General features: G+C 36.6%; 1 protein-coding gene, 1 long non-coding RNA gene and 1 pseudogene across 2 annotated transcripts; 2 read left to right on the top strand and 1 right to left on the bottom strand.

The window, feature by feature from the left end:
• The first annotated feature begins 1,943 nt into the window (after nucleotides 1–1,943).
• On the top strand, nucleotides 1,944–6,180 carry LOC113319403. Its single transcript, XR_003345436.1, has 2 exons — nucleotides 1,944–3,039; nucleotides 3,123–6,180. It is a non-coding gene; the product is annotated as an uncharacterized LOC113319403 (long non-coding RNA).
• Nucleotides 6,181–32,253: 26,073 nt separating this feature from the next.
• On the top strand, nucleotides 32,254–41,587 carry LOC113319068 (polyubiquitin-like). The gene is made up of 2 exons (XM_026567366.1): nucleotides 32,254–32,447; nucleotides 41,317–41,587. The coding sequence occupies exons 1-2, from the start codon at nucleotides 32,254–32,256 to the stop codon at nucleotides 41,585–41,587; spliced, it is 465 nt and encodes a 154-aa protein (XP_026423151.1).
• A 16,631-nt stretch (nucleotides 41,588–58,218) lies between these two features.
• LOC113316388 lies at nucleotides 58,219–59,868 on the bottom strand (annotated as a pseudogene).
• Between the last annotated feature and the right edge of the window lie 12,221 nt (nucleotides 59,869–72,089).

Below are 72,089 nucleotides of genomic sequence, written 5' to 3'. Positions count from 1 at the left end.
TATTGACTTGGAAAATATGCAACGGAAAAACCGGAGATAAAAGATAACCATAGAAACAGAGACTGCAGTGGTTAAATCATAACACTGAGATTCAGGATGAGAGAAGAGAACCAAAAAGATCTTTGGTACTGGAGATTTAATTTTGTTTTGAGAGGAGATATCATAATGTTGTTGTGATTCAAAGATGATTGTGGTTCCTTCTCCACCAGATTCCCATACAAAACAAGGAGGATTGCATCTTGAACACATCACTACCTTTCTACTGAATGATTACTCGGAGGTTTTTGATTTTAGGGAAAATAAAATTCAGATCTAGGAATTTATTAGGGCAACTGAACTTGTATATATAGGGAAACTGAACTTGGATTGAGCTGCAAGCCTACAAGGTGTATTATCCATAGAGTTCGGATCTTAGCTTAATCCGGGTACTGGTCGCTCTATTTGTATTGGTTGTTTTCACTATGTAATAAAATGAATAACCTAAACACCCAATCACATCTCTCACACCACATCGAGAGTTGTGCTTACCTCCTCTCCTATTGGCCGGTGAACAAAACCCTCGCTCCTGATTGGCTGAAATACAAGTTAGCCCCCTTACATTTCGTGACAGTTAATTTTAAATCGAATTGATTTGATCTAATGTTTCAAATCGAGTGGTAGCGTCCACCCTCTTTTTATGTTGGGAGTAGACAAAGCTTTTGATCCTGATTGGTTGAAATTGTTAATATTCTTACACCGAGTTTACATCTTTTTAATAAAATCAGGACCATCAATTTTTTTATCTTATTTTCGGCGTGCATATTTACTTCTAGAAATAAATCTAAAATGCGTAAATCAATCGATAAAAAAATCTAGGAAAACCTGAACATGTCACGAATTTATTAGGAATTTATTTGTGTTCATTTTGGCGTGTATATTTACTTCGGGAAAAAAATATAAAATTCCTAAATCAATCTACGAAAAACGCGTGTATACACCCATAATATACGAACATACCTAAATTTTGTTCGCTCAAATCCTATTAATAGAAGTTCTTGCTCTTGTTGGAGAATTTCCTGCCCAATATTTTTCGAGATTTTCTACCTATTTTTTTCACTTAATGCCCATTAATTAACGTTTAATAATAGAATTCAAGATATTATGCCAAAATTGACGTTTAATAATGGAATTTCGTGACATAAATAGGGTTGTTGTGTTAAGGTTTTCTCTCTGGATTACAGTTTACAAGAGTGAAAACCATGATAATTAGTCTCTCAAGGAGATGCATACCAGGTGAAAATGATGTTCTTTTCTCACTTTTTTTTTTTATATATCAGAAGGTCTCACTTTCTTTAACATCTTTTTCCTGTTTTATTTGATTTTCATTTTCATCGAGTCTTTGCCCTTTACATCACTTTTTTAAGTTTTCCAGGTGATGCTCTCAATTCAAACCAGAAAGACATTAGAGTTTGCGTTTTGAGATTCTATTAATGTCTCCTTTATGTTCTTATTTTTAATGTGTGAGGACAAAAGATGAGCTCGCTACGTGGCGCAAGATTAGAAGCCGAAGTATCCTACTAATACGTAACCATATACACAATGTATACCCAACCACTTAGTCTTATCCTATCTAGTCATCCCTAAGGGCGTATTTGTAATTGATGTAACCACCTACCCTATAAAAGAGAAAGAGAAATAGGGAAGTGGGGGTCTGATCTTTGGATGGTCTCTAGCTAAGGATACCCTCCTTCTTCTTCCTTAGAGCTCCATGAGATCTTTTCCAATGGAGATCTTGTAACAACTCATATCATAGTGATACCCCGTGGATGTAGGTCACCATTGAACGAACCACGTAAAAGATATGTGTCTCCTTTACTTTGATGTTCTTTATCTTGCTTATGTATGTTTACGGAGGCTAGAGGTGTGATTTGATGGTTAAGATCATCTTGGGTGTAGTAGCAGAAAATATGCAACTACATTTTGGCGCTAGAAACAGGGAATAGAGTGATGGATTTATCCAACCTAGTCGCTTAGAACATAATTTGTTCACTACCAACAAGTTCTGTAACAGATCCAGCGGAGATCCAGTAGATACAAGAGCTTTAGACAACAAAGTGTCTCGTCCGAGTCCAAACATAGACTAAGGAAAATAAAGAGGCGTGAAAAACCAGAAGTTGTTATTACACAACAAAGAGAAAAGAGGCGAAATTGCTGTGGCGGAGAATATGAAGAACAACTTCATCAAGCACTGAAATCAGCAGATTTGCCATCAACATCAATTGGGAACGAATTTCTTCTTCCTATATCTCTTATCTTGTTCTTTATATTCAGATCTACAAATTTTAAAACAAAATTTTTGGGGAAAAAACCCTTCACAAAAACCAGGGCTTGTTCTTCAATACAAGTCTGATTTTGTTTCAAAATCTTGATTAAGAATGATTTTTTTGTTACAGATCGACAACCAGTAGATCCTATTCTTCAAACCCATTGAAGATTTTTTCCAAAAACACTAAAAATCAACATATTTGCCTGATTCAGGGCTTTTTTATTCTCTATCTCTTCGTACTGTGTTACGCATCGGAGAAATTGATAACTCAATTGAACTGCTGCTGCAGAAATTGACGACTATGAAGTCACGTCGGAGCAGCAGAAGAAAGCTTCAAAGCTACATCGTGCCGGCCAATTGAAGTCGGTCACCAGTTCTTATTGATTCACCATCAGCACAACAGATGCTATCCCTCAGCATCATAGCCTAATTTAAATATGGTGGTAGACGAAATCACAAGTACGGACCACCAACAACACCATAACCATCTCGTACATCTCAATTGAGATCCTCCACCTCACACGAAGTAGGTCGGAAAGCTACCAGTTCTTGAAGAAGCAATCAGCGAGAGCCAACTAGAGATCAGACTCACCAAGTCATCGGACTGGAGCCTCGGCCTGATCTGCTCGGACTCATCAGTCCATCTCCGAGCACCAACCTCGGACAAGCAATGCAGCCAGAGCATGAACTCGGATGCATCAACACTTTAGCCTGATTTAGGGCTTTTTTCATCGGTCTCTCCTCTTCTTACTGCTTTACACAGCAACTGCAGAACGAGTTCACTGAGATTTCTCACTTAACTGAGATGCTGTTACAGAATAACGATGATGGACGAAACCACATCAAAATCACCAGCTCGTGTTCAACTCGAGACCAACTCGCGGAGAAACAACCAGCACGATGGGAGCCAACCAGAGCTCGGACTCATCATTCTCAGACCACAGGCGAGGACAGAGTCAACCAACACGATGATGTTTAACCGAGTTCCAATCTCGGACTCAATCCATATCGGACTGATCAATTGGAGCAACCATCTCTTACTGGCAAAGCAATCAGCACGATGATGATTCAACTAAGCTCGGACTCACCAGTTGATCGGTCTAAAAGCAAGAACTCGGATCGTACATTGGATTCGGACGAGAAGAATCAGCTCAGACTTGTCACCCGATCAAAACTCGGATAACACTCTATCCCACATCTATTTCTGATTTACTTTTCTAATAGCATACATGAGATGCTAGATTAGTTTAAGCTACACGCTTCATATTCAAAAAGTGATTGATATTTTGAATATAGAGAAATTTAATACATTTCATGACCAACAGGTGCATGATGAAATGCTCTACAGAGGGGCTATGGTATGGAATCAGTCTCGGACGAACAACCATGGCTCAATCTATATTGGACTTACCAAGTCATCGGTCAAGAAGCACGAACTCTGATCGCACGAGGATATCAGATGAGAGCACTATCTACTCGGACTCACATGATGATTCAACCAGAGCATGAGCTCGGATTACCCAAGTGAATGGAGCACGAACTCGGACTCGACAGTCCCTTTCCGAGCACCAACTCGGATAGCATTCCTCTCTTACCTTATCTCTTTTGTTTTTTATGATTAATAATATCTAAATGCTTTATACTTATATGCCTGAATGCTTTGAATCAAGAGAAATTTGATACATTTCATGACCAACAGGTACATGATAACATACTACACATCATGACTCTTTTAGGGCGTGTGTTTCAGATGGTCATTTCAAGACCAATAATCTTATGTTGTCGAAAGCATTCATTTCGGATCGGTCACGACAGTGCATCCGAGCTCTCCAAGCTCATGAATTAGCTTGCAAATATTTTCCATAACAGGGACATCTTATCTCTTTATCTTTAAATTTATCATTTTATATAAATAAACTTAAATATGGCTAGTCATTGACTTGAAGCATAATCATTTATAACTATACTTTCTCTACTGTCATTAACCAATAATTGGACTTTCCAGGAGAAAAAGGCAACCTCATGATAAAGGCTACAAAGCTAAAGGACGATACGATCTCCTACCTTTCTTGTCAGTCTAAGGACAAAAAAGGCATTTTCTAACTTACATATTGAATATACATATGCCTAACCAAGGAACCATTTTGCTTAAAAGCAAGCTAGAAAAGCTAGTCTCAAAGACTTAAGCCGATATACGTGTCGCACTGGTACATCCAGAAATACATCCAGAATTAGGTGCCACAATCTAGCGCACCTGCTCCACAACGAGCACCACTATAAATGACAATGCGACATCATATCGCATAAAAATGAGCCGAAAATGTTTACATAAAGTAAATGCTTTAGAATTAATGAATGCTTTAACGTTAAATGTGATGAATTAACATTTCATGTTTTGCAGCAAATATCCATTATGGTTGGAGAATTCAGTTAAGTCGGATCAATTATCCGCATAAAGTTAGAGTTGGATTAGACGTAATCCGCATAAAGGCATGCTTATGATGCACTAAGGTTAGAGTCGGATTAGTCGTAATCCGCAGTAAAGACTTGTGGTTGTGTCTTCTTGCAGGTACACTTGATGTATGTATGGTACATCTGCTAGTTATATATATGTGTTTTTCTGCAGGGTTAAATGGTGTATCATACATACATCCTCCTCTTGTTCTTTATGTATGTGTTTGCTTGCAGGGACATTTGATGAATGTTGAGTGAATGTGATATAAATATCTTCCTCTTGTCATATATGTGTTTTCCTGCAGGGTAACTTAGTGTTCTTAATATGAAATTTGTCTATCATGGATGATAATTGAGGCATGATCCCCAGCCGAGAAGACATCTTCTCGAGATGGTAATTGGGACACGATCCCCATCCGAGAAAACATCTTCTCGAGACCATTACGAATGGTATTTGGGTAAACCAAACCCTCGTGCGAGAAAATATCTTCTCATAACTATCACGATGGTAATCAGGCCATGAGCCCCATACGAGAAAAACCTATTCTCAATGCCATATGATTTATTTCCATATGATTGTTTTATTCATTATTTTGATCTGTTGAATGCATGAATTATATATGTTGTTTGCAGTGGTGTATTTATAATTTCAGGGGGGTGGAGTTGTTGCTTGTTTGCGTAAACTTTCCCTTAAAAGTTTTGTTTATCATATCTGGAGAGAAAGAAATAAGAAAGTCTTTTCTACTCAAAGTACCAGTGTTGATGAAGTTAGTTACCTGATAGTTAAGTATGTCTGATTGAAATGCATCTATGCAAATCTTGTAGAATTGGATAAACCCTAGGTTAAGGAGTTGTTTGTATGGATGGGGGATAAACTGTACTTATCATTCTAAGAAAATTGTTCCTTGTTCTTGGCTTCCTCCCAGTGAGGATGAAGTTATGATCAACATAGATAGATCAAGGAAAGATACTTATGGTGGTAGTGGTGCTATTATAAGGAATCATCTAGGTACTACTATTGATGCTTCTTGTGGAGGTTCAATCCCTGCTACTGTGGTTGCTCATGAACTTCAGGGATCCGAATTAGGCTTCAAACTTGTTAAATTTAAAAGATATAATCGCCTCAATGTCAGTACAGATTCAACAGTGGTCTAAAGTTTGCTTACTGCTAGGAAGCCCTCCCTGCCTGGAGTGTTCTTCATATATGGATACGGATTATGCACTTAAGATCAATCTTTGAGGCAGTTTGATATTCTTATGTTTTTAGTGAAAAACATGACAGATGATCATTTGGAAAATATTCATCCTAGTGGCAGTTTTGTTGAAGTGGATCCAAGCAGTTTTGACAACAATTTGAGAAGTATTGTAGAGGACAATAGTAGTCACAAAGTTTATTTTAGACAGTAATTTTGTTTTCGGTTTTTTTGCTTGGTTGTTTTGTTTTTTTTTTGGTTAGTTCTTTGTAAGTTTCTGGGTTCTCCTTAAACCCCGTGGAATTTGTTAAAAAAAAAAAAAAAACAGTACTGATCAAGCTATCTCCCATGCCATATGACCATGGGAAAAAAAGGTTCAGTCCAAAACCCTACTAAATAGAACAGTTTAGTCCAGACCTACACTACAAGAAAAATGGCCATCAACAACGAATCCCCTCGTCGCAGAATACACTGATTTCGTCGCTAATCACTTTTACCGACCAATTAATTTTGTCGGCATAAATGTCGCTAATAGTAGGTCGCAGAATGTAAACAGCGACCAAAACTCCAATTTTGTCGCTATATTTTTCTCAGCGACAAAAATCTATTTGGTAGCTGAAAAAACAGTTTTACCGACTTGGAGAAAAGTTGTCGCAGATAGAAAACTTTCGGCGACCATGAATTGTATCGCAGAAAAAAAATGAATTTGCTACTAAATCTATTTTGTCGGTAAATAAGATCTTTTTGCGACAAAATATGTTGCAGCTAAAAAAAAATTACCAGCGACAGTATATCTCGTCGGGAAACATTTCATTTTAGCGACATCTGAGTTTTGCAGCCAAAAAATTCAGCGACCTATTTAAAATGGTCGGAGAATGTAACAATTTGGCGATATTACAAAAACGGTCGGAAAACGTAACAATTTGGCGACATAACAAAAAGTTGTCATAGGATGTTTTCATTTAAGCGACCATTATTGTTATCGCCAACTACGATTTTTGGCGACAAGAAGTACCCAAGGATCGCCTTGCATTGATTTAATTTAAATAAATCAAGACATTTGAAAGAAACTTATTTGCAACAGGGATCCATTTAACATATTAACTAGAACAACTGTTTACATAAACATAGAAAGAACAGCTCGAATTTAACAGAGTTCTCTAATACCTACAGCAAAGGTTTGAAAAAAAGGGAGACAAGATTCACACAGAAGCAACGGAAAAACAACCTATAACCCGACATTACTCATTACTGGGTATTTCGATGCCTTTTGCACGCAACAATACCTCCAATATTGACCAGACACTGTTGTTCTGCTCTAATTTCTCCAAGCGTTCCTTCTGATCTTGAAGTGTCTCAATCATTATGTCCTTTTCCTTGAGCCTTGCGAGCAATTCTTCATTTTCGCACCTCAATAATGCCGCAGAGGAGGAAGAGTTGTTAGGATTTGGTCTGTAACCTAGCCCTTTGACATATCCTGATATGGATCCAAGTACTTGTTCACATATTTGTGCCTTGGTTAGTCTCTCAGATTCTTCTTTGTTAGCCTGTTCCCCTAGGAGAGCCATCATTTCTTCCTACATGAATGAAAATAATAAGTCAGTCCCGGATGTACAAGATAATTATGCATCAGTTTCAAATTATATTCATGCAATTCATCGATTTTCAGTGTACGTATTTCGATTCTGCCACTTCATTAATCCAACCTTTCTTCTCACTCCAGTGTTTGTAATGGAATAACTTGATTGGATTATTTTTTGGTGGTTCTTCTGGTTCTTCTTGTGATGGTTCTTGCAATTCTTCTAGTGACGGCTCTTGCAGTTGTTGTGGTGGTTTAGCTGGGGTCTTTTTCTAATCCATTTCAAATCAGAGCATTCAACGACAAGAACTACCAAGGCTTCAAGTTCTCAATCAATACAGAACTACATTCTCAAATTAAATATAGAATAATCTTGGACCTTTACATCCAGCTATTACACTACTACATGCATAAAAACCTCAAGGTTCAACTGATACAAAATGCAAAAGTATACAAAACTGTATACTGGCTTAGGACCACGACTAATAAACGATCGAGATCCTCCCCGATGGAGGAATTGAAGACAAGCCCGACTTTGAGCATTCTGAGCAGATAATTTCTGCAAATTAGAAGATTTTAAAAAAAAATGTCAAACCAAAGAACACAATTATGCCTTCCCAAAGAGAGTATGCTTGGACTTTAGTTGGACAGAACTACTGATTACAAAACCAGTTCGTCTGCACTCTGGAATATCAATTAACAGTACAAAGAAATTCAAACAAAAAAATAACAACTTAAAAAATTAATCAAAGCTATCGTACCTGAAATTCTGGTGTGTTGAAAAGCTGAGTACACAGATAATTCCAATCTTCTTCCGAGAGGTTAGGGAACTCTGCTTGTGCTTTGGCCAGTGATTTTGATTTTCGGTACTGTAGGTGAAGATCATGTCTGTAGTCTGCATACCTTCTTCCCATATTTTGATTCAGGAACTTACAGATATGTGGCGCAGATATGTCGATGTCAAATTTGTTCTACATGGCATAAAAATAAAGAAAGAAATAAATCACTAGATTTCTTTCTATGCAGCCAAGAAGAAAATGAAAAATAAGTTAAAATCTTCATAGAATGCGAATATAACTCACCAACAGGTAGGGAAAAAAAGCTTTTCTGTCGTTCATTGGAATCTTGCTCCATTTCTGAACTTGTAAAGGAGCGAATTGGCGCACTATACATCCACATTCACTAGAAAGTTTTTGCGCGTTTTCATCAGTGGGTTTTCCATCTTCTTCTTCGATGATTATGGTTACTCTTCCATAATGATCCACATGTTTGTCAATCCCCAAACTTCTTGTAGGTCCACGATGCCTCGTCGATCCTATAAAAAAATAGATGCCAGTATAATATTCATCGAGTAACCTATTCAATAAATACAAGTACTTAGTAAAAATTATGTACCATCAGTATCTGTGGTTAAAGAATCGACATTAGCATCACTTTCTGTAAAATTACACGATAACATTCATCGGTAAGTTCTTGTGTAGATAAAATTCAACTGTAACATGTAAAATTAACTCTTCTATAACAAATCTCACCTTCACCTTCAAGGTGAGTTGAATAATCAGTTGAACAATCCATGGGTGAAGATGGACGTCCACCACTTGTGTGCTCCACAAAAAAAATATATAAGTAGTTATTAATGAACAATATTAAAAAAAAGCACAGCTAATATGCTATAATCATATATGTCAAATAATATTTGATAATGTTCATACCGATGCGAGTGTTAGCTGCAGCCAAGTTTCCTGTTGTAGCCGAGTTTCCAGTTGTAGTCAAGGTCCCTGAAGAGCTTCTTGTAGAAACATTCCAATTTCGGTTCCTAAGCGCCATATGTAACCTGATATTATTTAACAAAACCATTATTAACAGTAACCCATAAGTCCAGAGGAATAAACCCATTTTTTAATCAAACCACAGTTGACCTCTCTTCAATGAGGGTGACACTTTTTGAAAACAAAACCCTACACAGATTTCTATCATAGACAGAGAGTTAGAAAATGAAACAAACCCTAAATTTGTTCTAATTTTGAGAGTAAAAAATTTTTAAACCTTACAAAAGGATCATAAAAACATGAACTTGTTTGTATAAACAACAAAACAAACTGGAATTATTGTTCAACAAAAAAAATCATAACCATTGCTTCAGGCTGAAAATGATTAGGATACAAAATGAAATCAAAGTGGAACAGATCAAACCTGGAGTGAACGTTTAACCACAAAAATAAAAAATACAAAAAAAAAATGGTTAAAGTATTATCACTTACTTCTAGATCTTTATCCCTCTCCAATGGAAGCAGAAATTCTAGGTGGTTATAGATAAATGAGGGGAAGATACAATGAGTGGGGAGTTATGAGAACAGGAGGATTGGAGAGATATATTAGGAATACAAAAAAATTAGAAATACAGGCGGGAATTGAAAAAAAAAATTGAAGAATTGGAGGGATTCGGTTTCCACTTTTTATTGAAAATTTCAACCATGGTAGACTTCCACTACCTTAAAACAAGGAAAAGACTTAACTGTTATCCAGCTGACCCGTACACAACAAAAAAAAAGGTAGAACAATGCACAAAAGTGTAATGATCTATCATTTAACAAGCCTAACACAACTCCATTCAGTAGACCCTAAAATACATCATATGTAACCTAAACAAAATATAACATATCAATTGAATTTGTTTAAAGGCCTTTGGTCAGTTGCTTACGCTCCTCGGACACCTGCACATTTGAAAATGGGTATTAGTGATTTTTCATCCAACATATTCCAAATTAACGATTTACCTGAGTTAATTGATACCACTCTCGTCCTCCAACGCTGAGTTAAAATGCAACAACATTACCAATCCCATTTGTACTCTTCAATTTCTCATAAATCTATTCAATTGATTAGTTTGGAAATCGGTAATCAGCTCCCTTCAATCAAAATAGCATATAGGAAACTCCCCCACAAACATCGTTCTTATCAAAATTCAAGATTTTCTACCAATAATCCCTCCTTAATATACCTATACAAACTCTCAATTTCTTCCATTAACCCATTAATCTTACTTTCCCTCTCTTGTACACTAACGTTTTCTAAAGAAACCATATTTCTTTTCAATTTGTGTATTACTTTCTTGACCATCAGACCCTTCTCAATCCGTAACACATCAATAACCATCAAATCTGCCATCACCCAAAACCGATACCCTCTCTTGTGCAGCTAATAATCTTGTAGAAACTTTCCCAAATCCACGATCCACAAATCTTATAAACGGAAGATGATAAAAGAGAGATTTCCTCGATTCAAGCAATTCCGACAATAAATGATCCGAAAAAAGATTGGAACTAAGAGAAATCAGAGTATCTATTTTCCCTAACCTAAATAAGGAGGTGCAGCGGAGCTGTTTTAAGAGTTGATCTTCTTAGTCTTAGCTCTGTCCGATAAGTAAGGGAATTTAGAAGAAAAAAAAGAAAGAAAAAAAAACGTGTTGGCCTACTGACCTATACGTGTCCTATTTTAGTTCCTTCTGCAAACAAGTGTCATATGTCTACAGTGTTTATACGATTTTCAAGCAATTGTTTTTAATTTAAAAATCATATTGTTTTCTTTTTGATAATCAAATATTATTATGGTTTTCTGGTCAACCTAAATATATAAGGTTTGATTTTTGACATAATTTTGCCCGAGCCAAATAAATTAGTTGGTTAAATTTCACACCATTGCTAGACCAGGACAAATAAACAAAAAGAATGAGAACAAGAAACTTTCAAACTAATGTAGAAGGTAGAAATTTTAATCTATTCATTCATTTTGATGTTCATATTTATAGTCTAATTTAATCACGGGATATGCAATTATAATTTAATCACGAGATATGCAATTAATATACTGGATTATTATATAAGAGGTCAATTGTGAAATTGCGAGGGTGAAAGCGGAGGAGATTCCGACCATGAACCGTGTTCTGTAGTTGCCAATATAATGTGATGCAATGAATAAATAGGATGGCTATTTTGTGCTTCCATAATTCCATATAACTTTTTTTTCTATACTCTTTTCTATATATTTGGACGTACAGAATCTCTTCATCAATGATTTGATGAAATATCTTGGATATACGTTGAATTGTGTTTCACTAAAATGAATCTTATTTTGATGAGGGTAAAAAGAAACAAATATATCAGGGACGGTCTTGAAAAAAAATAAGAATCTCTGTCGAACTCATTCCAATTCCAACAATTCAGACTCGGATCCTGGGAATTTCCATATTACTTTATATCAATTGATACTCGGTATATCAAAATCACTTCGATCCGAGATCTCTTATTGAATTTCTTATTCAATGAGCGTTCTTAATATCATGCCTTGAAGAGGTCTTGAATCTCCACGCTCTTCAACACAAGAATTCGAGTCTCGTGTGGAAGTGGTCTTGGTTAAAGGAGAAAGAGTTCTGATTGATTGGTGCGGAAATAAAATCCACTAGATGTAGAAGCAAAATCTTGTTTGGGGCTAAGTCGGATGTGTTGACATTTATGTGTTTTGCGCAACAAAACTCCATTTGGTTAAACTAATGTTGTTTATATTATGTTAAGTCGGATTTGTTAGAGCATTGCTCGTTTGAACCCACCAAGCGTTGGTATGTCAAGTTTGGTTGTCATATTTTAGTGAATCAAAACTCATGTTAAGAGTCGCTTGATTATGTACTAGAGTCAACTTCGTATAGGTTAGCTTGAAAGTATTAGGATATGAGACATTACAAGTATTGCGAAGTCTTGAAGATGTGAAGAAGCAAGGAGCTACAACGACAACAATCATCCTTCCACTTGAGGTTAGTGATATTTGACTTGAACTGCTTCATTCCCTAATGTATCTTTCAAGTCGTGCATATTGAAAACAAAACTGCGACGCATATTTGAACTCTAGATAGACATGGTATTAATGAATACAATACGAGGTTTATAGCAGAAAGGGGAACCGATCCTATGGACATGTGCAACACGTTTTTAGGCAAAGGGGAACAGATCCTATGGAAATGTGCAACACATATAAGTTAGATACCATATATATGTGGGGAACCGATCCTAGTACCTAGTCAACCGAATTTTGGAAAGCTAGTGTGACTATGCACAGTACTCACATGGAGGTAGAACCGAAACTTGTTTTGGTAGAACCGTTAAACCCATGATTGTGATTGAATGTTGGTTTGATCAATCACATAGTTCTTGAAAGTCAGATGAACCAATTCTAAACTTGTTTGGAAGTGTGTCAAATCGGTTTCAAGGTTGTAAGTGTGAAAGAGAACTTACATAGTAAGAATGTCGACATACTTTGAACATGTGCTGTGAATGTTTATTTCATTAATTGTTCAAAGATATTCCTTAACGGCTAAGGGAAGAGAATCCCAGGATCGGAATATAAGTAAGTTAAGAATCTTTTAATTAAGGTTATTAATTTCATTTTGTAGGGAAATTCCAGAATTAGTAATGTGCATTTACTAATTAGATTTTCCGAGAGATTTCGATCATTATTTTTGGATAGAGCATTTCTAGGAATTGTGAAAACCGAATTTGTGATTTAATGAATATTTTTGGTTCTGGAAAATCCTTGGTGTCCAAACTTCCTTGTCTTAAATGCTTGAAGTTTGCCTTTCTAGCAAACTAATCCTTCGTAACAACAGACTTCCTCTTTTGTTGTTGTTACTGGTGTAGCCGCCTATTAGGAGAGGAAAGTAACCTAATTAGGCGAAATATCTTACGGCCGCTCAGTTTAAAGTCTTATTTGGGATTGAGAAGCTCTAGCGTGTACCGTTGGTGGGAAACTAGATAATTGCGGTTTATCTTTTGTTTTCGATTGATTTTATTGACTAACGGTGGTTGAAATCTGATTGCACCTAGTTTGTTTATTCTTGAGAATCTTCTCTTCTGATATAAGATTCACTCAAACTAGTTCAGAGTTTGGACAAGGATCTTTAGACTGTTGTTAGTTCTAAAGACAATCTTGTGTTAATCCGTTGTTAACATACTCCGTTCTGTGCGTGATTGATCACAAGAGATTCAAGTGATTGTGTGCAGGTTTTTATTGAAGATTTAAGAAGATTTGAAGACAAAGACGATATTGAATATCTGACTTGGGTTTTATAATCTTTGGTGTTCACAATACTTGTTTTGGTGAAAGAGGATCCAATGAATAATCAGTGTATCCTTGTGGTAGATTGGATTGATTAATTGAGTAGATCGGCATCAACACAATTCTTTGGATTAAGAGTGTTGTTGGATTAATTTTAAACGATTACTTCGGTAATTGAACACAAGATAGATCTGAGGACCTGACGAAGGAGTTTATGTTAAGATAAACGGAAGAACCTTTGTTTGACTCATATCACTTGGTTGAAGAGAGTTGATACCAAACAGATTTGTTGTTCCTTTACTGTTTGGAATACGAACCAAATGAATTATTCCAAGTACATGACTTATTTATAAGTTGGAGGAGAGGGAATACAGACGGAACTAGGTGAACTATAGGTTTAGTTGCTTGGTCTCAACTATACGAAGTTGGTGTAATTTTGTGTAGCGGCTTAATCCTGAGAGTATTCAATTATGGACAAGGTCCCGGGGTTTTTCTGCATTTGCGGTTTCCTCGTTAACAAAATCTTGCTGTGTCATTTACTTTTATTTTCCGCATTATAATTGTTTTATTATAATTAAAGTAAATTACACAAACTTTAATTCCTATTTGCTTGATAAGCAATCCTATTGTGTTTGGTTAAGTCCGAACCTTTGTATCAAGTAAACATACTTAGTTGTTGTATAGTTTCGATCTCGTATCCATAGACAATCACACGAAGTGTGAACGGATTAGTTTTATTGTCTCGACTCAGTCCATAGACAATCACTTTCGAAGAAAGGACTTATAGGTAGGAAAAGTTTTAGCTTGAGATATATTTGGGTACCCTCACCTTTTCAATTACCACACTATGTTATAATTAGATTAGTTCCCCTATATCTCATACGGAGAATTAGAACACTATTCAACTACATCCCTAACAAACCATCAAGTAAGTGTAAAACTATAAGAATCAATCAGTAAATTAAAGTTACAAATTATATAATGTACAAGCAAAAATTCTACCTCGTATGATTAGTAGTTGTTGTTTCACGTAAGCTCCCGATTGTCTTTCTCCTTCTTTCTAAAAATAACACTTAGGATTGACCTCCACTCCAGTACTGGTTTTATCTCTCTGTTATTAGTCGAACAATAAAATACATTCAAATAGTCAGTCATAGATCGAGTCATGTATGGTGTTTCGAATAATCCTTATTGTTCAGGGAAGTATTTATCGTTGACTCATTCTTTTAGGTACCACACTATCACTTGTAAACGTGGTTAGTTTTATTGCCTATTTTTGATCTTATAAGTCTACTAACCATCTTTGTTTTCATCTTATCAAGAAAACTATCCTTCCAGTGACATTTCGTTCTCTACAAAATAAACCCCCTAATACTAATGAGTATAGGGACACAAAGGGGTTTATCCGGCTAAAAAGAACACGAACCCAACTCATTCATTTTCACTCTATCCTGATTAATCTCAGTTTCTGCTTTTATAATTTTCCACAAACATATTTGTTACTTAAAACTAACTTATCATAGAATCCAGCCATTCAGCGACCAAATTGGATTACGTCACTAAAATTTGTTTTTTACCGACCATCAATATTGTCGCTAAAATGCAATTTTGGCGATATAATTGATTTATGTCGCTGTTTATATGATTTAGATACGACATTAAACTAGGTCGCTGATTATATGATTTACCGACGATTTTAGCTATAATTTTCACAACATATCGCTAAAACTATCATTTCGCGACCATATTTTTACAGGTCGCTATTTATTATATACAGCGACGAAAATTGACACGTCGCCAGAAATTTTGTCGCTAATGCCATGTTTTCTTGTAGTGCTAGTTGACTAGGTATAGTTTAATCCAAAAAATGTGTAAATACGCTGCTGACCTCCACACGTGTTTCATAAAGCACACGTGCATCGAGTTGGGACGGTTTTGTAACTGACGCATTCAACCTGGGAATGACACGTCAGCAATTTTAAATAATATAAAAAATAATTAAAACAATTTATCTTTTAAACCGCTCGTCCCAAATCGACAAACTTTATATATTTGGAAAGCATTTTCCGAGAGCTACAAAAAGAGTACCCATATGACTATATAATTTTCATTTTTTTTAAATTTTAATTTATATTTGTGTGTACAATTATGTACACCGCTGCAAAGATCCAAAAAAATCCAAAATCCATGATAACCAGACTGCCACCCTAGTCCGCACAGACTAATAAAAATATCAACCATGCCAAGCTCCAGTTGGATAACATCCATAATAGCCGGACTGCATTGAGGACGAAACAATGAACATAAGAAAATCGCAACTTGAAAAGAAAGTGATTATCCTTTCACCAACATCCACATAAGAAAACAAAGCAAAAAAAAAGATCAAAATAAAAACTTAGTTTATGGTCAGAGACACGATCCATGTGGGCATTACTACATAAACTTAATATGGCTTCGAAATATCCCAGTACATTGATTCATTGCACTTTACTGAAAAGGAGATTACTAACACGCCCAACAGATCAATCATACTCACACCCAGACCTACTTTTTCATGAGAAGCATATTGGTGCATCAATGTATTCATCCATGTGAAACATTCCTAAAACCAATCCTTCATAGCCACAAACAAACCTACTTTTTCACTGAAAATATACTGGTGCACCAATGTATACACCCTTGCAAAACATGCATAAAATCGATCATTCATATTCACACTCGGGCACGCTTTTCCATGAAAATTATACAGGTGCAGCAATGTGTACACCCATGCAAAACATGTAGAAAAACGATCATTCATAACCACACACAAACCTACTTTTACATGGGAATGACAGAGGTGCACCAATACGTACGCCGCTTCAAAACATGCATAAAGATGATCATTCACAACCACACAAAAACCTATTTTTTCATGGGAATTACTTCCTACAGGTGCACCAATATGTACACCCTTATAAAACAAGGGGAACCTACTTTTTCATAAGATTTACACAGGTGCACCAATATGTACACCCCTGTAAAACATGCACAACACCAATTATTCATATTAATAATCAACAAGTGTACAACTATATACAAGTATACATACTACTATTACTCACCACCGTTCTCTTCCTTGACTTACCTATTATTTTTTTACTTGAGTAATAATGATGAGCTTAAATCATTTCAATAATTGAGAGAAATTTAAAGTAAAAAGGAGACAAGGTTGTGAAATTTACCGGAGAGACACAACACAGATGAAACATGTAACCAGAAATGAAGGACCATAGGTAATGAAGATATGATCCCATTTTACCGACATCACACAGTTATATGGAAATATTATGCGGGGTATATATATATATATTGGGAACCAGAATTCTGCTAGATGCGTCATTTGATAACCTCGGATAAAAACATATGCTCAAGAAAATGGATTGACACAATGAACTACATATAATCCTCCATCTTAGTTCCTACAATAAGATTATTTCTATGATGAAAATGGCAGTGAAATCCACCTGCACTCATCTTGCTAAAGGTGCATCAATATGTACACTTGTATTACAGGTGCACCAATTTGTACACTTGTATTACATGTGTACAATTATGTACATATTATCAATCAACAGGTGTAAAACAATGTACACATTAAGAACAGGTGTATAATTATGTACACATTCAGAATCAATATTAACTTACCAAAGTCTCACTGGAATCCCTATGTACAGTGTCCTTCAGTAAACTATGAACCTGTGATCATAACATAATGTGTAAAATGAAAGATGAATTCCAAAGATACGATCTTATCACATAGTAAAGCACAAGCAAAAAACAGATAATCCGCCACTTGTAAACAAATACTTCTCTATGTTTGTCAGTTAGGGTGGGGAGATCGATATGGATTTGAGAGACGTGGAAAGTGAACAATGCACCATTACAACTAGCTAAGGAAGCTAATTTGATTCAAATACACCTTATTATATTATTGGCACAACCATAATCACGAGCAATTCAAAACACTAGCTATTAAGTGCACTGAATCTACAGTTCACGTATATAGCTTTCTACTTAATACATAAGCAAAGCAGTGCCCACAAGTTAAATTTTACAGTTTCCAAACTAGTAAAACAACAAAACATTATACGTGGAATTTCAATTAAGTATGTCCCACATATACACAGAGTGAACTTGCACCCATAAACATTTTATCTGGTGGACCAATAGTACATGTGACCGTGCTGCAAGAACAAAATGTTGTGCACCAATTTTCCCATCAATAGTATTGATTGTGATATCATCTGGTGACATCACAAAATTAAAGCAAGCTATAAAGAACCAACAAGTGGGATAATAACTCAAAAGTCTTAATTTAGCGGAGAAGTAAGATTCATTTTGGCCAAGAAAATATTATCATATATATATTTTGGGGATTCATACTAGCTATTTTGCTTTAACTTAACGTGTCTTCCACTAATTTTGTTGATCTTGATGTCATCGTCTTACTTGCAGACTGATAGACACATTTTTGTGTCTAAATTGTACTCAATGTTTCTATTGTTAGTGCTCGATTTTTGTACTAATTTTGATACTTTGTGTGTTTGTAGGTGTTTTTGGAGAAATACACTTGTGTTGAAAAAGTTGCTCAAAAAGTGCTATTTGTATTCCCGGAGAAAATCAGTAAAGGCACCCTCAATTTGGATAAGGGGAACCTCAGTTGGGCACTTTCTATTCGCACCCCCAGTTTGGTTAGGGGGACACCATCTTCAACATTTCAAAAATTTGTTTTGGCGGGAAAATTTTATTCTCAACTTTGTAACTTTCGATCGATTCTTGAAGGAGTTCTGGGTAGACTAAAGGGCTGAAACTTAATGGGTAGACGTGATATGTCATAACAAAGCTGGTATGAGTGTTTCTTTCGATCAAATTTGGCTGAAAAATCCGTGAGAAGAAAACAGGGAAGCACGTACGCTGGATGAGATATTCACGGGATTACAACGTGGTTAAACGTGTGATGATCGTGTTTGGATTGAGCTGGGTCTCTGCAGAAGGTGGATAAGTTAAATGAGGAAGATTCGATAGCTGTATACGCATGGAAGAGCTAAAAGTGGAAGAAAATATTCCCGAGAATATTTTTTATCAATGCCGAGTAATGGAGAATTCGATGAAGTTATTGCGTGATATTTTGAGGTTGTTGGGTTATAAATAGTTTCTGGGATAACAGAGATGGGGGATGGATAGTTAGGGAGACTTTTGCAGAGAACTCCATTGTTGCTGCTGGTGAAGAACACACGAAGAACAACGACCCACAGAGAACCATCGTTCATGTACAGTGGAGCGGCAGACTTATTTGCACAATAATAGCGACACCAGGGAAGACTTATTTGCACGGTAACAACGACACTAGGGAAGACTTATCTGGAACAGTGACATCTACACAAACCTTATATCGTTCTTTGTAACATTTTGGTTTGTAACAGAAATAATTGTTACAAACCCGGTTTAAGCATTATTTCTCCCATTTTCTTCATTTGTAAACCCCTTGAGCAATAAAAATGAATTTTGAGCGTATTTCCAACATGATGATGAGCTAATTCTCCCACAACCAAGGCAGTGAGGAAGCTATTTACGCATGAATAATTTTTATTAATTCTAAAATTCAATGCCTTCACAAGTCTTAAAACAACCCTTTCATCACTATTTACAACAACTTTTAAAAAACATCAAATTTTTGGAAAAGGGTTGTTTTTAGACTTGTGAAGGCAATGAATTTTAGACTTAATAAAAATTTAAAAACAAAGAAAACTTATTACAAAATTGACTTCAAGATATTAGAAAACAACCAAGACACTGATTTCACTATTACACATGAATAAATTATGGTAAACAAGCGAAAACTCTAATTATATTTTAAGACTCTTATTTCTTAATTGACAAATAATCTGGAAAATTCTCAAAAATTAATTGTATCCTAAGCATAGATTATCTAAACAAAGCATAACCTATCTAATTGAATCTCAACTAATGAAGAAATCTTTTGCAAACAATTAAAAACTCTGCAAAAGCAGTGATTGAGTGAATTATAAAATATAAATTAGAGGAAATAAATGATTACCAATTATTCATGTGTAAATAGCTTCCTCACTGCCTTGGTTGTGGGATAATTAGCTCATCATCATGTTGGAAAAACGCTCAAAAATCATTTTTATTGCTCAAGGGGTTTACAAATGAAGAAAATGGGAGAAATAATGCTTAAACCAGGTTTGTAACAATTATTTCTGTTACAAACCAAACTGTTACAAAGAACGATATAAGGTTTGTGTAGCTGTCACTGTTGCAGATAAGTCTGCCCTAGTGTCGTTGTTACTGTGCAAATAAGTCTGCCCTAGTGTCGCTGTTATTGTGCAAATAAGTCTGCCGCTCCACTGTACATGAACAACGGTTCTCCGTGGGTCGTTGTTCTTCGTGTGTTCTGCACCAGCAGCAACAATGGAGTTCTCTGCAACTTTGATTTCTCGCCTCTGTTTTCTTCTAAAGTCTCCCTAACTATCCATCCCCCATCTCTGCTATCCCAGAAACTATTTATAACCCAACAACCTCAAAATATCACGCAATAACTTCATCGAATTCTCCATTACTCGGCATTGATGAAAAATAGACTCGGGAATATTTTCTTCCACTTTTAGCTCTTCCACGCATATACAGCTACTTAACCTTCCTCATTTAACTTCTCCACGCTTCTGCAGAGACCCAGCTCAATCCAAACACGACTAGCACACGTTTAACCATGTTGTAATCCCGTGAATATCTCATCCAGCATACGTGCTGCCCTGTTTTCTCTCACAGATTTTTCAGCCAAATTTGATCGAAACAAACACTCATACCATCTTTTTTATGACATATCACGTCTACCCATTAAGTTTCAGCCCTTTAGTCTACCCAAAACTCCTTCAAGAATCGATCGAAAGTTACAAAGTTGAGAATAAAATTTTCCCGCCAAAACGAATTTTTGAAATGTTGAAGATGGTGTCCCCCTAACCAAACTGGGGGTGCGAATAACAAGTGACCAACTGAGGTGCCCCTTATCCAAATTGAGGGTGCCTTTAGTGATTTTCTCCGGGAGTACAAATAGCACTTTTTGAGCAACTTTTTCAACACAAGTGTATTTCTCCAAAAACACCTACAAACACACAAAGTATCAAAATTAGTACAAAAATCGAGCACTAACAATAGAGACATTGAGTACAATTTAGACACAAAAATGTGTCTATCAAATACCCCCAAACTTATTATTTGCTAGTCCTCGAGCAAAACTAATGACAAATAAAACCGAGTTAATCTCGAGAGGGTTTACCAGAGGTGTACCTACAAAACCATTACTTCTAATTGGTCACAAGTATCCAAAGAGCTATGAGGACATACATATTCTCAACCTATCTCCAAGTAACTAGAATGCCAGAGAAATTAAAGGTTTCAGCTCTAAAGCTGACTGAAGAAAAGGGAAGACACATCCGCAACACTGCTAGATAAAGAGATATCCGCTACACAGCTAGATAAACATTGTAAGATGCGTCCGCTGCTTTACAGCTGGATAAGATTAGGAGAGAGATAAAGATGAGAGGGACATCTTCTACACAGCTGGACTAATTACGTGTGATGAGTTAAACCAGTGCTAGAAAGATCTTTTGCAATATTGAAAGCGGACTAACAAAGCAAACAAATGTATCTTTTTTCGACTATCTCATAGTGCTCAGTAGAAACAACGTCTTCTTCGGTCTTCAACTGTTGATGATAAACTATCGAACCTCATAGAACCTTGAAAATTAACTCTTCTCTTCGATTTCTTGCTTGACTTATAAATTTCTACTTCCCTTTGGCCTTATTGAACAAAACGAAACGATGATTTTTTTTCATTTTTCATTTTTTTTTTCGTTTTTTTTCATTTTTTTTTCATTTTTTTTTTTTTGGAAACAAAAATTACAAGACAACAATTTACATGGCCATGAGAGAAGGACTTTCAAAACTTGGATCTTCGCAACTTGTGATGTCTTGGTATCATGGATTCTAACAACTTATATCATTTTCTCTTATAACTTCAACTTTGATTTTTGAATAATTCTTTTCTATTGTTGCTTCTAAACCTAAAACGTCTTCAACTTTCTTCATGGATTTTGATGTCGCTCCGCTTCTTGATGATGATAAGTTTCTACTGAGAGAGAGTCGCAATCCAGTAACTAAGACTACATTGTGAGGTTGCTTTGTCTTTCTGGCATTTACTGACCTACTTTCCTTTCCGTCATGTATGGTTAGGTCCATCACGGTTACCCCTCTAAAAGGAACAAGTTCTCTCCTGAATTTCAAGGATCTCAATGTCTTTTTCTCTAATGTCTCAAAAGGTTGTTATCCCTAGCATTCCAATTTCTATCTTTTCAGTGAGAAACAGTATGTAAACTTACCTAACCAGATACTATGTGACGCTAGAAGTTTCAAAAGTGCAACTAAAAAGTTCTTCCCCACCCCCAAACTTAAATCTATCATTGTCCTCAATGTTTGTAATCAGAGAGCAATACCAAAAGTAAAATAACACGAGTAGAAGTTGGAAAGATAGTACCTGGGTGAAGAAAATCAAAAACTAATATACAACATACAACTTCCTCGATGGTCAATCAAGGGTAAACAGGGTCCTCCAGAGGGACCTCCTCAACATCATCTGTATGAAAGGGCTCTAAAAAGGGTTTCAATCTCTGACCGTTAACCTTTGAAGAACTACTACCATCCGGTATCTCAATTTCAATAGATCCATGAGGAAAGACAGTGCGAACAATAAAAGGACCCGTCCACCGAGAACGTAACTTCCCAGGGAGAAGATGTAAACGGGTTTCATACAGGAAAACTTTTTGACCTGGAGAAAATGACCTCCGTAAAATATTTCTATCGTGCACAAGTTTCATTTTGTTCTTATACTCCTTCGCACTATCGTAAGCATCTATACGAATCTCGTCCAACTCATTGAGCTGGAGTTTCCTATGGGCTCCTGCTTTGTCAAGTGAAAAATTTAGTTGCTTAACATCCAATAAGCTCTATGTTATAACTCAACAAGTAAATGACATGCCTTTCCATTCACAAGCCGATAAGGCGACATTCCAATGGGGGTCTTAAACGCAGTACGGTAAGCCCATAAGGCATAAGTAAGACTAGACGACCAGTCTTTCCGATTAGGATTAACTGTTTTATCTAATATACGTTTTATCTCCCTACTGGAAACCTCTACCTGACCACTAGTCTGCGGATTATACGGGGTAGCTACCTTATTGTAATACCATATTTCTTCATCAGAAGCCTAAAAGGTCCATTACAAAAGTGAGACCCTCCATCACTAATTATAGCGCGCGGTGTACCAAAACGTGTAAGTATATTGTTTTTTAAGAACTCAATCACAACCCTATGGTCATTGGTTTTACACGCAACCGTCTCAATCCACTTAGAGACATAGTCTACGACGACAAGGATGTATAGGTTACCAAAAGAATTAGGAAACGGACCCATAAAGTCAATACCCCACACATCAAAGACCTCAAAAACTAAAATAGGGTTCAAGGGCATCATGTTCCTACAGGAAATGGTTCCTAATTTCTGGAAACGCTCACAAGTAACACAGTAACTATGGGAGTCTTTAAACTACGAAGGACAATAGAATCCACACTGCAATATCTTAGCAGCAGTCTTCTTAGCACTAAAGTGACCCCCACAAGCATGATCATGACAAAAGGAAATAATACTGGACTGGTCACTTTCAGGTATACATCTCCTAATAATCTGGTCTGGACAATACTTAAACAAATAAGGATCATCCCAAAAGAAGTGATTAACCTCGGCTAAAAACCTAGAACGATCTTGTTTACCCCAATGTTGGGGCATTCGACCAGTAACAAGATAATTCACTATATTCACATACCAAGGTGCTTGGGTAACAAAGAACAATTGTTCATCAGGAAAGCTATCCCTTATAGGAAGGGATTCATCATGGGAATCAACAACTAGCCTAGACAAGTGGTCTGCTACTACATTTTCGGCACCCTTTTTGTCTCTAATGTCTGGAGAAAACTCTTGCAACAAAAGTATCCACCTAATCAATCTAGGTTTCGTATCCTTCTAATAAAAAAGATATTTCAAAGCAGCATGATCAATATATATGACGATCTTAGAACCTAAGAGATATGGTCTAAACTTGTCTAAGGCAAACACAATGGATAACAGTTCCTTCTCGGTAGTGGTATAGTTCAACTGGGAATCATTCAGAGTTTTGATAGCATAGTAAATCACATGAAGTAATTTGTTTTCTCGCTGACCTAGCACAACACCAATAGCATAATCTGAAGCATCACACATGATCTCAAAGGGTAAGTTCCAGTTGGGTGCCTGGACTATGGGGGCGGTAGTGAGTAAAGTCTTAAGCTTCTCAAAAGCCTCTAAACAAGCATCATCAAAGGCAAACTTAACATCTTTTGCAAGCAAGTTGCAAAGAGGTCTAGAAATCAAGCTAAAATCCTTAATGAATCGACGATAACAACCTGCATGCCCTAAGAATGACCTAATATCTCTTACGGTTTTTGGGACCTGTAAAGTATTGATAAGGTCAACTTTGGCTTTATCTACCTCTATACCTTTAGAAGATACGATATGCCCTAAGACAATTCCTGATCGAACCATGAAATGACATTTCTCCCAATTAAGCACTAGATTCTTTTCCTTACACCTAGTCAACACTAATGACAAATGATGCAAGCACTCATCGAAAGATGAACCAAACACTGAAAAATCATCCATAAAGACCTCTAAAAACTTTTCTACCATATCGGAAAATATGCTCATCATGCAACGCTGAAAAGTCGCAGGGGCGTTACATAGCCCGAAAGGCATGCGTCTATACGCAAAGGTACCAAAGGGACAAGTAAAAGTAGTTTTTTCTTGGTCTTCTGGGGCAATAACGATCTGATTGTATCCTGAGTAGCCATCTAGAAAATAGTAATGACTATGTCCAGCTAATCTCTCTAGCATCTGGTCGATAAAGGGAAGGGGAAAGTGGTCCTTCCTAGTGACCTTGTTCAATTTCCTATAGTCAATACAAACACGCCAACCCGTGGTCACTCGGGTCAGGATTAACTCATTGTTATCATTCTGGACTACAGTAATACCGTATTTCTTGGAAACAACCTGAACGGGGGTGACGCACTTATTGTCTGAAATGGGGTTGATAATGCCTGCATTTAACAGCTTAAGAACCTCGGTTCGAACTACTTCTTTCATATTAGGGTTTAGTCTTCGTTGCATCTCCCTAGAAGGTTTGGTATCTTCCTCTAAATAGATCTGATGCATACAAACAGTAGGACTTATACCCTTAATGTCTGCTATGGTCCACCCTAAAGCTTCCTTGTTGTTTTGAAGGACAGTCACTAGCCTACTTTCCTGATCACTATCCAAGTCGGAAGCAACAATCACAGGTAAAGTTTCAGACGAGCCTATAAACACATACTTCAGGGTATCTGGCAATGGTTTTAGGTCTAACTTAGGAGGCTCTTCTAACGAAGGAACTAGGGTAGACTTAGAAACTGGTAGTGGTTCGAACTTAGGTTTCCATCCGTTACTAGTGTCTAACAAAGGGGTTGAATCTAACAAAGCATTCACCTCATTAATCACATTATCATCATCGAAATCAATCCCAAAGTGAGCTAGGAATTTCTCTAACGGATCTTCTAACAAAGTGTTTGGTAATGACTCCTCAACTAATGTTCCTATCATGTTTACCTCTTCTATGCTCGAGTCATCTAGTTCATAGGGTAGATTACTAATATGAAAGACGTTCAACTCACTAGTGATATTACCAAAAGACAAATTCATAATACCAGTTCGACAATTAATGATCGCATTGGATGTTGCTAAAAATGGGCGACCTAAAATTACTAGTATCTGGTTCTCTATATCTAGGATAACAAAATCCACTGGATAAATAAACTTGTCTACCTCAATAAGAACATCCTCGATCACACCACGAGGAATTTTAACGGACCTATCAGCTAACTGAAGTGTCATCTGGGTAGGTTTCATATCACCAAGTCCTAGCTTGAGGTACACATGGTATGGAAGTAAATTCACACTGGCTCCTAAGTCAAGCAAAGCTTTCTCAACACGGTATTTACCTATTGTGCAAGAAATGGTAGGGGACCCTGGGTCTTTATACTTAGGAGTAGTGGTATTCTGAATAATGGAACTCACGTGACTAGCTAGGAAGGCTTTCTTTTGGACACTAAGCTTACGCTTTCGTGTACACAAGTCCTTAAGAAACTTAGCATAAGCGGGAATCTGCTTAATCGCATCCAACAATGGTAGGTTGATAGTAACCTGCTTAAAAACCTCCAATATATCATTAAAGTTCGACTCCTCTTAGTTGGAACTAGCAGCTGGGGAAACGGGGCTCTGGGAACAAAGCCGGGCTCAGCAGGACCCTCATTGGTCTCTTTAGAGACTCTATCAGTCTCCTCATTTTCTGGCTCAGAAGGGTGAACTACAACATGTTCACTATCAGGCATGGCAACCTTATTGTCAACTTTCTTTCCACTCCTAAGGGTTGTAATAGAGTTCACATGATTGTACGATTTCTCTGCTTTAGGATTGGGTTGAGTTTGACTAGGAAACTTACCTTTTTCCCTCAAAGATTCATTTATCTGACTAACCTGGTTTTTTAACTCAGAAATAGCTTGGGAGTTAGCATAACCTATATTTTTACTTTCTCTATCCCTTGAAACCATTAGGTTGATCTTATCAGAGTTTTTAATAAACGAGGCTAGAGTGTCTTCTAAACTTGTGATCTTTTATCCGAAGGGTTCTGAAACTGGGGTTGACCTGAAGAGTTTAGCATAACCAAAATCTGGAGGAGGCTGAGAATTACTAGACTGACCTTGATTCTGGCCCTTAGACCAAGAAAAATTAGGATGGTTTCTCCAACCAGGGTTGTAGGTTTCTGAGTATGGGTCAAACTTCTGACGGTTCTCAAACCTAGCGTTGTTATAGACAGCATGGGCTTGTTCTTCACTAACATGACCTTCCCAAAACGAGTTATTGGGCTCTACTCCACAACTAGAGACTTGAGCGGCTCTAATCCTATCATCAGGTTCAACAAGACCTATAATTAGGCTGATTCAATTCCAAAGCTTCTAACCTTCTAGACAAAGCAGCAAACTTAGCATCTGACTCGAAGCTTGTATCTACCACATTGGTGCTACTTCTATTGACCAAGAGTCTTTTAGGGGGTTCAACACAAGACTCCCACTGTTGGGATTTTTCAGCAATAGCTCCTAAGAAGGTAAAAGCATCATCAGCATTTTTACTGGTGAACTCACCAGCGCACATAGACTCGACCATGGCTTTGGTCGAATAGTCTAAACCATTATAAATCTCAACAAGTTTCATCTTATCAAATCCATGGTGAGGACACTGGGATAGGAGATCATTGAATCTCTCTAAAAACCTATAAAAGACTCTCCCTCTTGTTGCACACTAGCACTAATTTTCTGCCTAACAGCTGCAGTTTTATGCTTAGGGTAGAATTTCATATAGAAAGCAACAAAAGTTCCTGCCATGTTTCAATGGACTCAGTGGTAGGTTGTTCAGCCAGGTCTTGGGTATCTCTCAGGGAAAAGGGAAACATCTTAAGTTTCAAAACTTCATCAGTGAGGTCTTTTATTCTAACTGTCCCACAGATTTCCTCAAAGTCCCTAATATGAAAATAAGGGTTCTCATCATCTTTTCCTAAGACATAGGGATCATCTGAAGAATACTAGGTTTTATCTCGAAATTAGCCGTACTGGCTGGCAATTTAATGCACGAAGCTCGGTTGGTCCTAGTTGGGAACATGTAATCTTTCAAAGTTGCCATCGCTGGCACAGCTGAAGTACTAGGGGTACTTCCTCACGAAGAGACAGATTTCAAAACTGAAGTTTCCAAAAACAGGGCTCTCAAAAGAAGAGTCTTCGAGCTCCCCGCTTCACAAGAAGAACTTCTAGGCTCGTCACTAATCAAACGCCAAAAGTTTCTTTTCCAAGCCCTTTCGGGCATACACTAAAAACAAAAGAAAAAGAAAAAAGTCCTAAAAGGAAGGGAAGTTCTATGCAAACACAAACAAGGCTGACTCCACCAACAAACCTACTGATTTCTAGCAAAAAAAAGCATGATGGCTCCACTTAGATTGTTTCTAGACCAGCTTCTAATCCTTCGAATGGGAATTCGTTACAATTTGAGCAAACCCCTCTGGAATCAATCCGAGTCAAAGTAAGTTGAATAGAGGCGAGGGAAGCTGTAGAGCTTTGATACCCAAGGCCTCACCGCATTCCAAGGCGGCGCAGTCACGCATTCAACTCACAGAAACCATCATGAACTTCGAAGTATGCTCAAAAGAGTAACCAATATTTTTCGAACGACTTTCCTATTAAGCTCGTTACCCTATAGGTCTCGTTCTATTCCAAATTTTAGGTTTAGGTTCGCGTTTGGTTTTGTTTTCCTAAGGCGGGCAAGAAGAGAACGGTGATGAAATCCGAACCCTTATCTTGTATGGCCAGTCCTTCCCTTTACTAGGAAATTAAAGCAGCCGTTTTCAAGTCCTCAGCATATATGCAAACGAAGGAATACAGTAACTCGCTGACAGGGGATTCGCGAGTGTTTCGAAACTTACCTCCCGTTCCAGACGGGGGATGAACCCTGAAGTCGACTCGGGCCACAACTCCAATGTCGTGTACGAACCCGAGGGGCCGAGGTGATATCGTAATCACCGTCCTTCTCTGCAAACAGTTTAATATTTAATACTACCCTTCCGTAGTAGGGTTTAAAAAAAAGAATGTCCAAATGTCCAAGTCCAAAGTCCAAAAGAAAAGGAAAGTCTAAAAAAAAATAATAAAAAAAATAAAATGTCTTTCTTTTTTCTTTCTCTCTTTTTTTAATAAAAACAAAAAAAAATTCTTCTTTCGCTCCTTTCGCTTTGTCTTTTACTCCAAGTCTTTAAGTATTCACCAAAGCTTTGGCAAAATTTTCTTTCGCTCCCAATTCCAAAATCTGTAAGGAAAAGAAAAAAACCCAAAAACGTAAAGAAGAACAAATAAAATAAAAACAAATAAAAATCTAAAAATTCTACCTAAGCACAAATCCGCGTCGGCGACGCCAAAAATTTGATGCTTTTTCAAAGTTGTTGTAGATAGTGATAAAAGGGTTGTTTTAAGACTTGTGAAGGCAATGAATTTTAGACTTAATAAAAATTTAAAAACAAACAAATTTATTACAAAATTGACTTCAAGATATTAGAAAACAACCAAGACACTGATTTCACTATTACACATGAATAAATTATGGTAAACAAGCGAAAACTCTAATTATATTTTAAGACTCTTATTTCTTAATTGACAAATAATCTGGAAAATTCTCAAAAATTAATTGTATCCTAAGCATAGATTATCTAAACAAAGCATAACCTATCTAATTGAATCACAACTAATGAAGAATTTTTTTTTGCAAACAATTAAAAACTCTGCAAAAGCAGTGATTGAGTGAATTATAAATTATAAATTAGAGGAAATAAATGATTACCAATTATTCATGCGTAAATAGCTTCCTCACTGCCTTGGTTGTGGGAGAATTAGCTCATCATCATGTTGGAAACACGCTCAAAAATCATTTTTATTGCTCAAGGGGTTTACAAATAAAGAAAATGGGAGAAATAATGCTTAAATCGGGTTGTAACAATTATTTCTGTTACAAACCAGACTGTTACAAAGAACGATATAAGGTTTGTGTAGTTGTCACTGTTGCAGATAAGTCTTCCCTAGTGTCGTTGTTACTGTGCAAATAAGTAACATCAACAATGGAGTTCTCTGCAACTTTGATTTCTCGCTTCTGTTGTCTTCTAAAGTCTCCCTAACTATCCATCCCCCATCTATGCTATCCCAGAAACTATTTATAACCCAACAACCTCAAAATATCATGCAATAACTTCATCGAATTCTCCATTACTCGGCATTGATAAAAAATATTCTCGGGAATATTTTCTTCCACTTTTAGCTCTTCCACGCGTATACAGCTATTGAATCTTCCTCATTTAACTTCTCCACGCTTCTGCAGAGACCCAGCTGAATCCAAACACGATCAGCACACGTTTAACCACGCTGTAATCCCGTGAATATCTCATCCAGCGTACGTGCTGCCCTGTTTTCTTCTCACGGATTTTTCAGCCAAATTTGATCGAAACAAACACTCATACCAGCTTTGTTATGACGTATCACGTCTACCCATTAAGTTTCAGCCCTTTAGTCTACCCAAAACTCCTTCAAGAATCGATGAAAGTTACACAGTTGAGAATAAAAGTTTCCCTCCAAAACGAATTTTTGAAATGTTGAAGATGATGTCCCCCTAACCAAACTGGGGGTGCGAATAGCAGGTGCCCAACCGAGGTGCCCCTTATCCAAATTGAGGGTGCCTTTAGTACTTTTCTCCGGGAGTTCAAATAGCAATTTTTGAGCAACTTTTCAACACAAGTGTATTTATCCAAAAACACCTACAAACACACAAAGTATCAAAATTAGTACAAAAATCGAGCACTAACAATAGATACATTGAGTACAATTTAGACACAAAAATGTATCTATCACAGACACATCAATCTCCTTTAATTTCATGTTAAAAATCGGGTCATGGAATTTTCAACAAATAACACTAAAGAGTATCCATAATTTCCCAACTGGTGATTCCAATTCAAGAGGACCAAGTGGTGAAGATAAAGAACCAGAACAAGAACCAGATGATGATGCTCTAATAACAATTGAATACCTCCTTCTGCTGCTCCTATGAGATTGTTTTGGTACAAAAATTCTGTAAATTCTTAGTTCTAGAACAAGGTTTGGAAATCGGGATAATATCTTGTTATACTACTGGCGTGCAATGATGCAAATATATATATAAAATGAGACTTTCTAGTAGTTATATATGACAACACCTAATATTGGTAAGCATAGAAAGGAAAACAATTTGAGCATAGAATAGAACTAACGTAACCAATTAATGTCAATGAACCAAGAAAACAAAAAAACGTAGATTTATATTGAATCATTTAAGTCATACAAATGGTTACCCGTGGGTCGATAATGAATTTTGGATATTAGCGATGAGACATTCCTATCACCATAGAGAAATTTTGTCAACCAGCTAGCCAGCAACAGTGCTTTTTAAGTTCTTCATATCTTTAAATTTCAGTTAAAATAGATGAAACACAACCAGCATGAATGAAAGCAAAAATCAAACAAAGGTCAGTATAAAGAAAAAAAAACCAAAAAAATATAAACCCTATAAGCAAAAAGTTAATGAGAAATTGATTACATTAGTTGATTACCTTGATTAATCCATTTGATGACCAGAAATTAGTAGAGACAGAGATGAATCCTGGTCGTCTTTGTGTTGATGCTGATGATTTAGAAGGGAAATTTTTAGAAACAATGGAAGAAGATGAAGAGGATATGATTGATTCCATCTACTACACCAGAAGTGACTGTTTGTATCCAACATAAACCATATTTTCCCATACAATGACATATATCTAAATTCATGAATCGAATAAGAAACTAAAATTGAAACTGAAATAATTAGGTTTTTCAAATCGCAAAAATAAATAAATCTGAAGTTGATTCCAAAGGCGATAAATTAACATTCGCAATCAAATTGCATGATAAGAATAGATTACACTTATCTTTCCAATCGCTTTAAGTGACGAATTCTTCAATGTTGAGATTGAATCTCATCAAGGCTTCTCCTGGATTGAGTTGCAATTCCTTGTTGCAGTTCCTGCATCAAAGAAAGGAATGGAGAATAAATGAAAGAAAAGAATAGTTTCTCTCGATCTCTATCGTTCTCACTCTGAGTCTCTCCTGAAATGAAATCTGAGATTATAATCAAATGAGTTCAGAACGATTGTAACTCTTAAGGGTAACTTTGGTACTGAGAAAATCATGTAATTTTTGAATCGGTGAAAATTTGGATTAACTCGTTAGATTTTGGATTAAACTGTCCAATACGGGTGAATTTTGGATTACACAGTACTAGGCCTGAAATGAGTGGACTAAAACGTCCAAAGCCCAGGAACTTTGGGACTAAATGTCAATTTCTACTATGACCATGCCTTTCCATATAAAACAAACCCCAACGACCACTGCACCCCACCAAAAGTCCACAGTAGCTCTTTCCCTCCCCGGCACGTAACTTAGACGGTACCCTAGAGTCCCGGTGCCCCCTCAAGAAAATTAAATGGGCACAAGGTAGTTCTAGAATGCTACATTCCTCCTTGAATACTTTCCAAAACCATAGTGTCTCGCTTGACGCGTTCAGAATCTTCCAGAAAAACCCGAAAATAGTAAATAGTCTCAACACAACTACATTCGTTTTACACATCTTGCTTCCGGAACATTCCAAGGAGGTTCCAATTCTCGTCTAAGAGCTTAGGTTATAAATAGAGTCTCCCTTATCTACTAAACACATACATTCCCTCTGGGTTGTACCACCATCTCATTCTCTATTCTAAAGGAATTTTAATTCCTAACCGTGCAATGCAGATTTTTGTGAAAACTCTAACTGGGAAGAAAATCACCCTTGAGGTCGAGAGCTCTGATACTATTCACAATGTCAAGGCTAAGATTCAAGATAAGGAAGGCATTCCACCAGACCAGCAACATTTGATTTTTGCTGGTAAACAGTTGGAAGATGGAAGAACTTTAGCTGACTACAACATCCATAAAGAGTCTACTCCGTAGGATCAGAATATCGCAACAATTATATCTCAGCGAAATTATCAATGGTACAACACAGTAGCGTCGCAGAACAGTTTCAGAAATGATAGAATAAATGACGTCATCTAAAGTCATGAGAAAGATGTGACAGTCTTGCGAAAATTAGAGAGCTTGCGAAATTAACATTTGTAAGGTTGCGAGAATGTCGCAAATCATATCCAAAAATAAAGGACAAGTTAGATGTCATCCACTATGTATTTCCTTATAAATAATCATTCGAGTTGTAAAGGAGGGAGAAATCTTTTTTCAGTAAGAAACAAGCAAATAGGAGAGAGAAAGTTGAGAGCAGAGATCATTCTTGATTTCTTTATCTTTCTTGTAAGAACACCCAAAAATTTATCAATAAAATTAAGAGTGTAAACCTAAAAATGAATTGATCAACAATGAAGTCATATGAGGGGTGTAGTGTAGGATTTCCTGCAACTACATAATGGCGCTAGAAACAGGGAGGAGTTGAAGAATATTCTAGAAAAAGCTAAAGATTGATATTGAGATTTGTGAAAATTTAAAGTAATTGATTAAGTATTTTTCATAATTTCTTGAAATACTGTTAGCATTGAAGAAATGGCTAGAAGAAGAAATACATCCGAACAACCGACTACTATTAGAAGAAGCAAAAGAATTTCTGGAAGAGAAAGAAGTGAAATGGGAGAATCTACTAGAATGATAAATAATAGAGAAAATCTAATTAAATCGCCAATTCAACAAACACTAGTTCAAGAGAGGAATACAAATTATGACAGAGTGAGCGTACACACTTGGCGATCAAATTCAGCAGAAGAAATAGAAGAAGAGCAACAAAATAGAAATTATAGACAGGAAGAGAGAAATCAAGAAGCATATGAAGGAATAATTCATGGAGATGAGGAAATTGGAGCGTTAGAAACATTGAGACGAAGAATACATGAAGAAAGAAGAGATGAGGCATAAGAACGTGCGAATTTAACAAGGCAAAATCACGAATTAAGTATGGAGAATATCAGATTGCAGAATAGAAGATCGAGAAGTATTACAAAATCATATTCGAGATCGACTAGAAGAGAAATGAGGCAAAATTCACCCACGATCAATGTTGGAAACGATATTCAAGAAGAAATGTCAAATCTTAATGAAGAATATCGCGAAAATAGCGAAAGAACCGATGATCGTTACATTCCACAAAATGAAACTTTTGATGATGGGCAAATTGGAGGAAATCAAGATAACGGGCAAAATCAGAGACAAAATAACCAAGATGGCGAAGGAAATCTAGAGGAAGGAAGAAGAATTTTACATGTGAGAGAAACTCAAAGAAATCAAAAGACAATTGAAGAATAAATTGAAAGACATAATGCTGAACAAGCACGTTTAATCTGCGAACGTGAAAGATTGAGAGCGAAAATGGAAGAACAAGAGTTTCAGGAGACAATTCGCCAAAACAATCATGAAAATCGGGAAAGAAGGCGTATACAAAATCGGAATAACGATAATCTCAATGAAGAGTATGATAGAGTAAAGAGAATGGCTGAAAGACAACGAATTGAATTGATAAGAAATGAACAAAATTATGGAGGAGAAAATGAACGACGTCATCATTTGAGAATTCAAGATAAGGATGAGGAAGAGAATCGCAGAAGAAGGAGAGATGAGGATAATGAAGAAGAGATACAAAATTTCGCAAGAGAAGATAGACGTGAACGCAGAAGAAGAGAAGCAAAATTAAAGAGACCAATGGGTTAAGATTCAGGAGTAAATAAACAAATCTTGAAAGAATTAGAAAAAATGAGGGGAATGTTAAATAACAGAGGAGAAGTAGGTAGAAGAAAATTTGATGAAGCAGTAGAAGAAGCTGCGAAAACTCCATTTACAAGGGAAGTACAATTAGAAGGAATACTACCGAAATTCAATTTGCCTGCATTAACCAGCATTTTCGATGGAACAACTTGTGCAATTCAACATATTAAAGCTTATGTGAGGTGCATGTTACAATGGGAAAATCATGATGCGGTATTGTGCAAATATTTCGCATCCAGCTTAACAGGAGAAGCGTTAAAATGGTTTGAAGGTTTACCAAAGAATACAATAACCTCCTTCAATCATTTGCAGACTACATTCTTGGGGGCATATATAAGTAACAATTCCTCATGACCTGGTATAGAAGATGTGCTTGGGTTAAAGCAAAGGATTGGCGAAAGCTTGAAACATTTGACTAAAAGATGGAGAACTATGTGTAGCGAAATGGCTGGCCGTGTAGATGAGAGATATCTCATATTATCATTTATCAATGCTATGTTTGCAACAAACTTGTTGTATGTCTAAATTTTCAGAGTCAAGAATATGATTACAATGACTGAATTGCGAGAACTTCAAGAAGAATACATTGCTTTAGAGGAAAGACAAAATGAAATGGAATCATATCCAGTTGCGAACACCAGCTCACAAACAACGAATTCTAGCTTATTACCCAAGCTAATAAACACAGTGGCGAATACTTCGCAGGTATAATAAGAAAAGGTGACAGGTAACAATCAGCAGAAGTTGGTAGCTATGGGGAGTCGAGATCAAGAAGAGTATGAAAGAGAAAGAAATTTCTACAGTCGTGGAGGAAATAACAAGATTCAAAGACTCTATCAACCTCAAGAAACTTATGGAGGTCAAAGACCAAACTTTAATAGAGGACAAGGAGCTCACAAGGTAGTATGGGAAGAAATCAAGATGCCACCTCTAAATGCAAGTGTGGAGAAGATATGGGAAGCTATAATCTAGATGGAGAATATACCAACACCATGGAATATGGGAACGGAACCACCTCCAAATCACAGAAGTCATGAGTTTTGTTCTTTTCATCATTTTCATGGACATACCACAAACGATTGCAGAAATGTAAAGAAAATTATTTTAAGAATGATAGATCAAGGAAAACTAAACGTCTTTCTGGTAGGGCATCCGCAACCTCAACCATTACCACCACCGTCAGAACATCACAAAGTGAATACGACGAAAAAGGAAGAAACATTCTTCATTGAAGTTGGTGCAAAAGAAAAAAATCTATTCTGTCACTCTCCCGTACATTCATATAACACAATTGAAGATTTTCATGATAATGTTTTGAGTAGAGTGTCGCAAGAGATAATAATGGAAGAGAAGTTATGAATATTGCGAAAATCTCGCGATTAGAGGAATGGCAGAAACAGATCATTTCTTTTACCGCAGAAGAAATTCCCGAAGGAGAAGAGGTGCATGACAATCCATTGGTAATAAAATTAGAAATTAATCCAAAACCGAAAGAAGATGAGGATGATGAAGTTGAAGATTCATGGGCAATCAATAGAATTCTAGTCGATACTGGAAGCTCTGTGAACATCTTATTTTATCATACTTATAAAACCATGGGTGGAAGAGATGATGATCTTATACCATCAACATATAAGATATATGGTTTTAATGGTACTGCTAACAAGCCTAAAGGGGAGGTTACTATGCAAATTCCATTGAAGGGAATATCTTCTGAAATCTCATTCTGTGTCGTTGATGTAGAATCACCCTACAATGCATTAATTGGTCGACCTTGGCTACATGGGATTCTAGGTGTAGCTTCAACTTTCCACCAATGCATCAAATTCCCTCACCCCAATGGTGTAGGAATCATAAAGGGAGATTGGGTTGAAGGAAAGAATGTTACGAAACTGAGATAGAATCTTGCGAAGGAAGAGCAAACAAGAAGGAAAACTGGCGACACAAAATCAAAGATGTACAAAGAAGTGAGAGGTTGATGGTGGATACAATCGAAAAGAAAGGAGAAGAGATGTTGCGAAAAAATGCTAGCTCAGAATAAAAAGGATGAACATACACTACCAAGGAAGCAGTAGCAGAAAAAATAAAGAAGCAGAGGATGGCAAAGTAATAAAAACAAGAAATGTATGAATGATTAAGTTGTTGCGATAATCTCGCAATAAGTAAAATTCTCAAAAATACATTTGATTGAACAACAAAATTGAGATTGCGAAATTCAGATACAATTAATGATTTGCGAGACTCTCGCAGAGATAATGAATTTTACAGAAAATAATCAGAGAAGAATGACAAAAAGAAAGAGGCGAACCTTTATGGCGTACACCCTAGTTCGCGAATACAATTTCGCAAGAGGCAAATGTAAGACCTAAAGTACGTCATATAAGGGGGTACCTGTTGCATGCTCAGGGAAAGGCTACACCGCCACCGGAACCTGAGTCATGGAGATTTGGGGTCAATAAAGCCCATCCGGGAGAGGCACCTTGGATTCTCAACTTAAGCATATGACTTAGGTTGGGCGACTAAGGTAATAAGGACTCTCCCAAGGAGTGCAGATCTGATCAAGGCGCCGAGGTACACGGTTGAGTCAAGAGTGCCGGGGCGTTTGAAGCGTCCTTGCCATTCTTGACAAGTCTTGGCTTATACTGCACTCGGCCTGAAGAAAACCCCACTTAGGGTGCAGTCTCGTAACCATAACCCTATAGGTAAAAGGGATAAGAGGCTGCGAAAACAACTGGTTGTTGTTAAGACTGGATGGGAGGAGCTAACCTTGTATGGTAGAAGTACGCCTCCTTGAAGGGGCAACCAGGGGAGATAAGGGCGGCACCCTCCATTAGGGAGCTGATAAGTGTCTTAAGACGCAAATGTCATGAGGCTTTTTATTCGCAAGGATATTAAGGCTTGTCATATTTGTGCAACAATCCTGAAGAGGCAATAATACAAAAGAAAAAGATAAGACGAGATCAATGGGTTTTCGCATGAAAGTGCGAAGACGTCCTGCGATTTCGTCGCAAGACGGCAATGTCATGGGGTTTATTTTCGCAAGAATATTTAGGCCTGTCATATTGTCGCAACATTCCTGAAGAGGCCATAATACAAAGAAAAAGTTAAGGCAAGATCAATGGGTTTTTGCATGAAAGTGCAAGGACGTCCTGCGATTTTGTCGCAATGACAAGAGGTGGCATAATAAGACCTTTAATTAGGAAGGCAAAATAAGACCACACAGGAATGAGATTTTGAAAAGAAACAAAATTCACTTCGCAAAAGGTTGCGAAATTATACAATAAGAATTTTTATGAAATCTCTCATTTGGATTCAAATAACAGAGGCAAGTATGGGAATGTATGAAATTAGAAAATGTTATTTGTCTCCATATGAGAGATTTACTCAAAAATTCAAGAATTAATGATTATATTGATTAACTGTATTGCAAAGAAGAATTGTTTTAATTTACGCAGGTCAAAATGAAAGAAACACAAATATACAGAAAGAAGAAATAAATGTACAAGTATTACAAAGAATCAAAGAAAGAAGTAAAGACTATTTCTTGGTTAATCCTTCATTATCTTCATCAGACTTGTTTCCTTCTTCATCTGCGTCAGAATCTCATCACCATCAGAACTTCCATCACTATCAGATTCTTCATCAGCTTCGCTATCAGAGATAATCAAACTGGGAGTATTCTGATTTCTTCTAAAAGACAAGGATAATCAGAATGTGGGATATTATGATCATCACAAACCATTGGATGGTTTGATTGCGAAAATGCATAGCGTCATTCTTAAAATTCGCAACGTGATTTGATTTGATTCTTCAATCTAGAATACTTGTCGTTGCGAGAAGAAAGATTCTTTGCGAGTTCCTCCTTTTCAGCTTCAAGTTCTTCAATCTTTTCACGATATATTTTCAGAATCTGCGAACAAAAGACAACCAATTATTAACTTGATGAAAATTCATAAGAAGCAAAAGATTAGTAAAGAAGAGCAATTAGCAACCTTCTCTGTCAGAAATCATGTCTCTAATCAAGGCTGTATGTTCAACTTGGAGACTAACATTTACGCCTAAATCTTTTCTAGCATCATCTAAAATTTTCGCAGCCCAGACAAATTCATCCTCACTACTTATGAGAAGACGAGAACGAATTTGATTTTCCCTTTCGCAGAGTTCAATATTCTTGCGGTTAGCTTCATCTCGCTCAAGTTGAACTTCAAGGAGAGCCTCTTGGAATTTCGCCAAAGCCTTGGCACCTTGATCAGAGATACGATCCTTATCATCTATGAGACCGCTAATTTTGGTTCTTAACTCATTGGTTTTCTCTTTGGAATCAATAAGGAGACGCTTAAATCTGTTGGCTAAGCCTAAACTGGATCTATGATCAATTTCTAAGAGGCGAAATTTGATCTAAGTTCATTTAGAGAAAGAGATGAAATTCTATCATTTGAGAAGCTATTTAAGGAATTGTTAAGACGTTCAAGAAGGGTATCATTATCCAAGGCATTAGGAAATGACGAAGAAGGGTAGCTTCATCAGAAAGACCATAAATGTCTGCAAAAAGGATCATTTAAATAAGATAAAAAACAGATGAATGAATAAAGAGAAAAGAGAAAAGTAACATACCGTAAAGCTGATTATTAGCTTGTGTGAAGACTAGAAATTTTGTTCTTATAGAGGAAGAATCAATTTCTAATTGTCTATTTTCTCGCGAAACCTTTAACTTCAGCTTCCAATTCTTCATTCTTTTTGCGAAATTGAAGATTCTTCTTTTCAAGATTTTCGCGTCTTCTCTCTAGATCTGAGGCAACGCAAAAGAAGCTTTTCCAGCCTGCGAAAATAAATAAAAAATATTAATATAGAAAGAGATTTTGAGTTATAACAATGAAGAAGTAAAAGATAAAAGTATACCAGACTATTGAGAGAATGCAAGAAGTCGGGAGTCACTGATCTAGAAACTCCACGAAGAGAGCTATCACCATCTAGTAAAGGGACATCACAAAGGGTAGCGAGATTTGCAGGTATTTGCGAATTGGCTATCTCCCATTCCTTGTAGAGAATCAGAAAAGAGGCCAGAAAGCTTAGCCATAGAAGATTCAGGTGGAGAATCTTCAGTTGCAGCAAGATCATCGTTATCCTCATCACCCTTGTCACTTTCAGAATTTTCGTTAGGAAGAACATTTGAAGGAGAAGAAGAACGAACTTTTCTTTTCTTTGGAGGAGGACCAGTTGATTTTTCCCTGCGAAGAGCACCTTTACCTTTATCACCAATCTTCGCAGCATCAGCAGATTCTTCTACTTCAGCAATAATCTTCACACACAGATAGAAATAAGAAATGGAAGCATGGAAGTAACATACTATTTAAAGTCATAAAGAAAATTTCTTACCTCATCTGTGTATGAGCGAAGAGCTAACAGAGTACTAGATTTCCCAGTCCTGTTATAACTATCTTTAGTTTTTGGATCTGCGGAATGTCGCAAGAGTTAGCGAACAGAATAGTAAAAATCAATAAAGAAATATAAAATGAGTTAAAGGGGAAAACATACCTCTTTCTCCTTCTCGGGCCAAGAGAAAACCCAAGGTTGATATGCAGCGAGATTCGCAGGAAGAACGTTTGATCCAGCAATGTAGGGTCCCCTTTAGAAGGAAAACACACCATTTATCATCTTTGGATTGGCGAGGAGTTGTGTTTTACCAGAATGCCAGTCAATATCTTGCATAAGAATTTTGGCTTCATCAATGTTATCTTTCCTTCTTAATCGAATACCCCAGCGAGTATTCTCTTTCTTCATGGAGATAAGTTCGTAGTTTCAAAGAAATTCGCCACTGTATACTTCTCAGCAACTATCTCTAGTTTGCGAATTTTGGATCCCTAAGTTCTTTGGAGTAAAGAGATCCTCTACCAGCACCACGATTAGCGAACTCTAGCATCAGACGGATGCAGTCCCCACTTAGTTGGAAGATGGCTCGCGAAAATCCCGGAATGAGCGAGAATTTCATAAAATAAAGGAAGTCTGGGTTATAAAGAGGAATAGGGAGACCTGCGAGAATGACCTAGCGAAATTATGATTGATTGATCATCACAATTTTGATTAGAGAAAAGCTTGACAGAAAGAATTGATTTGGCATTCTCACCAGGAATGGTGGAGAGTGTAAACCTTTATAGCAAGATCTTTTTGGACATCTTGTAAATTCTTCTCATATCTATGACCACTTGGAGCCATGTTTGAATATAGAGTATGGGAATGTATAAAGTAAAAGGATTGAAGGAAGAAAAAATTACAGCAGCAGAATTTGCAGAAGAATAACAGAGTTGCAGAGATGAGAGAATAAAAATAGAAGAAAGAAAGTAAAAAGAAAAGTAAAAGGGGGGATAAGAGTATATAAAGAAAAAAAATTTTACTCGAAGAAATAAACACCATTAAGATGAAGAGACGTGAGCGGTTGAAAAGTAGCGGTTACAGAAGACGTGTCAAGAAATAAATGGAAGAGATAGTACGTGTGATAAATGTGGAATACGAAAAGATAAGAAGCTGCGACATTTCTCACATCATTCTTTACTTTGCAGAGAAAGATATGAGAAGAGGCAAGATGTAGGATCAAAATCTCGCAACAATCATGTCTCAGTGAAATTATCAATGGTACAACACAGTAGCGTCGCAGAACAGTTTCAGAAATGATAGAATAAATGACGTCATCTAAAGTCATGAGAAAGATGTGTCAGTCTTGCGAAAATTAGAGAGCTTGCGAAATTAACATTTGTAAGGTTGCGAGAATGTCGCAAATCATATCCGAAAATAAAGGACAGGTTAGCTGTCATCCACTATGTATTTCCTTATAAATAGTCATTCGAGTTGTAAAGGAGGGAGAGATCTTTTTTGAGTTAGAAACAAGTAAATAGGAGAGAGAAAGTTGAGATCAGAGATCATTCTTGATTTCTTTATCTTTCTTGTAAGAACACCCAAAAATTTATCAATAAAATTAAGAGTGTAAACCTAAAAATGAATTGATCAACAATGAAATCATATGAGGGGTGTAGTGTAGGATTTCCTGCAACTACATACTCTTCATCTTGTTCTACGTCTTCGGGGTGGTATGCAGATCTTTGTAAAGACCTTGACTGGGAAAACTATCACTTTGGAGGTGGAGAGCTCTGACACTATTGACAACGTGAAAGCCAAGGTCCAGGACAAAGAGGGCATTCCTCCATATCAGCAAAGGTTGATTTTTGCTGGAATGCAGCTCGAGGATGGTCGTACACTCGCCGACTATAACATTCAGAAGGAGTCTACTCTTCACCTTGTCCTTCGTCTCCGAGGTGGCAATCATTAGAAAACTCCTCTTGTTTGCGGTAATGATTGTAAAGTAGATGGTTTAGTTCATTGCTGTTACGTCATGGTTATTATGCGCTGAATAAATAAAAATTAGATTTAAATGGAGAATTCAATCTTTTCAAAGACAGGCTGGACTTATGGCTAGAGCGCCCAAATCCTCTATATATTTGACACGGGTTTGTCGTAATGCTGGAACTATGGCGAATGCATTTATGGTCATTTTATGTACTCTTTTTAAGATTTTTGCTCAGATGGATTCAAGTATGTTTAATGCTTACTGGGTTTTTATATATAGTTCCTCTTTTTTTGGAATTTTTGAGTTTCGAGTGTTTGATTAGACCACTTTCCTATAGAAAAATCTACATGACCGTACTTCAAAAATCTACATGACCGTAATATTTTGTAGAACATGAATGAACAATTACCTAGGTAATTGGGTTCTGATTTCAATATAATCAAAAAGAGTCCGCCCAAGCTATCGCGAATAGTGCAACTGCGAAAGTGATGCTTATGAAACTAAGAGACTAGGAATGGGTCGTCTAGCAGAGGCAATTCTTTTGGTAGAAAGTGATGCTAATTGAAGCTGAAATGGTCTGTTTAGCTTTCTCCCTGTGTTAATAATCCAATACCTCTGTTAATAATTTAACATGCAACATAACATGACTCCCAGAGTCACAGTAATTTCCTACTGATTCAAACTAAAATAAGATAATTGGAATGGGTATGGGATGTGCATCCCCATCCTCGTATTCCAGTACTGGAATTGATAACCAGAACTGAGTTGATAATGGAATGCTTGCATGGAGTCCTGCAAATTGAATTGAACAAATACAAACCAATCACTTCAATGAGCATCGTCTAGGCCTTCAGATAGTCCTGGTAGTGGACCGTTAATAGACTATCGAATTTGAAGGGCAGTTACTTTTTAAGTCAAGTAACCCAATTATAAGAGAGAGATTTGGAAGGAAACAGTTCCGACATGTTGTACTCATCTCACGGTCTTTAGTGAGATTCTAAACTTACAAATGCGATCAAAAACTAGCTATAGCATTAATAAGGAAAGCAAAAAGGTGCTGGAACAAACAGAAACCTACAAAAACATATCAAATGGGTGTCCAGGTCTGCTTTCAAACCGGCAAAAAGTGCTCGAATGAAGTCTGTTTCCGAACAGGTAACAGGTGCTCGAAGAAAGTTGCAACGACTGATTCCGAGGTAAAAAATGGAACCGAGGAGGGGATCCCACTGATCTCAATCTGATTGAAGCTCTTCTTTTTCTAATTATATAAGTGATAAGTAGTGTCAGATATTTTCCAATCAGATGTTCTAACATAAGAGGTTAAGATAATTTGGTTTGTTCCTGGAATTGGATTTATCTGAAATTCATTTCGATCTTCATCCAAAGTGTCAGGTCCATAGTTACTCGAGCCCAAGAACTTGTTGAGCTTTTCTTGTTTCTATCATCATCATCATCATATAACCATAACTTGGGGATATCATCAGAATATCTAAGCTTGATTAATAAACCTAACCGTCCATCCAATCTAACAATTGAACACTATAAGAGATAAAAGTAACGTCATAGCCAGGCTGATCAATGATGTAATTTGGGACCCTAATCGTTCTGAACTTCTCACTTCCAACATCAAATGCCACAATGATCTTTGGTCTCTCCTTATCCTCAGCATTACTAAAGGCAAGCAAATCAGTGCTATAATATATCGAACCATTTATATAAACATAAGATCCGTGAGATTCTAAACTATATGGTGGTATCTCATCAATTTTTCTCCATTGATTGTCTCCCATAATCAAGATCTCACAAACTGTATATGAAGGTCCCGAACTCCATATGCCAACCACTTTAAATTCCTTAGTCAGGATCATATCCCAATGTACAGGTAGCCTTTGGAGAATGCACATATATTTTATGGGTTCTTTTGGTTGCATCATATAACAATTTTGATTCAACCCATGGTGTAACTTCTCCGGTACTGGGGTTGCATATACAAACACCAGGGTTGATTCTTGTTTTGCTGAAGAAACCCATTAAACCATTTACAGGTTTCAACATCTTTTCATATTTAGGACAGTCAATATCTTGTATGGTGTTAAAAGTTGACGCTGATACTCCTCCACCACTGCCTCCAAACAATATGTCAAACGTCATTAAATTATACTTCTTCTTATACTTCATTTTATGATTGGTGACGAGGAGAAGGGGTCGCGTTTAAGAACGCTCAAAATGCAGATTGACAAATGTTGTATCTTTTTGAATTAAGTGAAACCAATTCTTGCAAACACACTTGAATCTCAGTAGTGACTTCACTGGGAGTCTGGTCAATATCTCAATATTGACATCGTCATTGAGATTAAAAATCTGTTGAAATTATCAGTTGCACATTCTATGGGCAATCTAAAATCCTGCGGTTTATAATCTCTTAGGGCCTCTCCACTCATTGTCAATTGGTTTTGAGTTGGATGCCCGCATTCTAACATGGTATCAGAGCAGGCTATTTGTGTCGAGTCATTTGACCGCACCTTTACTCCGCGTCACCCGATTTATTATTGTCCACGTGTTAGACCCAACGAGACTACACGTGAGGGAGCGTGTTGAGATTATTAGTCCCACATTCTATGGGCAATCTAAGATCCTGCGATTTATAATCCCTTAGGACCTCTCCACTCATTGCCAATTAATTTTGAGTTGGATGCGCGCATTCTAACAAAATCATACCACTATCCCTACTGCTAATGGTGTTTGATATAGCATTTACTTCATTGTGATGACAACAATCTTTACTTCTTTTCTTTGTCTTCTCCCGAGTCTCTCCCTTCATTTGCTTCCTTTTCTGGCCATGAGGTTTCAAATCGGAACGAGAACCAAATTTGTTGGGTGCGTGGTTTAAGACATTATTATACTTAAAATTAGCTTTCTGAACCCCGCTTTGTGGACGGCGATTACGCCGACGACCAGATAATCGTGCTCCCTATATGCCAATTCAATTCACAATGAGACAAAAAAAAATTAAGAACCAAAATACTTTATTGCAAAAGAAATTTGTCCTGAATTCAATTGTAAATACAAATTACAATTTGTCAATCACAAAGTAAAAAGAAAAAGAAAATTCAGAGCACTTACTAAACCAAGTGGAGAAAGAAATGCCATTCTTGTTCTTTTGCCACTTGCAGACTTGCTCTCCTTATATTAACACCTATTGTTAAATAAGAATTTACGAATGACAAAGAGATTAATCAGTAAGGATCCTGACGGAGATATGGAGGCTAGGGTTTGGTGAAGAGAAACGAAATTTACTAAGTATTTGCATGTACTTGTGAGCACGCAGCATATATGTCGCGGGGTTGTAATTGTGGGGCTTACTAACCGTACCTGTGAGGCTTGGACCGAGTTAGTCTTGAGTTTTGGTGTACCTAAATTGTTTAATCCACAATTAGCCGAATTTGGTGTCTACTACTGGCACCTAGGGTTACGAAGAAACAAGAAATTATCAGACAAGATCCATAGAAGCTATAGCCCACGCCAGAATCAAAGTCTTTGCCTCCAAACCCTAATCACTATGATGCGATTGTTTCTTTCTCTCCATAATGTCCGGACTACAGTTGCTGGGATAGTACGCATTCTCTTGCAAAAATCAGAGTGAATCTCTAATCAATGGCGCTGTCTCTATGATTTGTAAAAAATCTAACTAAAAATATCCTTGTGTAGGTTGGGAAACAGACTTCAATCCATATGATATAGCATTGCCTTAAACATCCATATAACAGAGTTTCTCCACGGCATTCCATTACAAATTTAGAAAGAGGCTACAACAAATTCCTTGAGATAATAAAAACAGCTAGAATACAAATAATTCTTAGACAGTTCGCCAGAAGATAACAGATTAACATTCATGAGAAAGAAAAGATTAGATTCATTGGATCATGATAGTCTTTACACACGATTGGAAGAAGTTTGGAAATCTATACAAATAAGCAAGAATTACAATCTTACAAAGTGGATACACAACAAAATGTAAGATATTGAAAGGAAAGAAACATACATGAATCTTTGCTATCACAAAACCGAACAACCTGAATGTGATCCATCTTTTCGTTCTCCTCCTCTTCTAAACTCTTAATCTTCTTTCTTAAACTGTATTGATCCTTGCATTAGTGATCTGGAAAATGATCTTTTGATGAGTCCTATCACTATTGAGGAGGTGAGAAACACTATCAATCAAATGAAAATTCATGGAGTGCCCCAGGGCATGATGGTTTTCCACCGGACTTCTATAAGCAGAACATGGATCTCTTGATAAATGGTGTGTGGCTCATGGTTAGGAATTTCTTTGAGATTAAACATATCCTCAAGGAAACGAACTATACCTTCTTGAGTCTAATACCTAAGATAAATAATCCCTCTACCCCTGCAGATTTTAGACCCATCTCTCTTTGTAACACAAGTTACAAAATTATATCTAAAATCATTGTGAATAGGATGAAACCATTGCTAGGGGAAATCATTTCACCATACCAGGCAGCATATGTGCCCAACAGACATATTCATGACAATGTGGTGATTGCCCATGAGCTGGTTCATACCATGAAAAGGAAAAAGGGTTATAAATGGGTATATGGGTCTTAAATTAGACATGTCAAAAGATTTCGATCGGGTTGAGTGGACTTTCTTAATGTATATCCTTAGGAAATTTGGCTTTTCTAATGATTGGTGTGATATTATCTATCAGTGCATTAGTACAACCAACATCTCAATTATGCTGAACGGTACTCCTTGTTCTTCATTTAAACTCTCTAGAGGTTTAAGGCAAGGAGACCCTTTGTCTCCTTACCTGTTCATCATTTGTATGGAGTCTTTTTCACTCTATCTTTTACATGCTGAATCTGTTGGGCTCATTCATGAGATTAAAGTTACTAAACATGCTCCTAGCATCTCTCATCTGTTCTTCGCAGATGATTGTCTCATATTTAGTAATGCATCCCATGAAGAAGCTGATCATTTAATGTCTCTTATCAATGAATTTAGTCCTTGCTCTGGTCAGGTCATTAACATTAAAAATTTGGATGCCTCTTTAGTAAGAACTGCAATCCAGATTTTTGTGTTTCTCTCATTCGCCAGCTCAATATTAGGAAAATTGACCTTAATGAAAAGTACTTGGGTATTTCCCTTTTCATTGGTAGATCAAAGAACGATGCTTTTAGTCATCTTGCTGATCATTTTGATACAAGAGATGCTAAATGGAAAGGAAAAAACACAATCTGGCAGATCTATTATGGTTAACCATGTCTTAAAGTCTTCGCCTATTTATCATATGAATACTTTTCTCCTTCCAGATGAGGTTCTTTATAAAATGGAGAAGGCTCAAAGGGACTTTTGGTGGGGAAAAAATCAGTCAGGTGGTAGTTATCATATAGCCTGGGAAAACATTTGTTGTCGCAAACTTCAAGGAGGCCTAGGTTTTAAAAATCTAAGTCATTTTAATTTGACTTTGTTAGTCAAAACTGCGTGGAATTTAATCTGTAACTCTACTGATTTGTGGGTTGTTATCCTTAAGTGTAAGTATTTCAGATATGTGCATGCTCTCAATCACCCTAAACCCAAAGATTCGTCTTGGATTTGGAAATGTATTAGCAGAGGTTTGGATGTTATTAAGGATCAGTTTATTTGGGAAGTTAAGAAAGGTGAAAACATTTTAACTTTTAGCGATAATTGGATTGATAAACCTAGTAACCCTGTTTGCCTTGCTTACCGAAACCCCAACCTTAAAGTCTCTGACTTTATTATTGCTGACACTAAACATTAGAACACTGATTTAATTCAATGTTTTTTCACTCAGGAAAACTGTCAAAAAATCAGTAATATTAGGATACCATTGACAGGGAATGATAGGTTAATCTGGCCTCACACCAAGTCAGGGTTTTTTCCCGTGAAAACGGCTTATAGAGTCATTTCTAGCCAACATAGACCACCACTTAGTCCTCAACAAACTAAACTGTGTAAGGACCTATGTGATACACCTGTTCTTCCTAAAGTGCAGTTGTTTCTTTGGAAATGCATAAGAAATGTTCTCTCTACTAAGTCTAGAGTGTTTAGATTTAATAGTGAACAAGATAACATGTGCATTTTATGTGGTGATAACATGATTGAAACTGCTGAGCATTTGTTACTCAACTGTGCTTTTTCACAAGCTGTCTGGGCACTTATTCCTAATGGTAACCTTGTTCTACAAGATGCAAATGCTGGTATGGATATTAACTCTTGGATTAGTAAGTGGATTTCGTCTTGTAAAGATAAGTCCATGATGTGCAAAATTCTTACTACTGCCTGGACCATTTGGAGAGACAGGTGTTTTAAGACTTTTCAAGGAAAATCTTTAAGTACCACTGCAACAACTACTTTTGCAATGAAACTTGCTGAAGAAACGCTTCAAGCAGTTCCTAGTAATTCTATGTATGTTATTACACAAGCCACTACTCTTCAAAATCCTGCTAATAACTTGCTATCTAATTGTATTATGATGTATTATGATGTATTGTGATGCCTCCTATATTACTATATCTAATAAGATTGGCATTGGCATCTACTTTGTTGATGAAACAGGGAGCTACGGAGGCTGCAAAACAATCACAGGGATAGATAGATATTCGGAAGAGGCTGAAAGTCTAGCAATCCTTGCTGCTGCTGAATGGGGAAGGAGCTTGAATTTTGAAGTTATATGCATCAATAGTGATGCGAAAAATCCAGTTTCATACATTAAAAATAAATTAGCCAGAGTAGTTGGTTCAATAACTCTATCTTAGATGATTGCAAGTTTGTTCTTGAAAATTTCAATTTTTATGAAGTCAGGCATGTTAGCAGTAACTCAGAGATTTTATCTTTTGTTGATACTGCTGCTAAACATTGCAGACAGCATAACAGTTCAGGTGAATGGATGGGTACTACACCCTCATTCCTTAGTCATCCGTAAAACACTCTTTTTGATTTAATATATTCTCATTTTCCTAGGAAAAAAATTCTACCTTCAATAACATCTATACGACTATACCCAAATTTTTTAACAGTAATTTCAGTGAGTCCGCTTTTCTGATCTATTGGAAAATATCATGAGAACAAGTGTCATGTACTATATTTTAGAAGCTTGTACTATATGTAGAGCGTCGATAAGGGATGCAACAAATTGTACTAGCTAGTTCAATAGTCAAATGCAACATATAAGTCGCAAAAAAAAGTGAAATATTAAGCTGTAAATTCGCGTCCTTTTTAGGCCATGAAGGGAATTGGCCAGTAAACTAGCCTTTATCACTAGGGATCTGCTCAGGGGCGGAGGCAACCCACGGCAAGGGTAGGCAACTGCCTACCCTTGGCTTCCCATTTCTCCTCTAGTAGTACATATTTAAGCTCAAATAAGAAATACTAATATTTTGGCCTACGCTAGAAAAGCCCAAGTCCAATGCAATCCGACATAAAATTTTAAAAAAAGAAAGGCAAAAAATTGGATTTTTGTTAAAGAAAAAGCCAAAACGTTTGGGGAAAAGCTGACTTTTGGTCAACTGGATTTGATCTTCACTCAGTTTGGGCGCAAATATAAATTACTACCGAAACTCATCCCTAATCTAATTTTTCCTCCCTAACCTTAATTTTTCCTCCTAGTCTTTTACCACTACCATTGCTAAACCATTAACTCTAAAATTTGATTTGATTTTTGTTTATTTATTGACAAATTAAACATTGCATTTTGTTATAACAGCAGAATCCGAAGGCATAACGTATTATGATTAATGAGCAAACATCCTTATTTTATAGACATGTTTATTATTTCGTCGACATCATTGATAGAGTTTAAGTTATGGGATTCGGTGATACAAAATGCTATGCACTATCTTGAATCCAGTCATTTAATCGAAATAAGATGTACCACATATATATGTAATTATGCATTGAACAAGATCACGATGATCACCTATGTAATCTAAAGCAACTAACTGGCAATTTAAGCTAGTTTCACATGCATTAATGTCGATTCATCACTAAGGTTGATCATTGATGATAAAATCATATTCATATGCATGATAATGAGTACGTAAGAACGACCCATGTTGTATTCCAACAAAATAATATAAAAACTGGTGTTAATTAAGTTTATAATTGTAAGTCCTTAGTATATTGACGCCTAGCTACTGTATTACATACTACTTTCCAAAACCAAAACCAAAGCTCTACTGGATAAGAGCTTTGGTGTTGAAAAGTAGTATGTTAGCAATAGCTAGGCGTCAATATACTAATGCATTAATGCAGTAGCTAGGCGTCAATATACTAATGCATTACATGCTACTTTCATCACTAACAAATAACACTGCTCGTGTTTGTTTACAATACGATGGTTAATCTTGATGGTGCAAGAGTGGTGGTGTTGTCGACACAAATGTCTCTCGTAGCTTGCTTTAATGTTCGATACTGGACTACAAGCTACTTCACAATAGGATGGCTCAGTCAGGTTCAATTAGATTAACACTCCGGTAGAAATTAACTTGAATCATTGATAGTGATAAAATATTAAAAGGAAAAATTAACAAGGGGTAGTCAAATAAGATTTCTATGGACATTCATAGATTTTTAATTGAAGTGATTCCTAGAGATTCTCTGAAAATCTAGAGATTTCTAGTGATTTTCTGAGAGAATTTTAGTGAGTCTTTGTGATTTGTAGAGACAAAAAATGAGGTTTGTAGGGACAAAAAAATGAGACTTGTAGAAAGTTTATGTGATTTGTAGAGACAAAATTGTATAATATCCCTGATTAATTACAGACGATAACGATTTTTTTATTATTCACGTTACAGTAATAATAAAAGTACCATGACCACCTGATGAAATATGTGTCCATTGCCAAAATAAATCTCACTGCTGTCCTATGCCTAAATTTTCATTCACTTTATTCCACTCGTCACACATTTTATTTTCTATGCTATCTCACCACTGATTTTCTCTATGCGGAGTTTTCCAACAATTTAAAATCGGGAAAAAAAATCATAACTGCTGAAATATATATTTTAAAATCGATATATATCACAAAAACTCACATAGCCGATTTTAAAATATAAATTCTCCAATTTAAAAAATCACTTTATTCCACATTTGGTCTTGATTACCCCTTTCCAAGTGTCCTTTAAGTGTATTACTGCACAAGGAGAGAAAAAAATGGTTCACTCCCAAAACCAAAAAAGCTCTAAATTTCCAAGTCTCCCGAAATATCACCTCTTGAGGAGAGATTTCTACCATGCCTATTTTTAAGAAAAAGTCTCTCCAAATCTCTGAAAACAAAAAATCAATGACTTTCAATTCTCCTTCGAATAATAGGAGTGTTGGAGTGACTCTTATAAAATCCTAATCCAATAAAATGGAGTTTCATAGAATTTAAATAATTTAAAAAAAATCTCTAACCAATAACAAGAGACATTGAGAGACTCTCCAAAATTCTCTATGGACTAACAATAGATTTACGAACTCCCCAGAAGTCATTCAAAATCTCATTTGACTAACCCCTTATAAGGTTAGGGATAATTTTAAGTAGTAAATTATATTTGCACCCTAAGTGAGTCAAGGTCAAATATATTTGATTGAAGTCAGCTTTCCCCCTAAATCAAAAATTGAATGTGCCTCTATTTCCTTCTGATCTCTCCGTCCCTTTTCTTCTGCCATGAACAAAAAACATCTAAGAATTACTTTGAAGAATTAAGAGGTGTGGAACTAGTTGACTAGTAATTCATGTGTAGGGTGACAAGAGCATAGACTCCAGCTCCAGAAGATTCACAAACAAAAAATATATTCAGCTTCATTAAGGAACTTTCCGTGTGCGATAGAGAACACCCGCTATGTACAGTGGCGTGTAATACAAATACTTAAGCGGTCACAACTTTAATAGCTTATCATAATACGAATATATCATAATATGAAAATTAATAAGAACTATCTAATATAAATTAGGGCCTCTCCACTCATTGTCAATTGATTTTGAGTTGGATGCCCGCAGACTTTAATAATAATCATATTTATATTTAGGAAAATCAGTATCTCTTATGGTGTGAACAGCTGCTGTTGATAGTGATCCACCAGGTCTACCTCCAAACAATATATCAAATGTCATTAACGTATACTTATTATAACTTACATGATTGCTGACGAGGAAGACCAATTCTTACAAACACACATGTATTTCATAAGTGACTTCACCGGCAGTCTGCTCAATATTTCGATAATGACATAATCATTGGGATCCAAAGTACTACTTCTCCCACTATTAACCATGTTTGAAATAACATTCACTTCATTGTGATCACGACAACGATTACCTCTTTTCTTTTTCTCTCGGTTTTCTTCCTCCATTAGCTTCTTGTCTGACAATTCGAAACGAGAACCAAAATTATTGGGGTGTGTTTTGTTTAAGACATTATTATACTTAACATAGTTTTTGCAGCTTTATGGACACCAATAAGTCGTGCTCCTTGTATGCCAATTCAATTCACAATGATAAAGCCACAAATTAAGAACCAAAAACACCCTAAAGCACAATACAATTTTTTTTTTTTTTTTTTTTTTTTTGGCACAACTGAAGTTTATCCGCTTAAACAAATTTTAGAGAGTGACTAAAAAAAAAAAAAAACTTATCGTGATATCAATTTTAAACACAAATTAAAAAGAAACTAAAAAGAAAAAGAATACTGAGAACACTTACTAAACCAAGTGGAGACAGAAACGCCGTATTCTTGTTCTTCTACCGATTTTATTGCTCTACTGAGATGCACAGTCTAGGCCGCTAGGGTTTGGCCAAGAGAGACAAAATCTGCAACCAAATTTACTTCAACTGATTTTGAATGTATTTATAGTTGATCTGATCCCACCACTTACACATGTGCCGTGTGCGGACCATGGAGGTTTGGGCCGGGTTAGTCTTCAGTTGGGCTTACATGCATGTACCGTTTACTTAACCACCAAAGTTTTATGGGGAAATTAGGGGGAGACCCAAAAAAAAATATTCTCATTCTCAGGCCTACAATTAATTTTAGATACCGTGACACCCATAATTATATGAAATTATTAAAAATGTATGCATGAAGGATTATGCATCCGCATGACGGGTTATGCATCAGGGGTATAATTGGCAACGCAACTTGGATATAACATATCTAAAAATCCGCACCTTGAAATTTTACAAATTTTATATCGTTGGAAATCTTTTTAAGAGAGCTACGCAACGAGTACAAACAACAATATTAAATTTTTGTTTTTCACGAAAAAATCGGAGGTGATCATCATTTTAGGCAAAATTTCGAAAACTGACTACATAACCATTATGCAGCCACCAAAAAAGATGCATAACACATTCTGCAGACGCATAACGAATTATGCAACCATTTTCTCGACTGCATAACAAATTATGCATCTGCATAACAAAGTTATGCATCTATAACAAGTTATGTAGCCATTGTTTTGGTTGATTTTAGTGCGTACATAAAAAATTGATGCATAATGCATTATGGAAACATATTTTCGGATGCATAACAGGCTATGCATCTATTTTCTCGAGCATAAAAGATTGTGCAACAAATTTCTCGGTGCATAATGCATTATGCAGCCATATTTTCGGATGCATAACAGGTTATGCATCAATTTTCACGACTGCATAACATGTTATGCAGATATTATTGTAGGTGCATGACAAGTTGTGCATTCTTTGTTTTTGTTGGTTTCAATAGTGACGAAAAAGTTGATGCATAACGTGCTATGCAACCGTTTTCTGGACTGCATAACAAGTTATGCAACAAATATTGTAGATGTATAACAGGTTATGCATCCATTTTCATACCTGCATAACAACTTAAAACAACACCCAACACACTAAAAACCAAATCTGATCTTGACATGTTATGCAGTCATAACAACGTATCATGCATAACTAGCCACCAACTTCACAGCTCCCCATTTATATCTCGACAAAAATCAGACTCTTCAATCTCGGACAACAAGCACACCCTCATATCCATTGTTGCAGACGTAGAATAAAACATCATAGATTCAAGTCAAATCCTGGCAGCAAACCAAGCTGTCGTTGATAATGCTTCTTATGTCAAAACCTGATGTGCTAAACCCTGTAATGTCGCACCATAAACTGCCTCCAACAATCCTTGTTCAATACAAACACTAAACACCACCAATCTGTAGCCATTCATCTCATAAAACTGACGGCAGCTACACTCTTTCTTAGCTATTTTCAAGGACCCAAACTCTATCCGATGCTGAAACAAATTGGTACCTAAGTTAGCTCACCCTACTGGCTTTTAATTAACGCCACATCCGCTGCAAACAACCCTTGTACTCATCCCACAAGCGCACAACAAACTAGCAAGGAAACGGTGCGGTCAAGCAGCTGCAGCTGGTTATGTTCTTGTTGTTTAGCCTTGAACAAATCTTCCACAGCACTAACCAAATTTGCGAATCACTCTGCACCCTTTTCTTCCTTCTTTTCTCGCTGCCAGAACTGTACCAAACCTTCACCATAGACAACATGTATCCTTCGATATCTTGCTGGTTTCAAACCCACGGCAACAACATACAACACCCACACAAACATCTGCAACATCATTTGTTTCTTCTCCTCTTCTTACACGACCCAGATAATCAACAATGCCCATAACAACAACCATTGTAACAGCTGCGAACTAGGTGGTAATAAGATGGTGGTTCAGCTTTTCGGTCGAAAAGTTGATATACGCTACCTGATGGTGTTGTTGTATGTTGAGAAACCATCTCCTTCAGCTCTCCAATTCCTGCAATTTCACATTCAACACAGCCCAATAACTCCACTTCTTCCAGGAATTATAAACTAGACTCATTCATCATCATTTACTGTGACAATCAACGACAGCAACAACATATCTTGGACAGAGAAAAGAGGGGATGTAAGAAATTCTTCTTTCCTGGCTCTCTTGAGTTAAAATACAACCCAAACTTCTACATCATCTCGAGCTCCCGATTCTTCGAACACAACCACCAAAACACATTTAATCAATCAGTCCCAGATCCCCTTTTCTTTGTTGATTTCAGTTTTGCAACTTCACCAAATTCCTTATCTGATCTTCTAAAACTTCATTCATAATGAATTACATCAACAGATCAGACCCTAACTTCTTCCTCTCAAATATTACCTCAACTGTAGATGATTCGAATCACAAACGAACCCTTGAATACACCCAATCCAGTTGACAAACGGACCCAACTTGGTTGCTGCAATTTCTAATCTCAATCCAGATTTTGGACTCCGTCGATAGATAGGAAAGAAAGTTGTAGGGAGATACGAATCTGAGAAGAAGAAGAAGAAAAAAAAAGACCGAAACATAATTTCATAAATTATGGGTTTGAGAATAATTTTCTTCCATAAAATGGGTGCGCGCCTGTGTTTTTCTGAGCGTGGGTTTCATAGTAGAAAAGTCTGGGAGAATGGGTCTCCCTGTAGTTTTCACAAGTTTTATTTGATCTGATCCCAAAATTTTAAAGCTGAAGAAATAATATAACAGAAAATGGGTCATTTGCCCAGAAAAATGTAATTCTTGGTTCAGATGGACGAGTAAAGTTTCGGCAAGGGTGAAATGCACGGGAACAATTAAATATGAAAACTCTCCATTACGCCCCTCTAACCATCGATACAAACCTTTTCCTTTATCACTCCAACTCAAAATCATATGTTTTTCCTCTGCAGACACCACCTCTCTTTCCCCACCGTATCTCCCATTAACGGCATCAATGGTAATTACCATCACTTCTCTCTTTCTACAACATCTCCATCGTCATCTTTCTCCGCCGTCATACAACGCCAACAATATTACCAGAAACACTGATTCCACCAGCATTAAAGATTCCTAAATCCCTAATTAGGGTTTGAATTAATCAATGAGTCTCACAAAGGACTCTTGATAATCCTAAAACTTGTAAGTTTCAAAACCCTAATCTTCTTTCGATTTATTTTCGGGAAGCCATAAATTGATCATTAAATTGGTTTATTTTGTTTTTTTATAGCTGGATGTAACTGAGGTGTTTTTCCTGTGAGATTTAATTGAGTGATGTTATCTATGATTTTATTTTATTTAAATGTTGAGTTTTTTATAATTGAGATGTTGAAGTTCTTATGATTGAGGTGGATGAAACCAGTTTCATTCTGCTAAATATTGTGTTGAATTTGGGTTCACATATGTTTAAATTAAGATGAAACTAGCTTCGTCTTTTTCAAATTGGGTTGAATTTGTGTTAACTCATGTTTAAACTAAGATGAAACTGGTTTCATCGTGTTTTACATTAGGCACAAATTCGGCTTCAAACATGTTTAAAGTAAGATGAAACTAATTTTATCTTGTTATAAATGAATTGATGAGTTTGGGTTCACCCATGTTTAAACTAAGATGAAATTAATTTCATCATGTTTTACGTTGGGTTGATCACCCACGTCTAAAAATAAGATAAAACTAATTTTAACATGTTTTACATTGAGTTGAACATATGGCTTCATCTATGTATGAATTTAGAGTGAAATTAGTTTCATCATGTATTAGATATTCCTTTAGAGAGACACTGTAAATGGTCCACTCTCTCTAATGTACGGTGAGTCCATTTTCTCTAATGAGCGGTGGCGCAACACCAAATTAAACAATGTCACCTGCAATAAGAAACTAGGATCTCTAGTTGAGATGGTAATATACAAAGAATGATTGTAATTTGTAATGGGTATATGAAAAATATAGAGTGATTTAGAGTGGAACTTATTGTTTAAAACTAGTTAGGATGACTTTTTTTGATTGAGATAAATTTGGTTTCACCCATGTTTAAACTGGGATGAAACTGATTTCATCCGGTTTTATATTGGGTTGAATTTGGTTGCACCCATGTTTAAACCAAGATGGAGCTGGTTTCATCCAACTTTAGATTATTGAATTTGATTTTACCCATGATTATACTAGGATGAAACCGAACCCTAATTATTGATTTGTAAAGTACTGCTTGACGCCGATTAGGTTGTTGATGTTGTATGAAACCGGGCCCTAATTATCGGTCTGTAATGTACTACATTATCACCTTCTTCTTCTAGACAACATTGCTCATGTGTTATAAAAATATCCTCAAGCATGCTTTGGTTAACATTTTCTTGTTCATTCAACACATAATCCAAATCGGTAGGATCGGAACCAAGATTACCTAATGCCCCACTTTTTCATCACTACTAGAGTGTTCATCGTCATTATTAAGTTTCATTTTTGCTAAGAAAATCACAGACCCTAGTTTTTTCTTTTTTTTCCTCTACTTCTTCTTCTCCTCCAAACCTTAAAAGAGGAAATGAATTTCTACTCTAATCCTAACACTATAATCAGACTCAAACACTAATTAATTTAACTAATACTCCCTCCATCCTAAAATTACCGTCCTCTATTCTATTTTTGTATGTCCTAAAATATTGGCCAGCTTCTGTTTGTAGTTATATATTTTAGTCAAACTCTCAAATATACCTTTCAATTTTTTGCAATTATAAATTTATTTTTAAATATAATCAGTCTATAATCATAAATGATTCCTTCATCAATAGGAAACAAATCTACTAAATCAATTCATATAGATTTTTATTTTTATCTTCTATTTAAACGTTTCTATAAATAATAGAATTACCCATTATGTTTTTTCTTACAAATTCCATATAGATTTTTTATTTTAGTAATAGCATAGCATTTAATAGGGGTAGTTTTATATACTCCTCTGGTCTTTTTAATGTCTTGACTTAGTCAAAGCCGACTATTAATTTAGGACGGAGGGAGTACTAACTTAATTAATCATCACTAATTAATAAAAGGATATTAGCCATTAACATAAATATGTAGATAAGGGGTTTCTAAAGATTACTTCTTAATGACCTTTTTTTATCTTTTAATAATAGGTCCCAAGTAAACACACTGCCTCCCAAACTAAAAAGGATTATATAGAAGTTTGGAAGTGTACACACATTAGCAGGAATTACAAAAATTCTGCAAAATATGATTATAGCAGAGGATCCCGTTGAAATGACTAATTCTTGCTTATTCCAATCAAATCACGCTTTCATACTTGAAACATTATGTTTTAATGTGGTGCAATTTGTAAATATTCAACTAACTGAAATTAGCTTATAGTTAAACTAGAAAATTAATTATTGACCTAGTTGACAAACTGGTTAACAGCCCAAAACCAAATTTGGACAGAAGAACCGAATCCTAAAGACATACAAAAACTATTACGATCCACAACTCTAACCAAAAAGTAAACATTCAAAACAGAATGTAACAAAAGAGAAATTCGGAGAACATGAACAAAGACAAATTCCAATCTAATATTTTATATATCAATCAGTACAACATTTTTAATTTTTTTTTAGAAGTAACAACTTGGCTTTAAAAGATGTTCATCAATCATTTCCCTGTATGCACTGTTGTGATGACGGAGACGGTAGATACCACTTTCTTTAGAATTGTCACACAATCTGTAGTACAAACCTTTAATTTAGAATTTGAAACGCGTATATGCATTCTAGTTGTAACAACTAAATGCTACCACTCGGCACTCTGCTTACTTGATATATGAACCCAAGTTCCCACACTAGGAATACCTTGATGAATAACATACAGTATGTAGTACCCGGATGGGGCAAGAATGCTAGATTTAGGCGTTCTAACTTCGGTAGTGTACGTGGATGTTCCAACCTTGATGGAGTTTCCACCTCCCAATTGCAGCAACCTTTGATTCATGGAATAAGAATGAGTCGCAAATGAAGGGGATACCATGGTCACACTTACTTCCCGTGAGCTAAGTGTACCTGAAATCGTATATTGAACCCTTAAAATTTCACCATAATTTACACTTGCATGTGCTGTAGGCAAGACAATGGTAGGTCGGATGCTGTCGAACTCTGTATGCAAATATGCCGGTGAGAACGCTTCTAAAGTTAAGTCTGTCGGGAAATCAACTCCAGAGAATACGTAACCCTCATGAGGATTACTACCTCCTATTAAAACCCTGCCATCCCTCAGTAAAACAGACGATGAGTGTTACATTCTTGGTCTTTTTGATGGATTTTGGACTTGAAATCTTGAACCGACTGCTTTATCTGGGAAATAAATAACTGGACTCAGAACCAGGTTTGTAGCACGTTCATGCCCGGATGTTCCCCTTGAGGCGCCATTCACGATCAAAACGTTTCCATCAGGAAGCAAAGTCATATCGTTCATGACCCTTGGAGTGGGCATATTTTCCATGAGCCATTGCGGTGAAGCATCCGTGATCTTAATTCTCCCACATGTACTCAAAGCGGTAACAAATACTCCTTTACTTGCCTGAGCATATGAACCTCTGGGTGCACCGCCGAAAACCAATACCTCAGCTTCAGTGCCATCTGTACTCAATGGAAGTAGTACTGATGAGCCTGAACTTGCGTAATTCCGTGGGTCACCACCGGGTATTTGCGGGTACATTCTCACGATGGAATTCTTGTTGTAGTCGAATAAGATTGCTCGGTTATTGGCAAAAATGAATAAGTTGCCGTCCACGTTTAGATGAACAAAAGGGTATAGATTGTTTTCTTCACCCGGGTCATTTGTTTGAACTAGAACCGGAAAATCGATAAGTGTTTTTGATGTCGGGTAAAATTCGTAATTAAACGACCGTCGACCACCGATGACAATAATCCTTCCATCTGGCAATATATGATTTGTGGCGTACCATCTCGGTGCATTCAGTCTATCAAATTCCTGCCAGTCACAGTCGGCACAGGGACGAAAGACTCGATATTTCTTCTCACCATCATTGAACCCTCCCGTTTGCAGTAGCCGCCCATCCGCCAAAACGGAACCCGATGAACAAAATCGATAAGTTTGAACCATTAGTGGTCGAAACGAGTTAGCTTTAACGTCATATTCAAGCGAATGAGCTGTGCAATCAACTTTAAGAGCCAAATCATCAGGATTATACCGACATACACCATTAGGTAACGATAAATTAGACGGCCCGAAATCAGTTCTATCGAATATAATAACACGATCATTGTAAAGTAATTGCATGTGCATTGCTGAAACACCAATGTTTTCCGGTAATTGTTTCCATTCTCCTAAAGTAGCCGCACGGGCAAGATTCCGATGACTTTTTCCGGCCATGCATAAAAGTTGCCAAACAAGCAAAGAAAGAATGACATTCATAGCTCTTGTGGTAATCATGTTTCAAAGAATGAATGAAAATCAAGAGAGAAGAATTATAGTGTTTTTTGTTAATGAGAAGAAGAAGATTTCTCTGATGAGACTGTCTCTACTCTATGGTTATCTATGTGCTTATATATGCTAGTTGTAAAAGAAAAAGAAAAAGAAAAAGAAAAAGAAAAAAGAAAGTTGTAAAAGAAAAAAGACTGAAAATGTAGCACATAAACAACAATTAGGTAAAATTTGTGGATCATCTTGATATTCTTTTCTTGGTAAAGTTCTTTTCAAACTTGTAAGTTCATTGCATGGGGCATTGTTTATTATTCAACATTTGGTTAATGAGTTCAATCAAGTTTTCTTTCTTAGAACATATTAAAAGTCCAACAAGTCTTGTTACGTTTCTGCTTAAATATAGATATTGTTTGGTTTTGATAAAGATAGCAGCCAATTCTATAGCAGCAACTCCAGCAAGAAGCTGGTCTAGTCTTAGACGAATGGATAACTCGGATGCACTGCTGAGGTGAATCAATTTAGCAGATAAAATCAATTTCACCAAACGATATAGTGTAACCATAAGAAGCTGTAATTCCCTTTCACTTTTTATATCAACACTACTGGATATGACAAAGCCTGTAACAGCTTCGGATTACTTAATAAAAACTAAAAAAAAAGAAAAAAACAAGTCAGAAACACCCATCCCTAACTAGGCCTTAACCTTTAAAGAGCCACCAAACGCATAAAAAGTTCTCATGTTGTCATTTCTAAGCGTGAACAACACCCATAACGAATATCATTCTCTAAAAAGATCTTAAGAACACCACGAGTCTCTTCATAAATCAATCCATTGGCATGTTCCACTTCACCTGTTCTTGTTAGTCTTCTAATATTATCTCTCTAAACCATCCTCTGTTGCCGTCTCTCAGGTATCTTTTGATTTTTGGCTGCTTCAAAGCAATATTCAAGCATGAGCAAGTGTTTCGATATACTGAAATCCTTCTAATTCATAGATATAGCGATCAACATCATACATTTCCTTAATATCAACCTTGTCCCTCCCTATCCTTAATATCAACCTTGACGAATCTTTGCCTTCCTCAATAACCAGCACACCCAAATCAAAACGACTGAATATAGAAACTCTATTTAGTATAGCGGGGTATACAGTTGTTAATGGACTAAGATCAACGTAATACCTGACATTCCATCCCGTATAATCCGTACGCATCTCCCAAATGTTAACACGGGGCATGTCGCCTTTACACATCTCCATAAGATGAATATGTCCCCTACTCTCCTTAAAGTATATAATATCTCCTTTGGAATGCGTCTGCGTTGGCATTGCAATTGTCTTCATTAATTCACAACCAATATCAAAATAATGAAGAGTTGCCGTCCGGTGTTCGATCCAGTGCACTGCACCATTCCAGTACACACCAGACTCCGATAATCTACCAGGCGGAGACAAGGGAAAAGGGACGTCTTTACCAGGTGGAGACAAAGGAAAGATGTCCCCTGCATCTCTCCAAGAGTCTGTCTTGGAAGATTAGATCTCAATGCGATGCATATCTTTGCTGGTATCTGCATTGCAGACACTCACAACTTCATAGTAACTTGATTTTGCAGGATCAACAGCTATAGTGAAACTCCTCTGGACATAAGGAACACGAGTTTTTCTGTCTGGAGGTGAAGAAATGGTTCTCCAATGCTTCATGGACGGATTGTATATGACATAAGTTGTGCGATATTTTAAATTACGAACTAGACAAAGAACAAGACCATTGCAAGAATGCTCAAATTTTATAAGCGAGCCACGGGTAACACTAATTGGAATATTAATGGGAACGTAATCAATACCGCTTCGTTCATCCATGACCAAAGCTTTACATTCTGTACCTAACACTCATGCTCAATCCATCAATCTTTCCCTCATATGTAGTGCAGGTATACAAAGGACACAACTCCGAAGATTATAGTTTCTCTCAAAGTATGGATCAGATATTAGAGATAGCCATTGTTTTGATACGGTTTTGAATACGCACAAAGATTTCACTGGTAAACAATATAGAATGTCCATTCGAAGATCACTATTGTTGCCTACACTTAATGCTGATGCTGATGATTTTAACCTTTTGTTGCACAATTTCTTCTTCCTGGAAACTGAAAGCATCTTTGAACGAAAGAAAAGAAAAGGTTCTTCTTACCTGATATTGAAGCTCTCGTCTAGCCGGCCTGAAAGTTTACTCCGTAAACCCTAACTCGAAGATCTACTTGCCCTAACACTTTCTTAGTTTATAGGTACTGGGATATTGGGGGTCCTAGTAGGTAATAAAAATAAAATCTAAGCTTAATGGCCTCTTCTATAGGTCAATATAAATCAAAATTAAGAATTTGTACCTAATTAGTTTATAGGTACCTAATTATTAATTATCTTATAGAACCCTGATGGTAAACTTTAATGTACTAAAATGCGAATCGTCAATGATCCTACTGCAAATATCTGGGAATTAAATTCTATTAACCATGTGTACTCAACAGTAAATAGGCCCCTTTTAGTTCAGATATTGAATTTTGCAAACTACAAGTAAGCAACCAATTCTATAGCAATACGCCCTGGAAGAAGCTATTAGAAGTAATCAAGATGAGCTTGACTGGGATTGTAAGGAAGCCATTGAAAATGTATGCTGCAGCTAAGCGATACATATACAAAAACATTCACAACTTTGATAGTTTAGCTGAATACGAATATTAGAATGTGAAAATAAAACGTACAAAGGACACATTTACTTTTCTCCCATTGATAAAAATTAATAAGAAGCAGGAACTTCAAAAAACGTATCAAATTTGTGTTGAGGTTGGCCTCCGAACAGGCAAACGGTGCTCAAAGAAAGTCACAACCCTTGATTCCGAGGTAAAAAATGGAAACTACGAGGGGATCCCACTGATTCCAATCTCATTGAAGCTCTTTGTTCTCCAATTGTATGAATGATAAGTAGTGTGAGATATCTTACCATCAAGTGTGTTAACATAAGAGGTTAGGATTATCTGGTACGTTCCTGCAACTGGATTTAAATGAAATCCACTCTGATTAATTACCATCCAAAGTGTAAGGTAACTCCATAATACTCGAGTCCAAGAACTTAGCGGGTCCTTTTGTTTTATGATCATCAAATAATCATCACTTTGGGATACCACTCACCGATCAAAAAAAAAAAAAAAACTTTGGGGTACCACTCTTTCCAAGTTGGATTCATAGACCTAGCTGTCTATCCAATTCCAAATGTACTTTGCAGGAAATCCTACAACCACACCCTTAATGAAATCTTAACAATAATCAAGTGATCATCTTAATATTTATACATTCATTCATAAAATCTTGAATATGATTACAAGACTTGAGATGAACTCTAACTTGGGAAACAAACAATCTTTCTCTCTCTTCAATTCCAAGTCCAAGCTCTCAAAAAGATCTCTCTTTACACGGTCGCTCGGTCCCTTATATAGGGATTTTATATAGTGGATGACAGCTAACAAAACCCCAATTTTCGGATCTCGCATGCGTTGTTGACGCACGCTTATATTGGCCCATTTCGCACGTACTATACAATATCGCACGATTATCACACTTTACTCATGATTCTTCTGACGTCATCTTAATTATACTGTACGCGATAACCTTCGCTCGTTCATCGAACCATTACTTCGCACACATAATAGGCGTGCGGTATTTAGTATCTACATTTTTCCTCTTCTCATGTTGTTTCTTTGGAAAGGGAGCGATATGAGAAACTCCAATTTAAAATGCTGCACTCATTCATCTTTTCGTATTCTTTTCAGCTGGCATATTCCCTTAATTTAAGCGTGAGAACTTACGCGTGTCTTTTCAGCTACTCTTGAACTGACACGTCCTTTATAGCCGCTTTTTCTTATCCGTTCATTCTCAATCATCGCATTAATGGGTGAATATCTCGGGAATCGAGAGTCAATATCTTATTTACTCTTCTTCTTCTTCATACTTCTTTTTACTCTTGGTCTTTTTTTTATTCTCCGTAACTATTTCTTCTACTGCTACTCCTCTGATTTCTTCTCGCACTTCCTCTGTTACTTCTCTCTCATCTTGATTTTGATCTTATTGATCATCTCTGATCATCTTTTCATTATTCCTCATTCCCATACAAAAAATTGCCTGAAGCTGGTTGGAAGGCATTTGATAGATTAAAGAATGAGTTTGGTGCACGGGGTTTCTCGTTATCTGCCCCTGCTGGATCAAAACCTTCATCTAAACTTGGACATGAATGGTTTTCTCTTGAGGAATGGAGTGACCAAAAGATCATCATTTCAGTGGGACAACTTCTTGTTGGCCTTCCTATTCCCCTTTATGATCCCAAAATTCCCTTGTTTTATGAGATCCTTTCACATGCGAATTTTTCGCGTGGCATATTTCAACTTAGCGGCGATAGTATTAGAATAACTCTTGAATATGCTTGTCGTGCAGCAGATTACGAATCTTAGTACCCAATGGAGAAGCGAAATCCTGATCATCAAGATGAGGAAATTTATCCTGCTGATTATACCCTAAAATGTTTTTTCAAAAACTACGAAGTTACCATCATGAAAAGTAGCGCCTCTAAATGGGGTATTCGCTTGTCAATAAAAGATGGTATTGCTGAAGAGAAAAGAATCATGCGAGATGTCGATTGGCATGATACTACAAATAATACCACTCGTTGGTCGAACGACACGCGATGGTTAGATTATCCCATCATCTTGGGGGGTCCATACATAACTGGTAGGGATGAAAATGGCTTAACTCTTCCCCTTCCTGAGGGACTTCCTGCTTATGATCCTTGGGTTTTTAGATGGACCGAAGAAGAGAAAGTGGTATGCTATCTTTAATTATCTTTATTTCCCTCTTTTTTATTTTATCTTCTATCACTCTTACCTATTTTCCTCATTTCAGATGGCTGATCAAGCAAAAAAGGCCAAAAATCGTCTCGAGCGACACCTTAGCACAATAATGAAGTAACAAATACTTTTTGTTTAATTTTAACAATATTGTTGCCTCTGTTTCTTATCTTTCATTATTCGTGTAGACGGAGATTGTTAGAGAGGTCCGTGGCTTTGTTGGAACTGTAAGTGTGAAAGAAAAAGGTGTAATTTGAAGTAAGAAGACTACTTCTATATCCTCTTCCAGGAATCCTTCGAAAAAGAGGAAAACACCTTCTTCTTCTTCTTCGATTTCTCGATCCAGCGAGGATGATGATGACAGTCTTCTTGGTGAAGATCCCTCCATTAAATCTGCAATGGATCAAATATCTGGTATTTTTCTGAATCCATGACAGCAGTTGGAGATGATTCATTATCTCACACATGTAAGACCCTTGTGAAGATAATCGATGATCCTACCTTGGGTGATGATTCTCTTCGTGGGGCTGCCTCAGCTCTGAGCCAAAGTTTTCAATATTCGCTTGCTTCTATGGTAATTGCTTATACTTTCGCGTTTTCCTTAAAGTTGCATCATGCGAATGTTTCTCACATTTAATAACCTCGCAGGTAACCCACTCATCATATGTGGTCTCTTCACACTATGAAAGGAGGCTTCGCAGACTTGCAGCTAAAAATAATGAACTCAAGTCCCAAACCTCCATTCATGAGAATGATGTTGTTGATCTTCGCAAGAGAAACCATCAACTTGAATTTGATGTCTCTTCTTGTACAAACAAGGTATTCGATCTTCAAAAAAGGAATGATCAATTAGTTGTTGTGTAATCCTTTACTCCTTTTGTCAACCTGTTTATTCATGTCTTTTGCTCCTATTGTAATTTTCTATTCCTGCAGAGATTTACAGCCTTACTGATGAGACGACTTCTTTATTTCTCTCTCTCCCTCATCCTGTTGATGGTGATATTCTTCTAGAGTATCTTAATGCTTCTCTAAATAGCTTTGCTGATAACAAGTTGAATACCCTTTCCTTGGAGGAGCTTAAGGCGAAGTACCAATATCTTAATGTTCAACATAGGAGTGCCTTATCTAATAGTAACAATATTAGACGTCGCTTTTTAGAAATTAAAGAGAGAAATAAAGCTTTGCAAGACAGGATAAGCACTCTTATCGTTGAGAAAGATCAAGTTGCTCTTAACGGTGTGAAAGCTTTAGAGAAATTCCAAGAGACTGTTCTTCAAGTTCAAGTGGAACGAGATCGAGCTTTAAGTGAAAGGGACGCACTTGTTGAACGAGGAAACATGATTCATTCTCGACTACTCATAGAAAGTGATGTCGAATTTGATTGGGCTGCTAGAGTCTTAGATAGTGCTAAGAATGACTTGGTTGTGAATGTTAGCCTTGAGTCAGATCATTCCTCTTTGATTAAAGATATTACTTTCAATAAAGAAGTTCGTTCATTATGCTTTTCCATTTGTTATTTCTTGATCAATTTTTTGTAAGTGATATTAACCTTCTTACTTTTCCTTTGTAGTAGTTGAGAAAGAACTTCGCAGTCAAATTCAGGAGCTGGAATCAAAGATTGCCGCTGATAAAGGTTTGGAGGTGAAGCTTATCGCACGTGATTCTAAATGTCGCAGGCTAAAAAACCAATTTGCTACCACCGTTTCAAATAATAGCAAGGATGTTGTTCGCGTTCGTGATGCCGCAATTAAGAAGATCTGTGCTGAAAATGGAATTCCTCTTTCAAAGTATAAGTTTACTGATATTCCTCCTAATGAAGAAACTTCTAATATCTCTAATAGTGAAAGAGAAGATGAAGAATATGAGGAAATTAATGCAGAAGACACTGAATTTGAAGCTGATGGCTCTGAGACTGATGAGATTAACGAAGATAGCGCAGGCCAGAAGTAATTTCTTTTCTCTTGAAGATATTTTCTATCTTGTCGCACTTGTAAAGCTTTTATCAGTTCTTCATTCATCAATTATTAACTTCTAAAAACTACTTCTTTAATGTAATATTTTTGAATATTTGGAACTCCTTTATTGTGTATTCTCCTTGTTATATACCTGTATAAGCATTTTCCAGCAAATGAGATTAACTTGGGATAACATCCTTTTAAATATGCATAGTGATGTCCAAATAACTTATTCGTAAATCTATCGTGTGGTTTCGAATAACACCCTTCTAAATGTTTGCATTCCCATACTTGCCTCTGGTATTCGACGGCAGATGATTGAATGAAGCTAATATGTAAGATTATTATAAATGTACATATTCTTCTTGTGTCATAGTACGTCTTATTATTATATATCAGGTTATATATCTTACGCACGCTATTATAATTTCTTCATCACTGTAACTTTTCTTCCTCTTACAAATTTAGCTTTGGTTTTTATCTCAGCTATGTTCTTCGTGTTACCATGCGAAATTCTTTTGTGAGAAATTCTCTTTGTCTTATAACCATGCAACTATATTCATCTTGCAAAACAATAATTATTAGCTTCTATATTATTTTTCTCATGAGGTCTTATTTAGCCTTCCTAGTCAAAGGTCTTATTTTGCCTAGTATATGATATTGTTTCTGCGCGACGAAATCGCAGAACGCCCTTACGCTTTCGCGCAGTGACCCATTGATCTCGCCTTATCATTTTATTTTATTATTTCCTCTTCAGGGTATATTGTTGCGCAAATATGACAAGTCTTAATGCTCTCGTGAGTAAAAAGTCTCATAATATTTGTGTCTTTTGACACAATTCATCTCCCTAATGGAGGGTATCGACCTTATATCCCCCCTGATTGACCCTTCAAGGAGGCGTACCCCTACCGGGTTAGGGTGGGCTCCTCTCATCCAGTAATGCAACAATCAGTTGTTTTCGCGGCCTCTTATCCCTCCATCGATATGGCTTATGGTTACAAGACCGCGTCCTAAGTGGGTTTTCTTCGGACCGAGTGCATCATAGTCAAGACTTGTCAAGAGCGGCCAGGTACGCTCCAGACGCCCCAGGAACCCTTGACTCAACTGTGTACCTCGGCGCCTTGATCGAGTTTCTGCAATCCTGGATGGGTTTTTATTTCACCCCAAATCTCCATGACTCAAGCTCCAGGGTTGGTGTAGCTTTCACTTGAGCCATGCTAACTAGCATCCGGATTATGACGTGTGTTAGGTCTTATTATTGCCTCTTGCTTTATCCGATCTAGGGTGCACCCCACAATCAGATAGCTAGGCTCCCTGGTTGGAGTCTTTATTTCTGTTTCCTTCTACTAAGATCTTATTATGAAGTCTTATTTTTTCCTTTTTCTTATATAATATCATTATAATGAAAAAGATTTCTTAAATTGCGTTCTTATTTTTGGTTAATACAACTCTGACATCATCTTTTGCTTGACTGGTAGCTGCTTCATGGAAGACTATTACATCTAAGATAAGTTGCTTGCTTCTTTGTTGTCTGTTCCTCTTTGAGTTCGCTTATGCTATCAAATATATTGATGCGAATTCGTTCCATTTCTTATGTCGTATGCGAATTGCCGCATGGACCATATTTCTTCAGGTACACTTGATTCCATAGTTCATTAGATGGATTTCCCTTCTCATCTATCAGCTCATACATTCCATTGTTAACGACTCCTTTGATCTTATATGGGCCTTCCCCATGTTTTCCATGTTTTCTATACCATTTCTTTGATATCTAAGTTTCTGCCTCAACACAGATCTCCTTCTTGGAATTCGCCCCTTTGCTCTTGTGCAGTTGTAATCGCTTCTGCAAAATTAAGTGTTATCTCCTTCTCCTTATTTACAGCATCTACCATCAACCTTTCACCACGCTGACTTTATTTTATCTGTTGTTTCCAGTTTCTTCGCTTGCTTCAGCGCTCTTCACATTTGTCAATGTCAATCTCATGGCATGTTTTTCCTTCACTTGGATCTCCTCTTATTACTCCTACACCTTGAGGAAGAGGAAATTTGATGCATTGGTAGAAAGTTGAAGCCACCCATAGAATACCATGAAACCATGGTCTTCCAATCAAAGCATTGTAAGGTGATTCTATATCACCAACACATAATATTATTTTAGATGATATGTCTTTTAAAGGAATTCACATTCTTATTTCTCCCTTCGGTTTATTAGTTGTGCCGTTAAAACCGTATATCTTATAAGTAGAGGGAATAAGCTCTTCATCTAGACCACCCATAGTTTTGTATGTATGATAAAATAAGATGTCCACCGAACTACCAGGGTCTATCAGTATTCTGTTAATAGCCCATGTATCTGCGTCTTCCTCTTCATCTTCATCAGTTTTTGCTTTTGGATTGATTTCCAACATTACCACTAAAGGACTTCGTGCGGTTCTCCACCTCCAGGTACCTCTTCTGCGTTGAAGGAAATAAGTTGCTTCTGCCAATATTTTAAGGGCGATATGTTCGCAAGATTCAATATCTCTCTTCCATCACTATCCCTCGCGTAAACTCTGCTCAAGATATTATCATGGAAGTCTTATATGTTCTTGAACAAATGTATTATAGAATTATAGTATAGATTCTTTGCCTTCGCACCCACCTCAATCAAATAGGTATTTCTTCCTGTCTCCGTACCTTGTGTGCGACCTTCTGGAGGTGGTGGATGTAAATTTTGCAGTTGTTTTACCAAAAAGTAATCTAACTTCCCTTGATCTATCATTCGCAGTATGATTTTCTTTATGTCCCTACAATTATTTGTTGTGTGACCATGGAAGCGATGATAAGAACAGAATTCTCTACTTTTCCTCCCTGGTGGCGGCTCATTTCCCGCATCCGGTATTTCTTTCTTACTCTTCTTGATTTCGACTACCCATTGCAACCAGTTTTTGTTGATCTTCATTTATTGCCTTTCGTGTCTTCCTTGAGATGTACTTGCGATTGTGTTCGTTATCTTAGGAAGTAAATTCGCATTCCCAACTTTTGTGCTTGTATTTTCCACATTTGAAGATTCCATTTCTTTCAAATTTTGTTCAAGAGCGATGTATTCTTCCTGATACTCGCGTAACTCTGTCATTGATATGGTTTCTTTAATTCTTAATATTTGTGTGTATAACAGATTTGTTGCGAAGAGTGCATTGATGAACACTAATATGAGATTTCTTTCATCCACTCGTCCAGCCATTTCACTGCACATATTTCTCCATCTTGTGGTTAAACTTCGCAGGTCTTCATTTGTTCTTCTTCGCAAACCAAATACTTGTTTTATGCCTGGTCTTAATACATTATTGCTGATGTATGCGCCTAGGAATATTACCTGTAAATGATTGAATGATTTAGTTGCAGGAAATTCTACACTACACCCCTCACAAGATTTCATTAACATTAAACTCATTTTAGATTAAATATCTTAAATTTATTGATCAATCTTTGGACAATCTTACAAGAAAAGATAAAGGAATCAAGAATAACCACTGCTCTAGATTTTCTCTCTCCTATTTACTTGTTTCTTCCCCAGAAAAAGATCTCTCTCCTCCTTCCAGCTGATCGACTCTTTATATAAAGTTTAACATAGTGGATGACAGCTAATCTAACCTCTATTTCGGATATGGCTTGCGATATTTTCGCAACCTTACAAATGTTAATCTCGCAAACTCTCTAATTTTCGCAGGACCATCACATTTTTCTCATGATTTAGCTGACGTCGTTTATTATTTCGTTTCTGAAGTTATTGTGCGACGCTGCTGTGTTGTGTTGTTAATAATTTCGCTGGGGCATTATTGCTACGAGATTCTGATCCTACATCTTGCCTCTTCTCATATCTTCTCTGCGAAGTAGAGAATGATGTGAGAAATGTCGCAACTGTTCATCTCTTCATATTCTGCATTTATCACACGTATTCTTTCTTCCATCTATTTCTTGACACGTATTTTGTAACCGCTACTTTTCAACTGCTCACGTCTTTTCACATTAATGGTGTTTATTTATTCGAGTAAAAAAATCTTCCTTATATATTCTTCTTACTCTTCTTTCCATTTTCTTTTTACTTTCTCTTCTCTTTTTATTCTCTCATCTTTGCAACTCTATTGTTCTTCCGTAAGTTCTGCTACTGTAATTCTTCCCTCTTCAATCTTCTTACTTTTTATCCATTCCTATACTCTATATTCAGATATGCCTCCAAGTGGCCATAAACATGAGAAAAACTTAAAAGACGTCCAAAAAGATCTTGCTGAGAAAGGTTTCACACTTTCTACCATTCCTGGTGAGAGTGCCAAGTCAATTCTTTCTATCAAACTTTTCTCTGATCAACATTGTGATGATCAATCAATCATAATTTCGTTAGGTCAAATTGTCGCAGGTCTCCCCATTCCTCTTTATGACCCATATATTCCTCTGTTCTATGAAATTCTCGCTCACTCAGGATTTTCGCGAGCTATCTTCCAATTTAGTGGGGATTGTATCCGTTTGATGCTGGAGTTCGCTAACCGTGGTGCTGGTAAAGGATCTCTTTACTCCAAAGAACTTAGGGATCCTAAATTCGCAAACTTGGAGATAATTGCTGAAAATACATAGTAGAAAGTTTCTTTGAAAATTATGAATTGATCTCCATGAAGAAAGAGAATACTCTCTGGGGTATTCGCTTGAAAAGGAAAGATAATATTGATGAATATATAATACTCATGCAAGACATTGATTGGCATTCTGGTAAGAACACAACTCCTCGCCAATCCAAAGATGATAAATGGTGTGTTTTTCCCTTGATGCTGAAAGGACCTTATATTGCTGGGTCAAATGTTCTTCCTGAAAATCTCGCTTCCTATCAACCTTGGGTATTTTCTTCGCCCGATAAGGAGAAAGGGGTATGTCTCTTCCAGTTTTACCTAATTTATATTTCTTTATTTTTCTTTATTATTTTATTCGCTGACTCTTGCGACATTCTACAGATCCAGAAACTGAAAGATAGCTATCACAGGACTGGGAAGGCTAGTACCTTGTTAGCTCTTCGCTCATACACAGATGAGGTAAGAAATATTCTCTTATGATTTTAAACAGTATACTGTTGCCTCTATTTCTTATTTCTATCTGTGTGTGAAGATTATTGCTGAAATAGAAGAGCCTGCCAATGTTGCGAAGACTGGTGATAAAGGCAAAGGTGCTCTTCGCAGGGAAAAACCAACTGCTCCTCCTTCAAGAAGAGAAAAACCGTTCTTCCTCTCCTTCAAATATTCCTTCTCATGAAAACTCCGAGAGTGATGAGGATGATGAGGATAATGATGACCTTGCTGCAAATGAAGATTCTCCATCTGAATCTTCTATGGCTAAGCTCTCTGGCCTCTT

This window comes from Papaver somniferum, chromosome 10 (assembly GCF_003573695.1).
Source record: "Papaver somniferum cultivar HN1 chromosome 10, ASM357369v1, whole genome shotgun sequence".
Taxonomy (NCBI): Eukaryota; Viridiplantae; Streptophyta; class Magnoliopsida; order Ranunculales; family Papaveraceae; genus Papaver; species Papaver somniferum.
Note: the sequence above shows the minus strand (reverse complement) of the source record. Positions and strands in the feature narration are given on the sequence as shown.

Excerpts from the sequence above, each read along its gene's own strand:
- LOC113319068 (XM_026567366.1), top strand. The coding sequence starts at position 32,254 with ATGCAGATTTTTGTGAAAACTCTAACTGGGAAGAAAATCACCCTTGAG. Across the intron at positions 32,448-41,316 it reads TACAACATCCATAAAGAGTC|TACTCTTCATCTTGTTCTAC; the intron begins TACTCCGTAGGA and ends CCTGCAACTACA.